Source organism: Hippoglossus hippoglossus, chromosome 12 (genome assembly GCF_009819705.1).
Source record: "Hippoglossus hippoglossus isolate fHipHip1 chromosome 12, fHipHip1.pri, whole genome shotgun sequence".
NCBI classification, from domain to species: Eukaryota; Metazoa; Chordata; class Actinopteri; order Pleuronectiformes; family Pleuronectidae; genus Hippoglossus; species Hippoglossus hippoglossus.
This window is the reverse complement of record NC_047162.1, coordinates 12,107-73,054: the sequence shown is the minus strand read 5'-3', so window position 1 is coordinate 73,054 and position 60,948 is coordinate 12,107. Positions and strand designations below refer to the sequence as shown.

At 41.6% G+C, this 60,948-nt stretch overlaps 1 protein-coding gene and 1 long non-coding RNA gene across 2 annotated transcripts; both read right to left on the bottom strand.

The window, feature by feature from the left end:
- Positions 1-441: 441 nt before the first annotated feature.
- Positions 442-16,786, bottom strand: LOC117771972. Its single transcript, XR_004615681.1, has 3 exons — positions 16,634-16,786; positions 15,091-15,102; positions 442-456 (listed from the first exon to the last, which is right to left on the bottom strand). It is a non-coding gene; the product is annotated as an uncharacterized LOC117771972 (long non-coding RNA).
- Positions 16,787-24,961: 8,175 nt separating this feature from the next.
- On the bottom strand, positions 24,962-33,174 carry LOC117772190 (general transcription factor II-I repeat domain-containing protein 2B-like). The gene is made up of 9 exons (XM_034603166.1): positions 32,941-33,174; positions 32,400-32,806; positions 32,184-32,303; positions 31,967-32,086; positions 31,722-31,885; positions 31,311-31,603; positions 27,346-27,460; positions 25,117-27,022; positions 24,962-25,043 (listed from the first exon to the last, which is right to left on the bottom strand). The coding sequence occupies exons 2-8, from the start codon at positions 32,568-32,570 to the stop codon at positions 25,507-25,509; spliced, it is 2,499 nt and encodes an 832-aa protein (XP_034459057.1). The 5' UTR covers positions 32,571-32,806; positions 32,941-33,174; the 3' UTR covers positions 24,962-25,043; positions 25,117-25,506.
- Positions 33,175-60,948: the final 27,774 nt, after the last annotated feature.

Below are 60,948 nucleotides of genomic sequence, written 5' to 3'. Positions count from 1 at the left end.
GACGATTTCACAGAACTGCGAACTGCACAGCAACCTCTTTTCCCTTTCCACGGACGGGTAACACAACTGGGCTTAATAATTATACTAGGCTAAGCAAAGACTGTTTATTCGATTCTGTGTGATGTTTATAAGTTTGATTTGTGGTGTTGTGATATTTTGGTTATAAGTTATTTGAAAGTTAATGTTAGTTTGTTATGCTCTTCACAGTCTTTCGTTGCATTCACTCTACACTCTTTCTCTAACTTTGCACCAACACACACAGACACACGCATATCTCTTTACCTAATTATCTCCGACCCCCGCTACATGTCGTAAAACACTCCAAAGGGGGGAGGGTGTTATCTCTTTGGCCAGCCGCCATTTTGGAAGCACGCTGACTCACACAGACACACACATGTATACTCACATACCTAGCTTTGTTTAGTAAGTACACCGTTAGTAATTTGTGTTTTTATACTTTATTATATTCATAATAAATGTTTTCTTTCATAAATGTTTTTTCATTAATGTTGCATAAGTGAATTTTGCCAACCTCTACACTGTCAAGAACTCTATATCCTTCAACTTAGCTAACTATCTATATGGTAATTTTGGTTATAGTTATTAATTGAATTGTTAATCAGAGTTCCAAATTTGTAGTTAGTACTTTTATGAGACTTAATCAATAAATTGGCTATCTTTTCCCTTCCTTTGAAGGGTGGTGCCCCGAGGTAACTTTAATCAATTAAAGTTATGATTTAATATTAATATTTTTAATATTAATATTCAATATTTTATTTTGATAACCAAATTTATTGAATGCCGAAAGGCACACCATTTAATGGTATCACGTTTAATGCATTATTGCACAACATCACCCATCTTATCAACACTTCCCTGTCAACTGGCTGTTTCCCTAACTCTCTGAAGGAGGCAAGAGTAAATCCTCTCTTGAAGAAACCCACCCTCAACCCGTCTGAAGTAAACAACTACAGACCTGTCTCTCTTCTTCCCTTTCTTTCCAAAACTCTCGAGCGAGCTATCTTTAATCAACCAGTCTGGTTTCAAGGCAGGCCACTCAACTGCGACTGCCCTCCTTGCTGTCTCTGAGCAACTTCACACTGCTAGAGCAGCCTCTCTCTCCTCTGTCCTTATCCTTCTAGACCTCTCTGCTGCATTTGACACAGTGAACCACCAGATCCTTATTTCCTCCCTTCAGGACCTGGGTGTCTCAGGCTCTGCTCTCTCCCTGCTCTCATCCTACCTCAACGACCGCACTTACCGGGTAACTTGGAGATGATCTGGGTCCGAACCTTGTCCTCTCACTACTGGGGTCCCTCAAGGTTCCGTCCTGGGTCCCCTCCTCTTCTGTCTGTACACCTCTCGGCTCTGTCATTCACTCGCATGGCTTTTCCTACCATAGCTATGCTGATGACACCCAACTAATCCTCTCTTTTCCCCAATCTGAAACACAGGTAGCAGCACGAATCTCTGCCTGTCTGACTGACGTCTCTCAGTGGATGTCTGCACACCACCTGAAAATTAACCTTGACAAGACTGAACTACTTTTCCTTCCAGGGAAAGGCTCTCCCACCCACGACCTGACTATTACCTTTGACAACTCCGTGTTAGCCCCCACCCAGACTGCTAGGATCCTGGGTGTGACACTCGACAGTCAACTCTCCCTTACTGCCAACATTACTGCAACAACACGTTCCTGTAGATTCATGCTGCACAACATCAGGAGAATACGCCCCCTTCTCACTCAGAAGGCGGCACAGGTTCTGGTCCAGGCCCTGGTCATCTGACACCTAGACTATTGTAACTCCCTCCTGGCAGGTCTACCTGCTAGTGCCATCCAACCTCTGCAGCTCATCCAGAATGCAGCAGCTCGACTGGTCTTTAACCTACCTAAATTCACTCACACTACTCCGCTCCTCTGCTCCCTTCACTGGTTACCGGTGGCTGCCCGCATCCGTTTCAAAACATTAGTACTTGCGTACCGTGCTGCGAATGGATCAGGTCCAATCTACATCCAGGACATGGTCAAACGTTACACCCCAGCCCGTTCACTCCGCTCTGCATCTGCCAATCGGCTTGTTGCTCCTTCACTGCGAGCTAAACACTCATCAAAGTCACGACTGTTTGCTGTACAGCAGAAAGTCATCACATCTTCCGCCGCAAACTAAAAACACACCTCTTCCGACTATATCTTGAATAAAAGTTTAAACTAACAATTTAGTAGCACTTAAATGGCAGTTACTCATAGCACTTTGTAGTTTGGCTTTTTTGAAGAAATTGTAGTTTCTTGATTCTTGTTGTTCTGGGTTTGTACCCTCATGGTTGAATGCACTTATTGTAAGTCGCTTTGGATAAAAGCGTCAGCTCAATGAAATGTAATGTAGATCATGTTTATGACATTTGTGTTATTATGTGCCAAAAGACAATTTGTTTAGTGAATGATTCACTTTCTCACCCTAGATAAGATAGAACAGCAGACATTTAGAACATAAGATAAATGTTGAATATCACTAGTACATCTTCTGCTAGATTTTAGTAGGTGTTTTTCTTTTTTCTTGCTGAAAAAGATTACATAACTATAACATCAGTACCACACACCAGGCTTTCACTGTAATAACAACAAAGTATCAACAACAGGCATTACATTTGCATAATAAGGTCAATGAGAACTATTTATATTCATATATATTATGACAGTGAAACAAAACTGTTGCTAAATTACACATTTTCAGATATCAATTCAAAATACAATACATTTAACAGAGCTCAGAGAACCTCAATTTAGATGAAATTAATTAAATTTCGGGGTTCACAAATGTATCTAGGGGTCAGGAACCTAAGTAATAAAAACACAAAGAAAAGTACATTTTAGTGAAGAAATATTAAAAGATGTATGAATGTATAAACATGTATAAATGTAACACAAGCGGGCCCCAAGCTATTTTGGGTACTTATGAACGTTGACCAATCATTGTGCTGTCATGGCACAGAGTCCGAAGCATTCCAATTTAATGTCACACAAGCCACTGTGCTGAACACCTGGCCGTTGGGTGGGGCTGACTTGGGCTTCTTTGATAATGAGATGGCAACAGAAAATTGCATAATTGACTTGGAAGATGTAATTTTTACATGATGCCAGAAGTTCAGTTATGTTCAACGTTAATACCGCTCAGAGCGACACACGCCGTGAGATCAGAGCTCGTTCACGTGAAGCAGCCAGTCAGTGACTTTGTAGAAGAACAGTGAAATACAGAGTTTCTCTGGTCACAGCTGCTCAGTGATCAGCACCGCTGCGTCATGATCAGAGCAGAAGCTGCAGTTGGTTTGTACCGAGCTGGAGTTCCTGTGTCCTCCTCCACTCTGCTCTCACTTGAACTAATAAACACTCATCACTAGTTATCAGGACCTGATCAGCACATGAAGTAACTTAGTGTTTGTTTGATTCAATCCAGAGTTTATGAGGCTGCATTTAAACAACATGAAAATGACTCGTCAACATTTTGTGCTCAGTACAACACGAGACGTGACGCTCACAGTCAGGACTGTGTTAAAATGAGAGGAGCGACACGCAGACATGATCCGACACCATCGATTCATAACCAAACACACGACCGTACGTTTGTCACCTAAATCATCCCAATATAAAAAATGAACCATGAACGTGAACTAGTTCATTTTCATCTGCATGAACTGAACTTTGAACTCATTCTTTTTCAGTGTGAACTGGCACAACACTGCTTCTACAGATGGGCTCAGATTCAGATTTCACAGTCACATTTAATTGTGTAAAGGTTTGGTTGTTTGTTTGATTTAAAAAAGAAAAGAAAAAAGTTTTATTCAACCATCCTATATTTGCTTAAAAATAGAGCAAAGGCCAAGATGCCCCAATTGCTTAGGATAAAAGGTTATCTTTGAGTTTGATAAAAATAAAAAAATGTTCTGCTTAATGTTTGCTCAGAGGCATAGCAAAGAGACAGCCAAATTTTATTATGGTGTGGTATGTTTTATTTTTATTTTATTACATTTTTTAATCTTAATAACTATCATTTGGACTTGTCATCAATAAAAAAACAAATGTTAAATGTATATATCCACCTTCTGTCATTTATCTTTCCGTTCCCACAACAATAAACATAGAATATGGGGATTAATCGGGAAATTTTTAACCAGATTAATCACAGGGTAGCTGTGTGGGGCCTGTGTGGAGGCAGAGTTTAACTTTACAAAAGACCCCAGCTAGGTCATGATACTCTGGGGGATCGAGAGTGAGGTCTGGAGGCAAAGGTGTGGGTACTGGGGCACTCTGAGAGGGGGCTTGAGCAGACTGCAGGCAGTGAGAATGACAAAAGGCGCTCCATCTAGTTACAGAACAGGTGAACCAGTCAATATGGGGGTTATGCATCTTAAGCCCAGGCTGACCAAGCACAATAGGGGCGCAAGGTGAGGGAATGACAAGTAACTTAATTTTTCTCTTTGATTGTCTGACAGAATAAGATCAACCTGGTCAGTCTGGTGTGTGACTTGGGCCAACAGTATACCATCGAGGGCATTTACCTTGCATGGAGAGGGAATGGCTTCTTGGGTGATGTTGGCTTGGGTGACTAGTGATGCATCTATGAAGTTGTCATCAAGAGCGAGGAGGGGAATGGGGATGCCATTGAAGGCTAGTTTTGCTTTAAATTGCATCCTCGAATGAGAGAGTACTGCCTTACCACAGTAACTACACAAGCCGGCCACCAGGCATCGCTGGCGCTCTGCTGTTGACAGGCAAGCACGACCCAACTGCATGGGGTCTTCAGTGGAGAGGGGATTGGAGAGCTTGAGGGAGATGTTGAGGAAGTACAATATCGTATTTGTAATTGTGATAATAGTTTGTGATTGTGTCATTTTACTCAGCTAATACACTGTCATGATTTCTTATATGTTGTGCCATAATGCATTAAACGTGATACCATAAAATGGTGTGCCTTTCGGCATTCAATAAATTTGGTTATCAAAATAAAATATTAAATATTAATATTTTATTATTAATATTAAATAATAACTTTAATTGATTAAAGTTACCTCGGGGCACCACCCTTCAAAGGAAGGGAAAAGATAGCCAATTTATTGAATAAAGTCTCATAAAGGTACTAACTACAAATTTGGAACTCTGATTAACAATTAAATTAACTTTAACCAAAATTACCATATAGATATGGCGTTCTTGACAGTGTAGAGGTTGGCAAAATTCACTTATGCAACATTAATGGAAAACATTTGTGAAAGAAAACATTTATTATGAATATAATAAAGTATAAAAACACAAATTACTCACGGTCTAATTGCTAAACAAAGATAGGTATGTGTGTATACATGTGTGTGTGTCTGTGTGAGTCAGCGTGCTTTCAAGATGGTGGCTGGCCAAAGAGATAACACCCTCCCCCCTATTGGAATGTTTACGACCTGTAGAGATAATGAGGTGAAGAGTTATGCGTGTGTCTGTGTGTGTGCCAAATTAGAGAAGGTTGCTAGATGTATGCAAGGAAGGACTGAAGAGCATAACTAGCATTAACTTTCTCAACAACTTGTAACCACAATATCACAACACAAATCAAACTTATAAACATCATACAGAATCGAATAAACAGTCTTGCTTAGCCTAGTATAATTATTAAGCCCAGTTGTGTTACTGGTCGGTGGAAAGGGGAAAAAGAGTTGCTGTGCAGTTCGCAGTCCTGTGAAGTCGTCTTGCTGGTTTCTGTCTGGCTGTGTAGCTCAGTTGCTGATTGAAGTTTTCAAGCAGGACATCGCATCGCTGCTAGGACGTTGGTAGAGCTTGGAGGGCGAGGAGGTTTCCTTGGAGAGATGAGCTGGAAGCTGCACCTTGGTGCTCCTCTCGAAGAGTTGGATGGGAAGAGAAGATGTGAGCTGGAGAAGAGGCTCGACAGCCTTCCCTCCTGTGGAAGGATCGTATGGAAGAGGCAGAAGAGGCTCGACAGCCTTCCCTCCTGTGGAAGGATTGTGGGAAGAGGGCAGGAGAGGCTCGACAGCCTTCTCTCCGTAGAGGGAGTGTAGAAAGAGAACAGAAGAGGGGGAAAACAGGCTTATATTGGCCCGGTGACCTCACAGGTCATGGGGTCCAGAGTGACCAATGGGAGTTGAAACCTGTGTCCCTGGGGGGGTTTTCACACCTCTGTGTGACGTTGATGCCCTCTGGGAGACTGAGTTCCTTGCTCTGGTTTTTGATGGCCCCTGGGAGACTGAGTCCTGGGGGAACATGCGGCTTCAGGCTTTGATGGCACATGTAGGCCGAAGTGTGGTTTCACACAAAACCATGGCCCAACATATACAACTATAAACTAATTATTATTGTAATTATAAATATAATTGAATTATATTTTTCATTTTACTGTTTGTAATATTGACAAGCAACTTCGGACATGTTCCTCTTTTATTTATTTTTCTTAGACAAGGAGTTTGAGGCAACGTTTTCTTTCCTCCCTCGCTCCACCCAGCTTCTGCTCGGGCCCATTCCTGTGGATGTTAACGTTGCCAGGCGGAGCAAAGAAAAAGCCAGCCAGCCCGTCACCACAAAGATAGCACACCAGGCTGAGGCTGATGCAAAGGCCAGGGAAAAGAACCCGGTGGACCGACGATATCTCCCATGCAGTTTGATCATTACCAGGGACAAACCTTCCGGGGGGCTGCTGTCCCACGATATGGACTATACTCTGATGGTGCCGGTGTCCCACGAGATGGAGCGTGAGGGGGGAGAAACCAGCACCTCCCCCTTTGTGTCTCAGTTAGATGAGCTGGCTTCAGCAGACTGAGGTGAGACTAACCAAGTCCCACTTGGTGCTCCTCATCTTCGTGATGAGGAGGGAGATAGAACAGCAGCTTGCTTCCTCCTCCTCACCTACTGCCTCCTCATCCCCTGCTCTAGCCTCCAGTATCCTTCCTCCTCCAGCTCTAATAGGCCCGTCTCACCCTCTACTGCCCAGAGGATAGGTCACTCCAACCTATCTCCACCATCCACCTCGAGGAAGAGAAGGGCTGAGGTCCTGTAAGTATCAAGTCATTGTGGTCACTCAGGTTCGCAGTGAGTCACGTGAGGCCGCAGCAGCAGCTGTTTGACTGTGTCACGTTCATGTTGAGCTGCAGTCTGTATTTTGACTTTCATTTGTATAGGGTTGTTGGCCTCTTGTATTGTCCCTTGTGCTAAGGCTTTGGTAACTTCCTTAATCAAATCTACCTTTGGACAATATGTATCTTTTTGTGTATGTTTGGGATCTCACACCAGGGGTCTCACTCCAGGGGTCTTCCACAGTTAAGTGAAGGCAGGATGTCTCCCACCCTGATAAGACATAGACTGAATTGTAAACTGGATGATGAATAATAATAATAATAAAACTGTTATGCTGTGACGACAAGCAAAAAGCACCGCTGTCCGAAATAGTCACTATGAAAATTTTGACGATTAAGGAATTACGGTGTAGTACAGCTCATATACTGTTTCTGGCAGCTCTGCATGCTGTTTGACCAATATCCCTTTTTCACCAACGCGAACCAGGTTCCAGTTCCAGGGTGGTGCTAGTGCTGGTTTGCAGTTTTCCACAGGCCAGTGCCTTTCAAAGAGCCACGTCATGATGTCACTGTATACGTGTGTATATGGCTCCGCTCTCCCAGCTTATGCTAGCGCTAACTTTAAGCACAACAACAAAAACAGCGACGGATACATTGTATTGTAATGAGTGTTGCTTGTGGCTTTGCTTTTCTGTTTTCGAGCATATGTAGTAGTAGTATTTTGTTGTTGCGCTATATGTATTGAATGACAGGAAATTCCCACAGCTACTAAAGTAGACACTTTTATTTTGAAGGGGGGATCGTCACTTTTGTGTTAAGGTTATTTTTGTTTCTTTCTTGTTGAGTTTTCAGCATTATGTTTTGTCATAGTTCTATATAAGTATGTTGAACACCATGTTAAGTGTGCAGACTCCTTGTGGGGGGAGTCGGGAAGTACTGGCGGAAGTGGAGTGGGAGTTTTACTTTGACAATGACATTACCCGCGCTTCCATGGGTGGGGCTTCCTCTTTGCCTTGGATTCCCTTGGGAAGGCGATGAGCACGCAGCAACTTCATGCAGACACTGTTTTGTTTCCACAACTGCAGATATATGCTGGCAGTCAGTGTGGAGTACAAAGTCTGAAAATCCCAGTCATCTGTGTAGCTGTTGCTGGACGGACAATAAAAACAATTGTAAAGACATTGTATTTGAAGTGTGTCTTAAAAAGCATTCACAATGCAGAAGTAAAGACACTACACATACATAGACATCCAAACAACTGGTCCAGCATATTTTTGCTGCTTGTCGCGATCGCTACAGATGGCAATCAACCCTCTGAAATGTTGGCAGTCATTAACGTAAAACGCTGTTTTACTATTTCCGGTTTGAGGACGGTGTGCGCAACTGTTTCCGGTTGAGGACGCTGGTCAGTGACAAGACAAAAAACGAAATGACTTTCTATACGCGGTGTCTCCAGGATCTACCAAAGATCACAATTAAAAACACTCATGGTCACTGCTTTTGTTAACGTTATGCTACCGCTATCGCGATCCAGGTCTTTTCATCGGAAACAGTTAAGCTCATCCCGAATACCCGGAAGTTGAGAGACGCCATCTTGTACACCGGGCGAATTAGCAGCCACTCATAGTAATGCGCATAAGTTAAAATATTAATGTTGTTGTTTTTATTAAGGATTTAACTGAATACCGTCATGTCGAACAGAAGCTGTGTCACTGTGTGTCTGGCCCGTGTTTCAGCACCGCAGGCCCGGAGAGTGAGCCCGGGCCGGAGAGCGAAGCGCGCGCACCTCTCTGGCTTCTCCGTCCCAGTGCGGGCGCTCAGTGCAGATGTATCCGGGCTTTACGCACTGTGACTCAGCCAGTGTGGATGGTGAAGCTGTGTCAGTGTGTTTCTGGCCCGTGTTTCGGCACCTCGGGCCCGGAGAGTTAGCCCTGGCCCGGTGAGCAAAGCGCGCGCACCTCTCACGCTTCTCCGTCCTCCAGTGGAGAGGAGGGGCGGCCGCTCAGTGTGTGTCTGGCCCGTGTTTCAGCACAGCGGGCCCGGAGAGTGAGCCTGGGCCCGGAGAGCGAAGCGCGCGCACCTCTCAGGCTTCTCCGTCCTCCAGTGGCAACCCAGTCTCATCAGAAAACGTGTAATAGCTACGTTGGTCCACTGGGAAAAACGTAGGCATCTCACAATTTGTCCTCTCAAATTGTGAGATGCCTACGTTTTTGTCTGCCCATTGTTTTGCATTGGCCTGTGCCCAGGTCACGTGACTCTCAAGTTCCCGTCTGCGAAAAGGAAAACATGGCGGACATTCCTTGTTTTTTCAGATAAAAATGTAATTTTGTAACTTAGTTTGGGCATTAAAATACATTCTGACACCACTTCTAGCGAGAAATGTGCTCTTTGCTTCCACAATCTTCAGCCAGTTGATTCGTATGATTTATATTTTATTAGTTATCACGAAGATTTTTTCAGATCTCGCCAGAAAACTGTAGGACTACTACGTTTTTGTCGTTGCTATGGTGGTTGCTATGGACTCTGCAATCCCGGAAATTACGCAGTCGCGTGTTGTTTGAAGCATCGTCCCATGCGTTGTGTCGTTCAGGGAGCGTGAATGTTATTCCTGTTATTTGATATTAACAATTGATGATAGATTACACGTCTAATTCCATGGATCTAACCACTTAAAAAAGCACATTCATACCGAGCCGGGCACTTGGACAAACTAAATGGGAATTAAAATGGCATGTGCCCTACTATGTGTTTTGTTATGGGATATAGGCCAAGTGTGTTTTTGATCAATCTTATATGGATTAATGATCATGAACATGGCTTATTTTTCTTATGTTATTAAATTTTTCTCTTTTTACTTTATTTGTAACTTTGTATTTGTATTATGCAGTTTTGTTTGTACATACTCTTAATACATGTTAATACATGTGCTCTGTAATAGCAATGATATAAAATAATACACCCAGCATACCGTTGACATCACGGTTGATGAACACAACGACATGTACAATCAACTTCCTATCTGCTGTCTACTTAAAGTTTTTTTAAATTTTGAATTAGATTAGATTAGATAGAACTTTATTTATCCACACATCGGGGAAATTCACTTGTTACAGCAGCAGGCAGGTCGGAAAGAGGTAGACAAGAGAATAAATAAATATAAAAAGGAAATTAGAATAAAAATAAAGAATAAAGAATTTAAAGTTTAAAAATAAAAAAATAAAAAATGCTGAGTATGAAACATTCTGTACATACAGGATGATTGTATGTGGCAAGTAAACATGTTTGTACATAAGAATAAAATGGTTGTGCATAAAAAACAACAACAGTTGCTTTCTCATTAAAAATAGTGCATAATAGTACTAAAATGTAACTGTATAACTGTGCAAAAACAGATGATGATATACCCTGTATATGACAAGGGCTGTGGGGTAAATAAATTGTATAATAAAAATTAAATTAAAGGTTTCAGCATTTCACACAATCACAGAAGGCTTTGGGGTTTTAAGTTTTTCTTTAATCTATATACAAACATATATAAAAAACAAATGTGACATTCAACAAATATAGAGTAAACAGTACACTAAAGCTAAAGATAAATTCTAAATCGTATTAATAATATATACTGTATATATACACACGTGGACAAAATTGTTGGTACCCTTCCGTTAAAGAAAGAAAAACCCACAATGGTCACTGAAATAACTTCAAACTGACAGTTTTAGGCAGTAGTAATAATAAATACAAATCTACTGAAAATTAACTAATGAAAATCAGACATTGCTTTTGAATTATGGTTCAACAAAATCATTTAATAAAACAAACTAATGAAAATGGCCTGGATAAAAATGATGTATTTATTTGATTGCAATGTTGGCTTCTTCATTTACAAGTACTATCAAAGAATGAACAGAGGCAAACATGTTTCTTTGAGGCCACAATTGTATTTTTCTTAAAGTATCTGCTTTATAAAAACAATAAAACATCAGAGTTTTGATGTATTGCAATTTAAATTTTTGCACTTTTTGAATGAAGTGTGCTTAGTTCAATATTTATTGCTGATTTATTGACCATGTTGGATTTAAAAATAGCCTTCCTGAGTATGTTATAGTAATTTTAATACAATTGTACACATAATGCAAAGTATTCTATATTGAGTAAAGTAAAACTTCGTATTAAGTTAATTTCAATTCTATATTGAGTGAAATAAACCTCCAGTTTGAGTTAATTTCAATTCTATGTTGAGTGAAATAAGACTCCAGGTTGAGTTAATTTCAATTCTATATTGAGTGAAACAAAACTCTACATTGAGTGAAAAGTACTCTATATTGAGTGAAATGGCAGTAGAGTTGTTTTCATTTTACACTACATAGAGTAAACTGGCTGCATCTACTCTGTGCATAGCTGCCTTCATTCTGTTCCACTTCCTGGTGCACTATGTGTTCCTACCCTGTCTCTGCAGGGACCTTCACACCTTCACTGAAGGATGGAACCATCACCCACCCCTCAGGAGTTGTGGCAGTTGGGCCTGCTGCAAAACAGCACAGATTAGGCTGAGAATGTTGAGGTACACACTTACTTTTCTCTGTTGAACATACTTTGATTCAGGCAGGACGTCCTTGAATACTGCACTGTAAATGTATGCTTACACTGCTATTTGAATGTTAGGATCTGCAAGAACTTGACATAGACTGGGAGAGTGCCCTTTACCATGATGAGGCCCAACCAGAATCTGGGGTTGTTCTTCCAGAACTTCCCACGCCCCTAAATGAGCAAGATATGACAGAACTACAAGCTGCTGTGGACCCTACAGAGCTGTCAGACTCCCATGGTCGAGACATTTACTGTCGTTGTCTTCAAATCATTCAGTGAGCAACTGTCATGTTGGTAAGTCTGAGCACCAACTGCTTTGCCATATACTGTAAATGTAGACATATGAAAAAGACCAAGTCACAGTTTGTAGAATTGAACAAACATCTTTATATTTAGAATTGAGGTGTTTTTGTTTGTTTTTCCATCTGTGGCAGTGTTTCTCCTTAAAACGTTTTCAACTATTTGTCATACAGTGAATGACAATTGAACATTACATTTCATTAAACTTGAACTACTGAAATGAAAACACATTGACCCATAAACAAGGTTGTACATTTACATTTACCCTACCAAACCAGCCACAACAGTTGTATGAACAACTTATTAATCTACACCCTTGAGAATTCTTGTCCCAGGAGGTTTCAGGTGAGTGTCCTATTACCATGTATTTCAACCACACTCAGGTGGGTAAAGTTGTTAATTTTAATGACACACACACACACACACACATTTTTTATTCTGAAACAGTACAAAAAAGCACCAGCACCTCCAACATACTGGATTATTTCATCCTTTTTCTCCAAAGTGATTGATCCTGTGTACCCACCATTCAAGATCTCCTCTGTGAGACCTTGAATTGTTTTCTCAGTGGCTTCCTCCACCTGAAATTAAAACCGACAGCTAACAGCTTTTGTGTTGTCAACATACACATCAAACTACAGTGCCTTGCATAAGTATTCACCCCCCTTGGACTTTTCTACATTTTGTCATGGTATAACCACAGATTAAAATTTATTTAATTGTGATTTTATGTAATGGACCAACACAAAATAGTCCATCATTTGGAAGTGGGGGGAAATATTACATGGATTTCAAAATGATTTACAAATAAAAATCTGAAAAGTGTTGAGTGCATATGTATTCACCCTCTTTACTGTGAAACCCCTAACAAATATCTGGTGCAACCAATTGCCTTCACAAGTCACATTTCCAAGTCACATAATTAGTAAATAGGGTCCACCTGTCTGCAATTTAATCTCAGTATAAATACACCTGTCCTGTAAAGGCCTCAGAGATTGTTAGAGATCATTACTGAACAAACAGCATCATGAAGACAAAGGAGCTCACCAAACAGGTCAGGGATAAAGTTGTGGAGAAGTATGAAGCCGGGTTAGGTTATAAAAACATATCCCAAGCTTTGAACATCTCAATCCATCATCAGAAAATGGAAAGAATATGGCACAACCGCAAACCTACCAAGACAAGGCCGTCCATCCAAACCGACAAGCCGGACAAATAGAAAATTAATCAGATGAGCAACCAAGAGGCCCATGGTAACTCTGGAGGAGCTGCAAAGATCCACAGCTGAGGTGGGAGAATCTGTCCACAGGACAACTATTAGTCGTGTACTCCACAAATCTGGCCTTTATGGAAGAGTGGCAAGAAGGAAGCCGTTGTTGAAAGTGAACCATAAGAAATCCCGTTTGGAGTTTGCCACAAGCCATGTGGGAGACACAGCAAACATGTGGAAGAAGGTGCTCTGGTCAGATGAGACCAAAATTGAACTTTTTGGCCTCAATGCAAAACGCTATGTGTGGCGGAAACCCAACACTGCCCATCACCCTGAGCCCACCATCCCAACAGTGAAACATGGTGGTGTAGCATCATGCTGTGGGGATGCTTGTCTTCAGCAGGTACAGGGAAACTGGTCAGAATTGAGGGAAAGATGGATGGAGCCAAATACAGGGCAATCCTTGAAGAAAATCTGATGCAAAAGACTTGAGACTGGGGCGGAGGTTCATCTTCCAGCAGGACAATCACCCTAAACATACAGCCAGAGCTACAATGGAATGGTTTAGATCAAAGCAGGTTAATGTCTTAAAATGGCCCAGTCAAAGCCCAGACCTAAATCCAATTGAGAATCTATGGCAAGACTTGAAAACTGCTGTTCACAGACGGTCTCCATCCAATCTGACTGAGCTTCAGCTTTTTTGCCAAGAAGAATGGACACACATTTCCATCTCTAGATGTGCAAAGCTGGTAGAGACATACCCCAAAAGACTTGCAGCTGTAATTGCAGCGAAAGGGGGTTCTACCAAGTATTGACTCGGGGGTGATTTTATTCATCCAACAGATGTCAACTTTTTTGTTCTCATTATTGTTTGTGTCACAACAAAAGGTATTTTGCACCTTCAAAGTACCATGCATGTTGTGTTGATCAAATGGGAAAAAGTCTATTTAAGTCTATTTGAATTCCAGTTTGTAAGAGTACAAAATGGGGAAAAGTCCAAGGGGGGCAAATACTTATGCAAGGCACTGTATATTGCTAACTTTTCAAGAATGACACAATTCGAGCTACAGGTATGTTGACTATTGTATGGCCTGCTCCTGATAACAGGATTGTATGAGTGACAGAGATAGTCGGTGCCCTGATCTGTTCAATTCCTAAATTTTCTTCCAGGTGATCAATAAAGTGTGATCGTATCTTGGTTGTCTCCATGTTTTGTCAGATCTAGACTGCTGATTAGTCTTTAGTTTATGTCAACAAAGGCTTATGTTACGAAGACTCTGTAACTGTAATTTCGCTTGGTATATTTAAAGAGTAATTAAACCCCCAAACCACTTTTTTCAGCTGAAAACCAGTGTATATGGGTATTTAGTAGTGTTGTTGATAGATTCAGGTCCAAATCTTGACATTTTACTGCAAAGTATTTGAATTCTACATAGTGTGTTTATAAATATGCATAGCCACTGCCCTCTACTGGTTGAAACCCGGCTATTGCAATGGAATGTTGCTATTGGCTGATCTGGAGGCAGGTGACGTATATGGAGGCAGCTTTCATCACCAAACAACCCCCTCCTCCTCGCCCCCTCCCATAAAACTAATGTGGCACGACTCTTGAAGCGTGTCTTTTGTTCTTACTCTTGATAAGAGATCAGTATATTGATCATCTCCTAGATGGTTTTTGTCCATGTTTGTCCAGTTTGCAATGTCCATGGACCCAGTGCACAGGAACTTGTAGCACCAAAGCATCATGAAATTCGGAGCTGGTCCTTGGGCCAATCTGGCAAAAATGTCCTAAAAAAACAACAAGGGCACAGGTGCTAATTTAAAATTGATGTAAATGGTTAATCACAATGAATTGTTAAGAAAACGATTTAACATTTTTTGTTGTTGCTCGCTGTGATGTACGCAGAGATAAGATAACACCCAACTCTTTAATTCCCCTAAGCTTTACAGATATTGGAGCTCATTGTTTTGGTTTACTGTTTTTATTCACTCTCAGTGCTCTCATAGCGTCATTTTTGGCTGCAGCAGGCAGCTGTTTTACTCTAAAAAGCTCTAAAAAACCATTGTACAGTACCTGCTCAGCACCAAACAGCAAACAGCCAGTTAGCTGTAGACTAACTGGTGAACATAGTGGAACATTTAGCAGGAAAAGATACAGATATTTCCCTCAGGAGTAGGTGGAGACCAAAAACAGAGCTAAAAGAGACGGAAGTTTGGATTGTGATGCAACAAGTGGACAGAAACATGACTCCAAATGAATGATAATGTTGATATGTATCCACTGTATGTGGAAATGTACAACTGTTTGCTGCCATGTTTGCCATTTCAACTTAAAAGGTGATATGTCAAAGTTGTGTTAACAGCTCGTTTCAGCTGCTCCCAAGTGGAGAATTGCAGGTTTAAATATATTATTAGTAGTCATTGGTTGCCCAGATTAACCGAATGCAGATACCAGACACTGAAGTGGAGCATAAAGCACATACCTGAAATGACCTTTGTCCAAATCAGACAGTGAATAGTTAAGTGTTCTGCCATGTGTGCTGTCCACAAAGAATCGCTTTTCGATGCCCTCCACCATTCCTTAAACAAGATTAGAATTATGCATTACATTACATTTCCTGATAAAATGCACAATTACATATCTTGCATAAATACAATATTTAAATTACAACTTATGTGAGACTCTAGAACCTTTCAAATTATTCTGATGGCATATTTTTATTTTTTGTATCCTACACATACCTGTCAGAAATTCTTTGCGGAGCATTCCTGTATCTATACCAGCTTCACCTAAAAAGGTTAGTTGGGGATGTTTTTTTTGGGTGCTGCCATTGCATTAGGCCCCTCTCCAACATGTTTTGGCGTGACACTGTGATGTCAAAGGTTTTGCCATCTGTGGTTACTGCATCAGCAATTGCCTGGATAACGTCATCAAGACTAAAGAGGGGGGAAAGGAAAGGAAAAGAGTTGTGTTCGTGAAATCTTTCATTCAGTGCTCAAATCAATGACGAGTATGATGCAGGCTATTACTTTTAGGTCAAAAATTAATATAAAAGTGAATATTGATTTGATGAGATATGGTCAAGGTGGCTAGTGATCAAATTTAATCTGGATGTAGTTCTAGATAATATACAGTACATATAGATTATAGAAATGGTTACAAACTGTTCAGTCCATCAAATTTTTCCGACAATATTCCAGTCCAGTTCATAAATTACTTCATTATTTTGCATTATTTTATTCTTAACAGCACAGGTTGAATAACTTGAATAAAAACTTGTAAAACATGAGTATAGGTAGATGATAAACTGAAAACATACTTCTCAATTTCACCTTCAGTTGATTTATAGACATCTTCCACCCTGAAAGGCATTTCCTCCAGACTGTCAAGTAAAACATGAATACACAAGTATTACAAATGTCAATGTCTGCATTGGGTTAACCTCTTGACATTCTGGTGAAATTCACCTAAAACGCCTGTCTAAGGCATACCCAAAGTAAATTGAAAGCTGTTCTTGAACCATTTGGAGTACATGCATGGTTTTGGTCTCTTTTGAAAGGTAACACTCTGAATTTTTGTAAGTGCAAAAGTAAGTGCTACTGGCATTGAGTAATAGAAGTTAGAACACACTGAAGTAGAAGGTTTTTATTTCCGCCTGAATATTTTTTGGTAAACAGATGCCTGCAGATGACTCTAGCTGGGACTTATGAGCTGTAAAACACAATGGGACCACAGCATGAAGCCTTACCTAGCCCAAGTTCAAATTTGATAACAATACCACAGAAAATGAATATTTAGGGCCCGAGCACCGAACAGTGGGAGACAGTGGGAGGCCCTATTGAAATTGTAAGGATTATTATTAGGGCCCGAGCACCTACGGTGGGAGGCCCTATTGTATTTCGAAGGATTTGTATTTCCCTTTTGGGGCTTTTTCAGGGCCTAGACATGCTGAAATTCATACCAATGTTTGCAGGAAATTCAAAACCCAAAAAAGTAATTGTATTCTAGAGTAATTTGAAATGGGCGTGGCAAAATGGCTCAACAGCGCCATCTAAGGAAAAGCCCCTCAGTTAGCTTTCACCGATCTTCACAAAAATCGTAGCCCAGGTGTATCATGACCAGACAAAAAAAAAAGTCTAGAGGTGCAATTTGAAAAACGCAACAGGAAGCCCGCCATTTTGGATTTAGTGGCCATTTTGGCCGTTTTCTACATTTTCACTTACTTGATGTACTTGTCCCAGGGCTTTCATCAGATCAACTTCATAATGAGGTGAGTGTCATCTAAACAAGCTGGAGATATAAACTACCTCGAATCTCGCGTTTTCATCACACGGTGTGACCGTGGCGTGGCGTCAAAGTTTGATTACACGCCATCAAAACACGAGGAGCAAGATGGAGATATAAACTACCTCGGTATATATGATTTCATCACACGGTCTGACCGTGGCGTGGCATTCAAATTTGATGAGTCAAATCAAGATGATTGAGCTGCACCTGCAATATTGGTCACTAGAGGGCAGTGTAAGACCATGGTTTGCCCAAGGCACAAATCTTCCCCAGGGCTGAAGAGTTTGTTCACACAGATTTTCAAATTGTTAATATGTTGGAAATTAAATTAAACTTACTGATGTGTGTCAATTAATGTTGAGAGACAACTTTAGTTCATGATTAAGAGTAAAATGAGAATTTTTAAAGTGTACGTTACACGGTGTGACCGTAGCGTGGTGTTGGGACATGGTTATTTGTGTACTATACTTCGGCCTACATGGGTAGTCAAAAGCCTGAAGCCGCATGTCCTTTGTTCCGGAGAAAACCAGAGCAAGGAACTCAGTCTCCCAGGGGCCTCAACGTCACACAGAGGTGTGAAACCCCCCCCAGGGACACAGGTTTCAACTCCTATTGGTCACTCTGGGCCCCAGTGACCTCACAGGTCATGGGGCCCAGAGGGGGCTGTTCCCCCTTTCTTCTATCTCTTTTCTACAATCCCTCAGAGGGGAGAAGGCTGTCCAGTGTTGGGACATGGTTTTTAGAAGACCAAAGCTCTGCCTATATGTGCAATCAAAAGCCTGAAGCCGCATGTCCCTCCAGGACTCAGTCTGCCAGGGGCCATCAAAAGCCTGAAGCCGCATGTCCCTCCAGGACTCAGTCTCCCAGGGGCCATCAACGTCACACAGAGGTGTGAAAACCCCCCCCAGGGACACAGGTTTCAACTCCCATTGGTCACTCTGGACCCCATGACCTGTGAGGTCACCGGGCCAATATAAGGCCAGGTCTCCCCCTCTTCTGTCCTCTTCCTACAATCCTTCCACAGGAGGGAAGGCTGTCGAGCCTCTTCTCCAGCTCACATCTTCTCTTCCCATCCAACTCTTCGAGAGGAGCACAAAGGTGCAGCTTCCAGCTCATCTCACCAAGGAAACCTCCTCGTAACCCAAGCTCTACCAACGTCCTAGCAGCGATGCGATGCCCTGCAGGAAAACTTCAACCAGCAACTGAGCTACACAGCTCAACAGAATCACCAAGGCAAGAGCCACAAACCAGCAAGACGACTTGCAAGACAACACAAAACTGCGAACTGCACAGCAACTTCCTTTTCCCCCTTTCCACGGACAGGTAACACAACTGGGTTTAATAATTATACTAGGCTAAGCAAGACTGTTTATTCGATTCTGTGTGAGGTTTATAAGTTTGATTTGTGGGGTTGTGATATTTTGGTTCCAAGTTATTGAGAAAGTAATGTTAGTCTGTTATGCTCTTCACAGTCTTTCGTTGCATCCAATCTAGTAACTTTGTCTAATTTGGCACACACATGACACATGCATATTCCTTTACCCAATTAGCTCTGACCCCTGCTACATGTCGTAAAGACAATAGGGAGGGGGGGGGGGGGAGGGTGTTATCTTCAATGTGGCCAGCCGCCATTTTGGGAGCACATAGGGGGGAAAAGGGTGTTATCTCTTTGGCCAGCCGCCATCTTGAAAGCACGCTGACTCACACAGACACACACACATGTATACTCACATACCTATCTTTGTTTAGTAAGTACACCGTTAGTAATTTGTGTTTTTATACTTTATTATATTCATAATAAATGTTTTTCTTTCACAAATGTTTTTTCATTAATGTTGCATAAGTGAATTTTGCCAACCTCTACACTGTCAAGAACTCCATATCCTTCAACTTAGCTAACTATCTATATGGTAATTTTGGTTATAGTTATTAATTTAATTGTTAATCAGAGTTCCAAATTTGTAGTTAGTACCTTTATGAGACTTAATCAATAAATTGGCTATCTTTTCCCTTCCTTTGAAGGGTGGTGCCCTGAGGTAACTTTAATCAATTAAAGTTATTATTTAATATTAATAATAAAATATTAATATTTAATATTTTATTTTGATAACCAAATTTATTGAATGCCGAAAGGCACACCATTTTATGGTATCACGTTTGATGCATTATGGCACAACACCAGCCTCTTTCCATTCACCTCTTCAAGAGGAGCACACCGGCCTTCCACGAATCCTCTCAGAGGAGAGGAGAAGGGGGTCCAGCTCACTCTTTCAACTCAACTTCATGGAGGAGAGTTGCAGCTTCCAGCTCACCTCACCAAGGAAACCTCCTCGCAATTCAAGCTCTACCAACCCTTCAAGCAGCGACGCGATGTCCTGCTGGAGAACTTCAACCAGCAACTGAGCTACACAGCTCAACAGAATCACCAAGGCAAGAGCCACAAACCAGCAAGACGACTTCACAAAACTGCGAACTGCACAGCAACTCTTTTTCCCCTTTCCACGGATGGGTAACACAACTGGGCTTAATAATTATACTAGGCTAAGCAAAGACTGTTTATTCAATTCTGTGTGATGTTTATAAGTTTGATTTATGTTGCTGTGATATTGTGGTTACAAGTTATTTTTAAAGTTAATGTTAGTTATGCTCTTCAGTCCTTCCTTGCATGCATCTAGTAACTTTCTCTAATTTGGCACACACACAGACACACGCATATCTCTTCACCTAATTATCGAAGCACCCCCGACACAGGTCGTAAACATTCCAAACGGGGGAGGCTGTTATCTCTAGAGTGGCCAGCCGCCATTTTGGAAGCACACAGACACACACACGTATACTCATATACACATCTTTGTTTAATAAGTACATCGTTAGTAATTTGTGTTTTTATACTTTATTATATTCATAATAAATGTTTTCCTTTCACAAATGTTTTTTCATTAATGTTGCATAAGTGAATTTTTCCAACCTCTACACTGTCAAGAACTCTATATCCTTCAACTTAGCTAACTATCTAAATGGTAATTTTGATTATAGTTATTAATTTAATTGTTAATCAGAGTTCCAAATTTGTAGTTAGTACTTTTATGAGACTTAATCAATAAATTGGCTATCTTTTCCCTTCATTTGAAGGGTGGTGCCCCGAGGTAAATTTAATCAATTAAAGTTATTATTTAATATATTTTAATATTAATATTTAATATTTTATTTTGATAACCAAATTTATTGAATGCCGAAAGGCACACCATTTTATGGAATCACGTTTAATGCATTATTGCACAACAGTGGCATAGAATTTTGATGATTCGCCAAAAAAGAGGGATTTATTAATAACTCCTCTGTGCATTATAGTTTTTTTTCATTTATTTTTTTTTTTTTCAGGCAAATGAATTGGCTTTTTGAGGGCTTTAACATGCTCAAATCATCACCAAAGTTTGCAGAAAATTAGAAAGTGGTGAAAATTTACGTATTCTGGAGTAATTTTAATTATTTTTATTTCCCTTTGGGTGGCTTTTTCAGGGCCTAGACATGCTCAAAAGATCATGAAACTTTGCAGGAAATTCAAGGCCTACGGATATTTTAGTATTCTGGAGTAATTTGAAAAAGAAATTTCAGACAAATGAATTGGCTTTTTGAGGGCTTTAATTTTAATTAGGGCCCGAGCACCGAACAGTGGGAGGCCCTATTGAAATTGTAAGGATTATTATATATTTTTTTCAGGCAAATGAATTGGCTTTTTGAGGGCTTTAACATGCTCAAATGGTTACCAAAGTTTGCAGAAAATTAGAAAGTGGTGAAAATGTACGTATTCAATTTACTTTTAAGTTTGTATGTCGTCCAAACTATGAAAAAAAAGTCATACGCCGGTATGTCGTTCGAAATCACCTAAAAAGTCAGTTTTGTATGCCGTCCAAAATATGAAAAAAAAATCATACATACAGATGTGCTGGTTGACAAACCGGCTCGACTGCTGCTGCTGCTGCTGCTTCTCTCTCTCCTCCCCCGTCCTCTGCCTCTTGGTCTTCTCCTGCTGGCAGAACCTCTGTCTGAACTGAGGAACTGTCCTGCTGCTCCACTATATGTGGCCGCTTGCTGGCTGGGCGCGAAGTATCCGGCTCCCAATCCTGATCTGAATCTACATCAGATGATTGCCTATTTTGGGAAAATAAAGAAATAACAGTCATTTACAAAACTAGATAAAACTTTTCTGCATTCTACACAAACACACACATACAGTGAAACAAAGGGGCACACACACCTCCCCCACATCAAAGGGACACACACACCTCCCCCACATCAAAGGGACACACACATACACATACAGTGAAACAAAGGGGCACACACACCTCCCCCACATCAAAGGGACACACACACCTCCCCCACATCAAAGGGACACACACATACACACACAGTGAAACAAAGGGGCACACACACACACATACAGTAATTTATAAGTTATATATTATAATTACATATGCTCATCAGCGCTTCCCAAAAATTACAGCCGAGGTTGGAAATATCATGACTTCCTCAGGTATTTGGCCTTTGGTCCGTATTAGAGAAATTACAATTCAAAATGGTGCTCAATGAAAAGTTCAGAGATAAGAATTTTTCCTGGGGAGAATGTGAATGGCTAACATCAAATGTCATGGCAACCCATACAATAGTCATTGAAAAAAATTATATCAGAAATAAAGCTGTTGAGAAAATGAATTAAAAAATAAATAATAATAATTAAATAAATAATTAAAAATAATAATTAATACAAAAACAACAAATGTCAACTGAAATGATGGTGATTGGTTTGTATAAGCATCCAATACTTAAACGAATTTGGTCCATTACGAGTGACCAATACAAACGGTGGAAGGAAAGGAGGGGTTTGAACATTAATGAAGAATAAATACTAATATAAAGAATAGGAACGATAAAAGGAAGACGACGTAACATGAAAGCAAATGAATACAAATTTTAAAAAAGACAAGTCCTTACAATTTCTACAATTTCTAGGGCTGCAAAGCAGCACTGAACGGACCCGAGCACATGCATTTTGAAGCGTTGCATTCATTTTGCGCACTGCGGCAAGGATAAACGCTTCACTTCCTGCGTCCATCACGTGATGTCGATTCTTGCCTGCTAATTGCTCATTACGGTCAACGCTATCAATTGCACATCACACTGTGAACATTTTATGTAAATTGAATGATAGTTGTAAAACAAAGCTTATTTCCTGTTGCCAGTAGGTGGCGCCATCAATATTATTACATACAGACTAATAGATCTGTTCAAGTAGGGTCTCTGATGTAGCGTGAGCAATTTTGTGTCAATTGGACAATGTTACAACAACTTCATTTTCACACTGATCAGTAGGTGGCCCTATGACCCTGAGGAAATATTGACACATAGAGCTGTTCAGGCTTGGACTCTGATCATGAAACAGAAGTTTGGTGGTGATAAGACAATGCACAGTGGAGTTATGACAACATCGTCTCCTTTGGCGAAGGATGAACATTCGCCGTACCTCAATGTTTACACGGTTTGAGGAAATGTCCCAATTCTGAGAGAGAAAGAGAGAGAGAGAGACGTCACCTTTGCAAGACAATAAAGATTCCTTTGATCTATGACCACTGACACTGTCACTGCAGAGTGGAGTTGTTTGTTGACGGCTCAGCATCAAAGGATTCATGGTCCATGTATGTCCGAGATACAGAACATCGTGTTTTGATGGCGTGTAATCAAACTTTGACGCCACGCCACGGTCACACCGTGTGACGAAAAATCGATCTTTGAGTTAGTTTGTATCTCCATCTTGTTGAGATGACACTCATCTCAATTTGAAGTTGATCTGATGTAAGCCCTGGTACAAGTACCTCAAAGTAAAAATGTGGAATATGGCCAAAATGGCCACTAAATGCAAAATGGCGGGCTTCCTGTTGCGTTTTTCATAATGCCCCTTGAGACTTTTTTGTTTGTCTGGTCATGATACACCTATGTATCGATTTTTGTGAAGATCGGTCAATGTGAACGCGTTCCAGGGGGCTCGGGGGGCGCCGTTGAGCCACTCAAGAATACGTACATTTTCACCACTTTCAAATTTTCTGCAAATTTTGGTAAGAATTTGAGCATGTTAAAGCCCTCAAAAAGCCAATTCATTTGCCTGGAAAAAAATATATATTATAACCAACCAGCCCCAAACTACACTATTCCGAGAAGGGAGAAATGAGAATGTGATGACTGAAGTTAACCAGAAGTACAAATTAGTTTTTAGCCAATATAGTCTGACCAATACGCAGGAGTACTAGGGCTGTGTTGAAGACAATTACTCAAAGATTTCTGGATCCAATGTCTTGAACCAATCTCATTGTGAGAAACACCAAGGACAACCTGTTTGTTTCTTTCCTCAGATTAGACTCAGTTTCTTCTACAATCTTTTCAAAGTCCTGATACTTATGACAATGTGGTGCTGATGTGACAAAATATAAAGTATTTTGTTATTTGTGAAAAACAAACCACACGCTCCACATTCCTCATTTTAACACAGACGACAGGCTGATCTTGAAATATTCCCTCTGTAAAATGAAACCTAGAATTGATCTTTACTTTACTTTCCTTTATTCTTATAATATTATTAGGGCCCGAGCACCGAACAGAGTGGGAGGCCCTATTGAAATTGTAAGGATTATTATTATTATATTTTTTTTTTTTCAGGCAAATGAATTGGCTTTTTGAGGGCTTTAACATGCTCAAATTCTTACCAAAATTTGCAGAAAATTAGAAAGTGGTGAAAATTTACGTATTGTGGAGTAATTTTAAATGGGCGTGGCAAAATGGCTCAACGGCGCCCCCCCGAGCCCCCCGGAACGCGTTCACATTGACCGATTTTCACAAAAATCGATACACATGTGTATCATGACCAGACAAACAAAAAAGTCCAGAGGTGCAATTTGAAAAACGCACAGGAAGCCCGCCATTTTGCATTTAGTGGCCATTTTGGCCATATTCCACATTTTTACTTATTATTATTATTATTATTATTATAATAATAATTTTGTATTTATTTTTATTATTATTTTTCAGGCAAAAGAAGGGGCTTTTTGTGGGCTCTAATTATAAATTATATTTCAAGCAACTATAAATCATCTATAAATAAATAATTAAAAAACTCAATCACACATAACACAAAATGGGTTATTCTAACCAAAACAATGAGGGATGGACTACAGTGAGATACGGGAGGCGACAAGGTCGTCCCCATCAGCGAAACTGGGACCAGGTAGCCCAGGGGTGGGCAATTATTTTTTCCATGGGGCCACATGAGAAACAGAAAATATTGTGGGGGGCCAGGCCAAAGGCTGAACTCAATTCTGCATAATATTAATTATATTTCTTTATAAAAGCAGTATATAGCATTGTTTTGACAAGCTGGTAAGACTGGTAAGAGTACTGCATGTTATGATTAAGCAATGAAAAAGCGAGGTTGCCTTACAAAAAATGTAATTTATTCAATAAAATTTCCCAAAACAATGGTAAACAAAAACAGTAATAGAAACATTTTGATCCCACTGCCAATGAAGCAAAAAAACATTATTTCTCTTTCATGTGGGGTTCTGTGAGTGTGAAAGGGTCCCAAATTTGCAATTCAGAAGAAAACACTTTTCCCCACCCACTACCAGGGGTGTGACTTGGGCTTGAATTCAGCCCTGAAGGATAACCATTTCTGCAAAAAAATCATCCAGAAACACCAAAACAAACAAAATGTGAACATTTTTACCATTTGTGACTCATTATATTAGTGTCATTTTCAGGCACATTCACCCCAAAACACATTTTGAGTTCCATATACTGTTGGAAAGAGGTTCTTAGCTTTCTAAAGACACCGCAATATTGTCTTTGTACTCCAAATAGTAAGCAAGATACATCATATTATAACAATTGTCACTGAACTGTGATTTTGAGAAAAAGGCCTCCAAAGAAAGTGTCCCAGTTCACTGCTAGTTGGTGCCTTTACATGCCAGCATTTCTAGTCTAACCACCTCATTTGATTTTTTTCAGTTCAGTGAGAGAAATCTAGTCTCTGTTGGGCTTTCACAAGTGCATCAAAGTCAGGTTGAATGTCTGAGGTGGAGATGCGAAGCACAGCTGCCAGATGATCATCAGTGAGAGAGGATCTATACCTGGATTTTGCAAACTTCATCACTGAGAATGTTTTTTCACATATGTAGGTAGAGCCAAAGAGAACCAACATCTTCTGAGCATGTCTCCTTATGTTTGGAAAGTTCTCCTCCTTGAGAGAAGAGTAAAAATCCAGCAGTGATCCTGACTTAAAATGCTCTGCCAGTACCGCATCAGACTGCAGGTCAATGAGTTCCAGCTGAACATCACTGGGTGCATTATCCACACTACAGGTAAAGGGAGAGGAAATCATGTGCATTTCATCCTCGATCATTCTGAGATCTTCAAATCGCCTTGAAAACGCACCATGCAGTGCTCCTAGCATGGATGAGTACCTGCAAAGGTGATCAGCTGATGGTGTGACTTCTTTCAGGGTTTGCATGTGAGTGAGATTGTTGCTCTCCAGTTGGCTTGAAAGAAACTGCAACTTTCTCATGAAAGCCTTCACCAGGCTGTGCATTTCATGAACAAATAGGCCCTTGCCTTGCAGTTTGGTGTTCAGTTCATTCATCAGTGCAGTCACATCAACAGCAAATGCAAAATCTGCCATCCAGTCCTCATCTGAGAGCTCTGGGATGTCCTTGCCTTTCTTTTCGCAGAACTCTCGAATCTCTGCTTTCAGCTCCCATACTCTTTTTAGCATTTTGCCCAGGCTGAGCCATCTGACAGCTGTGTGGTAGCCTATGTCACCATGTTCAGTCTCATGCTCCTCCAAAAGTGAAACAAACTGTCTATGATTCAATGCTCGTGCCCTGATGAAGTTAACTATTTTAGTGACAACATCAATAACATGGTTCATTTTTAGCACTGACTTGCACAACACATGCTGATGTATTATACAATGCAAAAATACCAATTTCTGATCTGGGTCGATTTCAGTCACTTTATCTTGCATACGTTTCAAAAGTCCGACATTTTTCCCGGTCAGACTTGGACAGCCGTCCGTTGTGACACCTGCCAGTCTGTCCCATTTCAGACCCAGCGTGTTCATGCATGCATCTACCTCCGTGAATAGATCGCTCCCTGTCGTTGTCCCTTTCATTGACCGCAGTGCTGCCAGCTCCTCCGTAATCTTGAAGTCCTTTATCCCACGGATGAATACGAGTAACTGGGCTGTGTCACGGACATCACAGCTCTCGTCCAAAGCCAAGGAGAAAAAGTCAAAACTTACCACTTCATGTTGCAGCTGAAGCTCCAGATTCCCCGCAATGTCCTCGATCCTTCTCGTCACGGTTAGCCTGGATAGCGGGACTTGCTCAAATGCTTCTTTTTTTTCAGGGCATATTAGTGCTGCAGAGTCCACCAAGCACTCTTTGACAAACTCCCCCTCCGAGAATGGCTTACTGTTTTTAGCGATTTTGTGGGATATCACAAAGCTGGTCTTGGTTGCTGCATCCCTGGATGTGTGAAGCTTGGTAAAAAAGCCTTACTGCTTTTGTAGCTTAGCTAGCAAAGCTTCCGATGTCCATGCCTTTTCAGCATCAGTCAAGCTTTTGTATTTCTCCGCGTGCTTCGTCTCGTAATGCCGACTCAAATTGAAATCCTTAAACACGGCTGTCACAGCCCGGCTCAAGGATTGTGACAAGGAGGGAGATGACACGAGTGGACTGTTGCTTTTTTAGATATTTATTAACAAATTAAATTATACTCAACAACACAACGTGTGTCCAAGAACAAAAACAGAAAAGGATGCTTCAGTCAGGAGTCAGGGAGCGCCAACCTCGTTCCGCCAAGAGCGCCAGACCCAGAGATGAACGTGGCAAGGCTTTTTAAAGGGCCCAGCACACCTGGCCGAGGTGTGCACTGATTAACACTGACGTCACCTCCACCGACAGCTCAGGGGAAAAGAGAACAGGGACACCTAGTGTCCAGGCGAGGGTGGAAGGGGTCGTCACACGGCGATCTGCTCTCCGCAAACTAAACACACGGCTTTACCTCCGACTTCAATAAATAAATACTTAGCAGTCCATTTTTTGTTGAAAACCCTGCATTCGGTGTCTACCTTTCTTTTTTTAGCATGAGCAAACATTTTTGAGGGCTAAAGTCGTCTTGTGAGTTGTGACTGCTCGTACACTTGATTCAATAATGCGCAAGTATTTGATTTACGTTTTGCGTCATTACGTGAATAAAACACTTCAAAATAAAAGCACTGCAGCTTTAGTCCATGCATGAGGTAAAATTTGAAAAAAATGTTTACTTTGTAATTTCCAATCAACCTCACACGGGCCGGTCACGGACAGCCAAAGGGTGCCGTACAATGCCCACCCCTGAGGTAGCCCCTTGGGGGAAGGACCGTGCACCTTCAATAATAGGCGGGCTCAGTTCCCCTATCCTAACCACTATGGACCTTTGCCTAAACCTAAACCTAAAACCTTCTAACTTGAGAACAACAGTGTTTATCTAAGTCCAGATATTCTGTAGAACATATTCTCCAAATTACACTAATGAAAAATCACAGTTTATCTTTACGAAATTCGCTTAAAATCACAAGTCACAATTCAATAAAAAAAAAGACAATTCGTAGACGTCACGAAGTAGTAATAACAACATGATTTATCACAAAAACAATACATGGATGTAGACAACTCAAATAAATAACATGTAATTTGATATGTAAGTTAAAACAATCACAGTTTATCTATATGAAATTCATTTAAAATCACAAGTCACAATTTTATTTTAAATAGAATATAAATAAATAAATATATCACTAAGTCCAATAAAATATAATATATTCATAGATACACGGTATCATGAATGATAATATAAATAAGTTTATTTTTATTCACAGTTATAGAAGTAAAGGATCACAGTGGAATCGACAAGGGGGAGGGGTTTGTGAGAGGCAGCCTATAAATACAGGAGCCCTCAGACTCCTCACTCACTCTTGCTCTGAACGTTGTAGTGCAAGGATCTCACAGCTCAGACTTGCAGCCTCAGATAGAAATATTTAGCTTTTTTACGTGCCTAATAAGACCTGAAGAAGACCCAAGAGGGTCGAAACGTCGTCAGGAGGCATGCAACACATTGACAAGGTCACGTGTTTTCAGTTTTTGATTTTATTTCATAAATTTTACCTTTTAATAAAAAATATTTCACACTTGATTACATATATCTCACTAATAAATATTAAAAAAAGTATTATTACACCCTTATTATAAATTATATTTCATTATAGACAGATAACCAAGGAGACTGTACAAGCAACTATAAGTCATCTATAAATAAATAATTAAAAAACACAATCACACATAAAACAAAATGGGTTACTCTAACCAAAACAATGAGGGATTGACTACAGTGAGATACGGGAGGCGACAAGGTTGTCCCCGTCAGCGAAACTGGGACCAGGTAGCCCCCTGGGGGAAGGACCGTGCACCTTCAATAGGAGGCAGGCTGAGTTCCCCTATCCTAACCCTGTTTTTTTATTACTCTTAGGTGAATTTAAACCTTGTAGAAGTTTAATTAGATCAAAGGATTCATGGTCCATGTATGTCCGAGATACAGAACCTTGTGTTTTGATGGCGTGTAATCAAACTTCGACGCCACGGTCACACCATGTGACGAAAAATCGATCTTTGAGGTAGTTTTTATCTCCATCTTGTTTAGATGACACTCATCTCAATTTGAAGTTGATCTGATGAAAGCCCTGGGACAAGTTCGTCAAAGTAAAAATGTGAAAAATGGCCACTAAATGCAAAATGGCGGGCCTCCTGTTGCTTTTTTCAAAGTGCACTTAAGACTTTTTTTGTTTGTCTGGTCATACACCTGTGTATCAATTTTTGTGAAGATCGGTCAATGTGAATGCGTTCCAGGGGGCGCTGTTGAGCCATTTTTCCATGCCCATTTAAAATTACTCCAGAATACGTAAATTTTCACCACTTTCTAATTTTCTGCAAACTTTGGTAACTATTTGAGCATGTTAAAGCCCTCAAAAAGCCAATTCATTTGCCTGAAAAAAAATAAAAATAATAATCCTTACAATTTCAATAGGGCCTCCCACTATCTCCTACTGTTCGGTGCTCGGGCCCTAATTAAATCAATGCCAATCGGGTCTGTCTCTCGAGTCCGAGTCGAAATTTGGGACATTCCTGGGTCTCTTTTTGGTCCCATGAAGAATTCTACTCCCAAGTCTGCACAGATAATAAAAAATATATAATAACTCAAACCATTAAACCTACACTGGACTTCTGTGTGTTTCCTTCTTTCTCTCCCTGACGGATCAACAATATCTCACAACTCTCTCACCAAACACAATGGTGCCAGTGTTGGGGAATGACCTTGCACAGTGCCGGCCTCCCTTCTGTAGTAAATTAATCTCTCTTTCCTGTGTGGACTTGCACATTGTGTCCCATGAGTGGCAAACACAAGGTGAAACTGTGCAGCTTTATATTTGCTGTTAATGTTGTTTGTTTCACTCAATGCTTTCTGAGGACTGGAGGTAGTGGCACGTGCTGGAGAACAGCATCTGTCATACCTGAGTACTGGGGGGGAAGTGGTGTGTTTTGTTCACCAACACCTGCCACAGTTGTTGCAGCTGGCACCATCAACAAGTGCTGTGGTGAATGAGTTGCAGAAGAATTGTTTTGTAACTGGGAATGCATGGCTTTTCCTGTCATATACCTCATGTAAGAATGTCTCCATTGATGCCATACACACTGCTTCTGAATAGGAAGGAAGATGATTCCCTTGTCTGATACATTAATTTTTAAAACATTACATTTCACTGCAATGAGAAGCTAAACACAGAAGCTCAATCATTTCTCACTGCGAACAACTGGTGAAACAATGAGTTCAAATTATACAAGATGGAGAACTGATTCAGAGGAGGTGATTATCACAACCAATGAAGGCTGAAATTGGGCAAATGATTGGGAATGAATGCATTGTTAATGCTCATACGTGTGTGTGTGTGTGAGAGAGTGTGAAAGGCCTCCTACTCAGGGGAACACGGTTTGGATCTGCTTCTGCCTCATGGCTGCAGTGTGAGGACCTGCTGAGATTCAATAAATTGTTGGAGACTAAGAGTGAGAGAACACCAGAGAATAACTGTGGGTGGAATGAAGGGTAAAGGTTTGAGCATCACTAAGTCACAGCTCAGACCAGGTATCAACATCCATCCTGAGTGATCCAATCACAAGTGGTCGATGCTACAATACAGATCTGAATGTGCCTGAATGCATTCTGAGATCTGAGACTCTGTATCAGTTTTAATCCCGTCCATTAAAAATCACCTGAAAATGCATTTCACATGTCCGCTCACTCAGACCTGAATCTTTAGTTGACTTTGTATGATTATGAGACACTGGACTGAAATACAATCAATACATTTTATTTACACACTGTAAAAGACAACAATTATTCAAGGTATTTAAATAAAACAAGAAATATCAACAGGATTCAGAATCATTAAAAGTATTAAATGTATTAAAATGTAGTAAGAATATCACACAGTATTAAAAAGTATTAAAACCATTAAATGTAGTAAAAGGTATTAAAATGTAGTAAAAAAGTATTAATAAAACATTAAAATTTTGAAAACTAGTATTATGTACATGTACAATGCATATTAAAATAGAAAAACACCAATAAAGAAATAAATAATTCAGTCCTCCGGTTTTGGACGGCAGCAGCTTGTGAGTCTTGAGAAGAATTTTCGAATTCTTCTCAGCAGCGTTCTCTTGCCGCCCGAGGAGGCTGTGGCTGCAGCGGTGACATCTGCAGCCTTGTCAGAACGGCAGGAGACTTCCTCCCTGGTGTCATCATCTCCGATGGACGACCAGACCGAGGTATCTCTGGAGTTGATAGTCAGGTCAGAACACCAGGACAGTTCACTGGTGTCACTTGTAAAGTCTAGAGCCTCCACAGAATCCCAGGAGACTTCGTCCATGGATCCAGAGTAGCCACTGTCTGAGGTTGAACAGTGGACGCTGTCCTCAGTGGGGCAGACCCTCATTGCTTCTTGGGAGGTGGTCAGACTGGATGAGGGAAGACAATCAATTAGTAAATCAGTCACTGTCAATTAATGAAAACCATCAGTCCATCCAACCTGATGTGTTGTTTAGTTCCAGTGTGAAAGGACATGTGGTCACTTACTAGTCTCTGCTGTGGACGTCCTCCCTCAGGTGGCTCATGGAAATGAAGGGCAGCTCCAGAGCTTGACGAGGAGAGATCCTCTCATCCCCGTCAAGATGCAGCAGCCCCTCCAACAGAGACACAAAGGCCATGCGGTCTTCCATCTCAGCCAACTTTGGATGGATCTGGATTTGAAAACAGGTTTCAGGTCAGATGATCCAGCTCCCGATTGACAGATAAATAACTGGTACAGATCCAGTCTTTACTTGTACAACACATGAGAGAGTACTCGCATGAATCAGGCCATTGAGGGAGTTCGGCAGCTCGATGAAGCCCTCCTCTTCCTCTGTTTCCACATTATTAACAGCAGTGTATTCTTCTGCAGTCTGAAGGAACAAAAATAAATAAAGATGAGAACAGGGCAGTATGATTTAAAAAGGCTCCATTAAAATTCTCAAACATAGAAGAACGTGTTTACTCTACCATCAGTCTCCATGATGGACTGTCTTCACCCTCCTCTTCGATGAAGAACTGCTCGCTGTACTTTCCAGCACGGAGCAGGTGGTCCTGCGGCTGGCCCAGCACTGTCACCATGTTCTTCATCTGCAGACAGAATACACATCATGACAATCACATCCGCTTACATTCTCTATGAATATGAAAAATAAATTAAAATAAATTTTGTTAGATGATAAATACCATTTGATATTTGCATTCAACGGAGAACAGGTTTTGAGCCAGGTACAGGAACGCCAGTACGCACCCGACCCCCCACACATCGACGGCCTCGGAGAATGGAAGACCCAGAGAGATCTCTGGAGCCCTGAGAAGGAAAGACATGAGCCACAGATGAAAAATCTGTTGAAACATTTCAGGGCAGAGAAAATAATGTTGCTAAACAGATGCTGTGCAGGATGAACTCACATGAACCCACACGGCTGGATCTCCGTCCCCAGCTCGACTTGGGACGCCATCATGGCGCAGCCAAGGTCAATTAACTTAACCCTGAGTGGCTGATCCTTCATGTTAACGAACATAACGTTGTCTGGTTTTATGTCAGTGTGCAAGACGCCGAGACCCTTCAGGGCATCCAAGGCCACCAAGAGCTGCAGGGACACAAAGAATACACAACATTTCGAATTTCTTTCCATGTGTTGTTGTTGGGTGTTAAGTTTAGGTTTTGGGGATCTCTCTAACAAAAGAGTGTTGGTTTCATGATGCACTGATCTCTGCTACATACCTGCTTGGCAACTGGGCGGATCTCATGTAGAGGATGGTGCTCCCACTCTCGCTGCTCTAGCATGTCATAAAGACTCATGTCCAGCCTCTCAAACACCAAACAGGTCTGTTCCATGTGCTGGAATTCTTCATGGAACTTGACCATGTCGGTGAGATCCGCATCCAGGTCACTGATGACTTTCAGCATGGTAACCTGAAGAGAGAAGAGGAGACATGATGAGACAAGACTATCAACAGTTTGATCAGCTTCATGTTCTGATGGCGCACAACACCTGAGCACAGGAATATAAACAAAGACTTCAGTCTCATACCTCCTGCTCAATGTCCTGGGCGACCTCGTGTCCTTCAGGATTTTCACAGCCACGATCTGTTTGGTCTTCCCCTAGAAAGTCCAGGACCGAATAGGAGGAAGAGCTGCTGTCCAGCGTCTGGCCGGCCTGAGCATCAGGTGCTGTCAGTGAAACTGGAGAGAGATGGTGGAGACAGAATATGTGATGTGGGTGTTTTCAGTGTGAGAGATTCATTCAGTCAACACAATATGAACAAACGCACAACAGGAGTCACATGTCTTTGCTATGCTATGCTAGCAGAAGTAGCCAAGCTAGCAGAAGTAGCCATGCTAGCAGAAGTAACTAGCCTCTAATATCTTCCTCTTCACACGCACACATCGGAAACACCGCACACAAGCTCTTAACCAAGGACACACACAGGTTGCACATTACAATAGCTTCTTCTGCTAGCATAGCTACTCTGTTTTCAGAGTCTTACCTGAGGCAGCAGAAGGATCTTCTGGAGTTTCCCACGATGACATGATGTCCAGTGTTTGCAGTTCAATAATGAGAAGCTGAGAATTGATCTGTAATCCAGAGTCTTCTTGCTTGTGTGTCTCTCTCCAACTGTCAAAGGTGAACTGAGCCCTTTACATCAAAGCTCTGCTGCTGTGACCTCACAACACAAGGGTTGTCTTTGTTGTTGTTGTTTTTTAAAATTCAAATGAGAATTTGAGGGCTTTAATTTGTTGTTGAATCCTTTGATGCTGATAATGCAGGAGTGGAGTTGTTGGTTGACGGCTCAGCATCAAAGGATTCATGGTCCATGTATGTCCGAGATACAGAACATCGTGTTTTGATGGCGTGTAATCAAACTGTGACGAAAAATCGATCTTTGAGTTAGTTTGTATCTCCATCTTGTTGAGATGACACTCATCTCAATTTGAAGTTGATCTGATGTAAGCCCTGGTACAAGTACCTCAAAGTAAAAATGTGAAAAATGGCCACTAAAGTCAAAATGGCGGGCTTCCTGTTTGGTCTAGCATATCTATCCAAGAGACTTATTTGTTTCTTATGAAAAGACACATGTCCCTATCGATTTTTGTACATGTCGGCCAATCGTAGTGCCGGGGCTGCACTTTAGGGGGCGCTAGTCAGTTATTTTGCCACGCCCTTTCCTTAAAACCATCTGAATGTCTGCAGGGGGGGGCTGTTGTTACACAAATGTAGTTTGAGGGAGGTTGAACCTCCAACACCGAAGTTATAGTAATTCCGTGTGTCACGGCGAGTTGATGAACTTTGACGCCACGCCACTATTATGGCGTTTGATGAAAAGTCACAGTAATGTTATGCCTTCATTATCAATGTCTTGAGACCCATTTGATACAGTTTGACATGGCTGCGAGCAGTGGGTGAGGAGGAATACCTCCAAGTGTAAGACGTTCCAAAAACAAGACATTTCTTGTTTCCACCAAGGGGCGCTGTGATTTTAAGTCAAGATTTCTGTGTAGATGTCATCAGGCCGGGACTCTTGTTTTACATGTCTAGTTTGGAGTCGATTGGACCATGTATGTCCGAGATACAGAACCTCGTGTTTTGATGGCGTGTAATTAAACCTTGATGCCACGCCACGGTCACGCCGTGTGATGAAAAATCGATCTTTTAGTTAATTTTTATCTCCATCTTGTTGTGATGACACTCATCTCAATTTGAAGTTGATCAGATGAAAGCCCTGGGACAAGTTCGTCAAAGTAAAAATGTGGAATATGGCCAAAATGGCCACTAAATGCAAAATGGCGGGCTTCCTGCTGCGTTTTTCATAATGCTCCTTGAGACTTTTTTGTATGACTGGTCACGATACACCTGGCCTACATTTTTTGTGAAGATCGGTCAAAGGGAAACCTAGGGGCTGCGTTCCAGGTGGCGCTGTTGAGCCATTTTGCCACGCCCATTTCAAATTACTCCAGAATACGTACATTTTCACCACTTTCTAATTTTCAGCAAAGTTTCGTAACCTTTTGAGCATGTTAAAGCCCTCAAAAAGCCAATTCATTTGGGTTAGAAAAATAATGAATTATCATATTGCTAGTATCTTTGTCTCTTTCTGCCCATTCCGTTGTCAATCTACTTGAAATGTTACACACTGTCTCGTTCTCCATGTACAAAGCAGAAGTTTTGTAGATTAGAAGTAGAATCCATTGTTTCACCTACATGTGCTGATCTATCCAAGGAGCGAGGGCCCTTTAATACTCCTCGCACCTTTAACTTTACATTGAAGTTCTTAAACCATCATCAGAAATACAACTTTTCATCACTGTGTTGGGATAGAGTCGTGATTGCCATTTTGTCTGTGATTCAAAGTTTGAAAATGGTCTGTTCATGTTTGTTTACACCCTCCATGTCTTTTCCTTTTTTTTTATGTGCCTTTTACCAAATAGAATTTTCCTTAATCTTGTTGATAATTTGCAACAAGAATTTGATCAAGTGCCTTTCTGAAACAGATATAAAACTTATAAAATGTTATGTTTCCATGTAAATAAACGATGTATTTCATTGGCTCTTTTTGTGAATGTAAATCAACGAAATAACCAGTGTCTGCCTGTGGAATTACAGGATTTAATCTGAATTTGTTTGTTCTCTAAAGCTAATGTACGATTTTTCCTCTTCACATTTGCAATATGTTGTCCAACATCAGAGTTTAAAGGTTAACACTGCATCAAATGATAACATGAAGTCAGCTTGGAGGACAACATTTATCCGCGAGAGGGAACAGGGAAAGAGAGGGCCTCCTCCACTGGCCAGTAGTGGTCAGTTGGAGCAAGTCCGAGACTGGGAGAGGCTGATGGATGGGGGCCAGCGACTTACAGTCCCATCACATATTGTCACTACCACCCTAAGACCTGACCTGATAATCTGGTCTAATACCCTGTGCATCGTCTACTTTTTAGAATTGACAGTACCCTAGGTGGATAATGTTGATGAAGCAAATGAGAGGAAAAGGCTGTGGTATGCAGACCTTGCATTTGAGGCACAGCAATGTTGCTGGAAAGCAATAGCTTGCCCTGTGGAGGTTGGCTGCACCATTAGGTTGCACAAAGATCTGGAGATCCATCGACAAGCCCTGCGCCGGACCATAAAAGAAACCTCACACACTGCAGAACGCTGCAGCCAATGGCTCTGGATCAGGAGGAAAGATCCCAACTGGGCCCCAATATGCTAGGGACATGCACCCAGGTCTGATCAACCTGTGGTGGGCCTGCCTTAAAAGAGGATGTCTTGTGAAAAAGACCTAAACACCTGATGACGCTAAGGTACACAGCTGAAGATATGTCCCTAACATCCGCTGGTGGTCACTAACATCCGCTAACATCAACTGGCAATAGGCATTAATTGCTGCGGTCGAACGTACAAGGAATATTCTCCATCTTGTCCTATGTTCTAAAATGGTACAGAGTTTAGTTTAAAAAGGCTAAAGAGGTAATGATGTCTGATCTACTGAGCAGCCACATGGCTTTCATAGTACTGCCATAATACCCAGCAGCCAGTCAGATTTACCTTTATCCTCAGCGTACCCTCAAGTTCGGCCTGTATCATTGATCAGAAGGTCAAAACACTTGATGACGCTAAGGTGCACAACTGAAGTTATGTCCCTAACATCCGCTGGTGGCCCCTAACACCTGCTAACACCTAATGTTTTTTTTGTGGTAATTTGTGCAGAAGACCTTCAGACGTACAAGGGATAGTCTACATCTTATCCTATATATTAAATCATATAAACTCTTGTTGCTTTTTACATAAGTGAGATATAAAAAATATGTTGCAGTTGTAATATTTCCATCTTCCTGCAGAAATTTAACTCCAAAATTGAATTAGTTGAGATCTCAAATTTCCTTCAAAATGAAGACAAACACAATCAAGTAACACTGTATCGATTTACGGTGATAGTCAGCAGCAACTGTGTCTTATTCTGAAAATATCTGACAGTTAGATGCTTACTATCGCTATTTGATCACCGGCCATAATGAGGTCACTCTACTCTGCCTTATACAGCTTGTTGGAGCTAAGTTCAGGTGAAGGTGCTGATGGCTGATGAATTAAAGGGAGAAACTAAACTTGCACCTGTGAAACAGTGAATTTTCAGCTTGTAAAACAGCAAAACTTTAGTCTCAGTGGAATAAATCCTGAGAACAAATTATTCGATTTTGAATCTTTTAATAATTGTTTTAAATATGGGAGGGAACCGGAGCACCTGGAGAAAAGCCACAACAAGACTTAAGTCTGAGTGGAATTGTGATGGAAATTCATCTTGAGATTTGAAATAATGAAATTCTCAGACTGGAGTTGCCTTTGAGTCTTTATAATAGTAAACTCTGCAGAGGTTACACAACAAGCACGGGTGCTCAAAATGGAACTGGCCGCAAGTTCACAAAAGCCAGAACTTATACAAAGAGGCGTTTCATAAAACAATATGAAAAAAGACAAGCCAGAACTAATACAAAGAGGCGCTTCATAAAACGTAATTTGAAAAAAAGACATGAAATCATCTGCTGTGTCCGTCCGCTGTAGCAAACTCCCTGTTTGTCAAGGTCACAGCAGTGAGACACCTGGGCAGTAGAATTTTCCCACCACATTTCCCCCTTTGATCATCAATAAAAATATGATCACCAACGAAAAATAATCAATAAACACCATAACAAACATCAATAACAAACATCAAATCATAGAAGAATATCAACGAGTCTTCAACCCCCTCACTTTGCGTAAGTACAGGGTCACATCCACCATGGAGAGGTTCTAGAACATCGATGCATGGTGGGGAGGTGCAATAGGTAGCCGCTGCTGTTTTTGTGGAAAGAAAAAAAGTTCTTTTCCTGTAATTGAGCAAGCATTTAAAATGAAAATGGAAGGAAATCAGGTCAAACAACATCATCATCTCATTAACCATTATCAAAATTTAACATACTGTATTGATTGGCAAAAGTAACTCATATTAAAATGTAATAAAACGTTAAATGTCAACATACAGTATATCTAAGGTTGAAAATATGCAGTAAAAACTTTTTAAATTCTTGCTAGGAAGTAAAAATGGATTAAGTATGTACAAACTTCATAAAGTAACTCACATCAACCTTAAAAATCCACAGAGATTTAAATTAAGGCATATGAAGTTGAAAGGATAATTGCAGTAGCTGTTTTTGTCCAGTGAAATCACTAAGAAACACATAAGCAAGCTGGGAGGAGAAAATAACATTAAAAATTAAAAAATAAAAAGTAAAATAAAACTAAATTTGAGTATCATCATCAGAATCATCTGTGCTGTCAGTGTCCAGGTAGGGAGGAATGGGGAATAAGTCAGAAACGTCTGCAACAGAGGAGGGTATGGGCTGATATGACAACATAGTCTTAGTAACACTTGCATCAACTGTACGGGTGATGAGGCCACGAACGCAAGGAATGATACAACATCCGCAGAGGGCAAAGATACCAAGGCACAGAGCAAATACAGCGAGAAAAGAGATAAGAATGCCTTTCCAGTTATTGAAAAATTTCTGTATGGAGTACCAATCAAATGGGTGGGTGACGCCGGAATTCTCTGTCCATTCTTTACTAAGGGATTCTAAGGCAGCAATGGCTCTGGAGACAGAACCATCAGGTGCCGTGTTGTTAGGGATGTAGGTACAACAAGCATCTCCGAACATGAAACATATGCCACCTCTTTCAGCAAACAACAAGTCCAGTCCCATCCTGTTTTGCCAGGACACAAGGGAGGTGGGGGACAATTGATCCGCGAGACCTTTGATAGCGGCAGTTGTGTGGTTAATGAAGCGTTGCTGATTGTAGTAAATATAATTAATCCATTCTGTGTTCTTCTGAGTTTCAATAGAAGTGCCAATCCACGGAAGCAGGTGAACAAACCCACTAGCAATTTCGTTACGAGCCTTATATTCATCAGGAACGCCTCTGGGCATACCAATGGCATCTAAGGTAATGGTGTTATCAAAGCTGCCAAAGGGAACCACAGCACGCTTGGTGATATGGTGGCGGGACCGGGGAGGGAGGACAGACAGATCACTAACAACATTGTCTGAAACCGGTATAATGTGGACTTCCTGAGCTAACAGGGCTATAGCACACAAACCATTCCAATTACCAGGGAGGGAACGTCTAATACCATCACAAATCCAATACAAATCAGGATACGGCTCAATACCAGCATCAAAAGCATCACGTTTCCATCTTCTACCAAAACTGCCATCCTCTTCGATTTCCAGGCCAACCTGGGAGGACTGGGGATTACTAGTGGATTTGGGTCGATAGAGGGTGTGAATTTTGTGACAGGGTACTGAAGTGGCACCGACACTCATGCTACCGTAGGTCCGATTGAAGCAGGTAAATGTCGCATTAGGTGCAATCAGTATCTTACTTGAGGCTGCCCGCGGCGGTGTTGGGGCTTTAAGTGACATGTCAGGACAGGTACGGAAGAGAGTGCTATTATACTGCCAACGTGTTTGTCTAGAGGCGCGCACAATAATGCAGTCTAGGGGGCAAACTGGTTTATCTCTCCGTCCCTCAGATTGACATGTGCCATTATCAGGGAAAGAAACAAGAGTTAACGTAGTTCTATAACCTTGACAGACCAAACATGATGAGGCAAATGACGAACGAACAGTGTAATTTAAGTGCTGAAACCATAAGTTCCTTTCTAACCACGGCGGGGCCCACTTAGCACTGTACGGATCAAGGGGACCTGAATCACTTCTCTTGTGTCTAGTCAAATTTGCATGTGCTGGATGGTTCTGAGAGGACACTGTAGGAAAAGAGGAGTTTGTTAGATCATCAGAGACTTTTACAGGAGTGTGTCTAGACAAAATAATGGGCAAAACAATAATCAAGGAGATCATGGATAACACGCATATTGAGCCTCTGAGGCCACACAACCCTGGATGTCGAAATGGATGCCGTGGCCTGTCCATCGTCTGTCGAAATGGATGCCGTGGCCTGTCCATCGTCTCAGTTGCCAGGCAGATTTCTTCTGTGTTGTGGCAGAATGCTTGTGTGGTTAATCATACAACACTCTCGGTGCTTCTCAACCTGTGGAAGTATCAGTGTGTGTGCTTTCAGTTGAAGGCGTCAGCTGGTCAGATGGAGCTGGTACTCGTTTGCAGTGACTGGCGTGGATCCAGGTGGCTCTTTCAGCAACTTTCACTGCTGTGTGGGTTGTGAGCAGTACCTGGTAGGGCCCTTGCCACCTGCGTGAGCGCCAGTTCTTTCTCCGGAAGTCTTTGACCACCACGAAGTCGCCTGGCTGGAGGTTGTGAAGCGGTTCAGTAGCTGGATGAGGAAGGGAGGATACCACCTGTTTCCTGATGTCTGAAAGAGAAGAAGTTAGGTTAGCACAATAGGACAACATGTCATGATCACACAAGTCTGTGGATGGAAGCGGAGAAGAAGGAGGATCCACACCAATGTGGGGAGGAGTTGCAAAAAGAATCTCATAAGGTGAAAGATTAGACCTGGTTCGTTTTCTCATCCTCATGTACATCAGCACCAGAGGCAGGACTTTTGTCCATGCAAGACCTGTGTCTTCACAGCACTTTGCAAGTTTAGTTTTGAGTGTGCCGTTCTCTCGTTCCACAGCTCCACCACTGGCTGGATGATATGCACAGTGTGTTCGCACATCCATACCTAGATGAGAACCGAGTTGTTTGACAGCTTCGTTTACGAAATGTCTGCCGTTGTCACTGGAAATTCTGCTAGGAATTCCCCATCGTGGAATAATGTCTCTTAACAATGCTTTGGTGACCACACTTGCAGTTTGTTTTGAGGCAGGAAAGGCTTCAACCCATTTTGACCACATGTCGACCATCACTAAACAGTGAGATTTACCTTCTGACGGTGATAGCTCTATGAAATCCATCATCAGATGTTCAAAAGGTCGAGTAGGTGGTGGGTGTGCTGCCTGTCTGGTTACAGCCACTGGCCTGCCAACATTGTGTGTGGCGCAGATTACGCATGCCTGACAGTATTTTTGAGCATAAGTGGAGAAACCTTTCATAAACCAGTGTTCTGTTATCATAGATAACATCCCCATTTTAGATGTGTGATCTTTGCCATGAGCTAACTTAGCATAATGGGGAAAGAAATGTTTTGGCAAACAGGGTTTGTTGTCAGGACCATACCACACACCAGCTCGGAACATAGCACCAGACATCTTCCATAGGGAGATCTCAGGAGGAGTAGCAGTGGACTGTACTGCAGAGAGAGAGGAGGACATGTCAGATGTGAGTGCAGCCGCTTGTGTGTGTGAAAGAGGAGGTGGTAAGCGAGCTGCAGCTTTAGCCGCTGTGTCTGCTTTGGCGTTTCCCCGAGACACCACATCCATAGCACGTGTGTGTGCAGTACATTTGCATACAGCAACAGTTTTTGGGAGCAAAATGGCAGATAGAAGATCTGTGATGAGACCATGGTGTGCTATCTTTTTACCAGAAGATGTGAGGAAGTTTCTGTGTTGCCAAAGGGCGCCAAAATCATGAGTTACACCGAACGCATATCTGGAGTCAGTGTAGACTGTGAGTGTTTTACCAGTAGCCAATTTGCATGCTTCTGTGAGTGCGATGAGCTCTGCTGCCTGTGCTGAGAGGTGATGAGGAAGAGAACTCGAGAGGAGAACTTCGTTATCTGAACAAACAGAAAAACCAACACAGTTAGTACCAGAGACAGGGTCACGTGAGGCGGACCCATCGACATACAGAATCAAGTCAGAGTTAGAAAGAGGTTCGTCAGAGAGGTCAGGTCGTGGGGAACACTGGACTTGAAGTTCAGCCACACAGTTGTGTTCTTCCCCGTCATCCGGAAGCGGAAGAAGTGTGGCTGGGTTCAAAGTTGAACAGCGTTTCACTGTGATGTTGGGCATGTCAAGAAGAACAGTGTGATACCTCAACCAGCGAGCAGCAGAGAGATGTGAGGTCTTCTGTTCTGTAAGAATGAGAGACACAGCATGAGGAACAAGGAGTGTCAAGTCAGAGTAACCTACTATGTCTCGTGAGGCAAGGACAGCTTTTTCACAGGCGACCACTGCACGCAAACAACGTGGAAGGCCAGCTGCCACCGGATCAAGTTTGGCGGAGAAGTAGGCGACAGGGCGATATTTGTCACCATGAGACTGAAGGAGGACAGAAGTCATGCAGTGGTCTCTCTCATCCACAGCCTGAACAAAAGGTTTGTCAGGGTTAGGGAGAGCAAGAGTGGGAGATTGCTGCAGCGTCTTCTTCAGTGTGACAAATGCCTCGTCTGCCTCTGGAGTCCAAACGACACGTTCGTGAGGAGTGGGTGATTTGCCATGGTACAGAGCACCTAAAGGGGCTTCAAGAAGAGCAAAGTCAGGAATGAACGTTCTACAGAAAGAACATGTGCCGATGAATGACATGAGTTGTTTCTTCGTCAAGGGTTTAGGCATGTTAACAATAGCTTCTACTCTCTTATCAGACAGGGATTTGCCATCTTTGGTGACGACATGACCCAGAAACGTGACAGTTTGTTGAACAAACTAGTTTGCTGAGGCTGACTTTATGGCCCTCACGAGCCAGATGTCTCAGCAAAGCGATCGTATTTGTTTCACATTGCTCCTGTGTGGGACTGGCAATTAGTAGATCATCAACATACTGCAAGAGAGCTGAACCCGGAGTGAGGATGAGGGGTTCAAGACTGTTCCTGAGAGCCTGATTGTATAATGATGGAGACTCACAGTAGCCTTGACATAGGCGTGTGAACGTGTAGGCCTTGTTTTCAAAATTAAAAGCAAACCAGTACTGGCTGTCCCTGTGGACAGGAACACTAAAAAAAGCGTTGGATAAGTCTACAACCGAGAACCACGCTGCATTAGGCGGAATTTGGGAAAGCAGCGTGTATGGGTTGGGAACAATAGGCGATCGAGAAATTACACCCTAACTCTTGTTGCTTTTTACATAAGTGAGATATAAAAAATATGTTGCAGTTGTAATATTTCCATCTTCCTGCAGAAATTTAACTCCAAAATTGAATTAGTTGAGATCTCAAATTTCCTTCAAAATGAAGACAAACACAATCAAGTAACACTGTATCGATTTACGGTGATAGTCAGCAGCAACTGTGTCTTATTCTGAAAGTATCTGACAGTTAGATGCTTACTATCGCTATTTGATCACCAGCCATAATGAGGTCACTCTACTCTGCCTTATACAGCTTGTTGGAGCTAAGTTCAGGTGAAGGTGCTGATGGCTGATGAATTAAAGGGAGAAACTAAACTTGCACCTGTGAAACAGTGAATTTTCAGCTTGTAAAACAGCAAAACTTTAGTCTCAGTGGAATAAAACCTGAGAACAAATTATTCGATTTTGAATCTTTTAATAATTGTTTTAAATATGGGAGAGAACCGGAGCACCTGGAGAAAAGCCACAACAAGACTTAAAGGGGACATAGCATGCAAATTCCACTTTGTTAGTGCTTCTACAGGTTAATGTGGGTATCTGGCATGTCTACCAACCCAAAAACTCTGGGAAAAAAACACTTGCGCGTTTTGTTATGGTTCCTCTAAGTCAGAAACGTCATGCTTGAGTGACTCGATTGAGCTTCCTGGGTTTTGTGTCGTAACAAGGCACTGGAAGTCTCCCTACATGGCCTTGTAATTTATATCGTTTAAAATCATGGGGGGAGAGGTGGGAGCTGGCTCATTAGCATTTAAAGGAACAGGCACTCAAAACAGGTCACTCTGTGGAGGGCTGTTTTATACAGGGTAAAAAGGGTGCTGTTTTAAATGATCCTTGTGGTATTTTGACCAAAGTATGTTACAGACATTTCATTAAGACCCCAAGGAACCATATCAACTTGTGGTAAAATGGGCATGCTATGTCCCCTTTAAGTCTGAGTGGAATAAATACTGAGAGCAAATAATTCCATTTTATACATTTTATTCATTTTTATAAATGTGGGGATAACAGGAGCACCTGGAGAAAACATATTTAAATTTGAAAGTGAAGCTATCGGAATAACATCATCCACCTTTTATCTCCGGAAGAAGGAAGAGAAGCCTGCTCTGAAAGAGGAGAAGACGCCAGGCTTTTTGCACAGGCGTCTTTTCAAAGAGGAGCTAATTGATATCTCAAGTTCTGGATCTCTTAAAAGAAAGGAAACCAATAGCATCTCTGGACAAGGCCACTTCTTACACAATTCCTTGAAAATGACCTCGTCAAGGATTGTGTTGGGGTTGAAAGTTGAGTCAATGTCTTTGACCTCGGCCCATATTCTCTCCAGCAGATGATGACTTGTGTCTGTTATGTCGACATCAGTCCGGGTCACCTTTGCCTTATTATAGATTCGTGTGATGAGCTGGTCCAAGAGAACACTGACATACATTTTATATCTGTCTGCTGCCAGCATCTTTGCAATCTTCTCCCTGGAGTTCCTGTCTGATGATGCTGAGTTCTCCTTTTCTTTGCTGACCTCTGATGATGTTGTCTGCTTCGATCTTTTCTCCTCAATGCTGCTGACCACTGCTGGTGTTGACTGCTTCGATCTTTTATTCCCACTGCTGCTGACCTCTGATGATGACGTCTGCTTCGATCTTTTCTCCTCAATTCTGCTGAACACTGCTGGTGTTGACTGCTTCGATCTTTTATTCCCACTGCTGCTGACCTCTGATGATGATGACTGCTTCAATCTTTTCTTCTCAATGCTGCTGACCACTGCTGGTGTTGACTGCTTCGATCTTTTATTCCCACTGCTGCTGAACTCTGATGATGATGACTGCTTCAATCTTTTCTTCTCAATGCTGCTGACCACTGCTGGTGTTGACTGCTTCGATCTTTTATTCCCACTGCTGCTGACCTCTGATGATGAAGTCTGCTTCGATCCTTTCTCCTCAATTCTGTTGAACACTGCTGGTGTTGACTTCTTCGGTCTTTCATTCCCTCCGCTGCTGACCTCTGATGATGTTGACTGCTTCGATGTTTTATCCTCAATGCTGCTGACCTCTGATGATGATGACTGCTTGTTTGTTTCCAGTGAGTCGATGGCCATAAAAGCCTCTGACACCCTTTTTGTGTGGCAGTTAACTTGGTTGTTCAGCCACCAGCTTATCAAGGACAGAAAACAAAACACCCTGGTCTGAATGTCTGCATATATGCCCCTGTGTGCCTTAGGAACAGCCACCTTTTTCACTGGACCTGAACTAATGTCTGAATTCCTTCCAGGTGCGATGTGCGCATAGATGAGATCTGAAAGCTGTTTTGTGAATACAAGAACCTTTTCAGATGGAGGCTTTTTCAGTGTTTGGAATGTAGAACTTTCATTTCCACCTCCCGGCTTCTCCTTCTCCAGAAGCACAGCGTCAATACTAGCCATCAATGACTGTATCGTCAGCCTCCTATTGACTTTGGTCTCCTGCTTGAATTTTTTCGCGACCCCTGTCAGTATTTGAAGCGTCCCTGCTGTGGCAAAAGTCTTTATGAAAAGACTATTGATCGTCCTCATTCCTTTACTGATTGAGAGGTTTGGCTGTGGAGATTCCTTTCCATTTTTGCTTTCCTTATTGATTGACTCAATAATTTCATCTAAAGCCATATCAATCTCTGGAGAAAACGATGAATTGAGAAAGAGGCTGTCATTGAACTCATTAAAGAAGTCTGTGATGTCAGTCAAACTATTGTTGATTGTTTCCTGGACAAGCATCTTCCCACTGTCCATACTGCTTGTTGTTGAACCTCCCTCTGAGGAACTACCTGACTTGGAGCTGACTCCTGAAGAGTGGGAGCTTGAAGAGGTCCTACACATCCGAATGGGATCATCTGAAGCGTCCTGTTCCTCTGAGGAAATGGCCCGACTTCGCCTGCGCGCTTGACACTCGAGCAAGAGTTGGATTTTTGCATCTGCCTTTAACGTCTCGCAGGCATAACAGATCATCTTCTGGACTTTAGCGGGGTTAATGAGGCGGGTTGGTATAGGCTTCTCAGAGCTCACACAGGTGGAGCTTGCAGACAAGGTGGAGTTGACAGTCTTCCTCACCTCCTCTACAACCAAGTCTGTGAGCTTATCCAAACTCTTAGACTTTGTTGTGCCTGGTGAAAGACTGTCGTTGAGAGCGTCGCCCAGAATGGACCGAACTTCTTCCTCAGACAAGGGTGCATGGGGACATCGCTTTGCAATGGCATTTGAAACGGTCGTCATTAACTTCAGCAGAAGATCTGCCAACATAAATGTTGTAGCTTCATCCGGTTTGCATGACTTCAACAGTTCCCACTGCTCTGCAGTGATCTTCGTAAAAAAGGACTCGAAGTACGGGCGGACAGTCCCTACCTTTATATCCATTTGTTTCACTCTCCGAGTGATCTCCATTGCGACTGTTGTTTGTTTCAATGTGTGTTACGAATTGTTATTTTCGCTGTTCAAGATGTGTTTTCCAAATTCTCATGAAAAATCTCTTATCTTCTTTGTTCTACCAATTCGCTGGTTAGTGCAGACTGATTCTTCACTTCTTATTTTTCTGAGATAAAGAGCATCTTTAAAGAATAGAAAGGGAATTGGAGCAAAGGAGTTTAAAGGAATTGAAGCAAAGGGGGTTAAAGGAATTGAAGCAAAGGAGGTTTAAGAAATTCAAACAAAGGGGGTTAAAGGACTATGATGTGACTAATAGATCAAAGGAAACCATAAACTGTTTTGCCTGCTGCCGTCTGGCCGACGGTACCGCAGCATCCGGGCCCGCACCACCAGGCTCAGAGACAGTTTCATCCCCCAGGCCATAAGACCTTTAAACTCCTCCAATCTGCATTAACTCCACTAAACCAGCACCTTAGCATATTTGCACTATTGCACATAATTGCACTATTGTTTTTTTTCTTTAGGTGTATATATATATTTAGATATATATATTTTATTTTCTATTTTAAATTTTTGATATTCTATTTTATATTATTTTATTCAATATTTTTTTGCTTGTAATATTCGGAGCATTGCTATAAGAGAGCCTGTGACCCAAGCATTTCATTGCCAGCGACTGCTTAATGTAATTGTTGTGCATTTGACAATAAACTCTTGAATGTTGAATCTTGAATCCACTTGGATCGACCTTGTATTGCAGTACACCTAGGAATGGTGCACCAACTCAGTAGATGGCGGTAATCAGTCCAAAATACTCTGTTTAATCTATGACAATACCATGACACAAAGAAGTTTTTTTTACAGTTATCTTCTGGGATCACATGATCAAAGTCCCTTTCCCAACATATTTTAAGGCCCTCCAACTTTGGAAATGTATATAAATATAATCATAGAGTTTTGATGCTCCCTTATTTTTGGGCTCCATCTTAGGTGAGAGATCTTCAATTCCAGTTGTACCTTGAAAGTGTGTTTATTTGAAATACAGCAATGCCTAATTTAATAACCAATGCCTAGGTACACTGAGTGGAACTAATGCAGTCCCATCCAAAATGCCATATATTATATAAATATTGTACATTTCATGAAGGTAGGACATGTTTTAGGGCTGTTGGTGTTGGATTGTATTAGTTTTAGCTTGGTGTACCTAATAAACTGCTTCACTTAGTTCCTTATGCAATACGTTACCCTTCATGTCCATTGTATAATACTTTGTGCATTGTCAGGGATTTGTTCTGCAGTTGAAAAACCAATGACTTAAGATAAATTGTGAATAAAATTCACATATTTTTCATTTGGAGAAGTGATGAATGTCACTGTCTGATCTGTGTCAGCACCAAAGTTGGGATCTGCGATTTTCTTTTATGGTTTGTATTAACCCTTGTGTTGTTCCTGGGTCGAATTGACCCAGAGTGTGTGTGTGTCTGTGTGTGTGTGTGTGTGTGTGTGTGCGTGAGTGCGTGCGTGTGATCATACGCAAGCCCTGGCCGGTCAGGGTTTAATTTAGGTTAAGGTTAGGGTTAGTATTGGGATTGTCCTCACAACTATAGCAAGATAAGTGTGTTTGTTTGTGTATTCAATATTTAAATAGTATCAGGTAAGTAGCATTTTGTTTGTGTGTGTATGTGTGTGTGTACTTGTACAGATACCTTCGTGAGGACCATTTAGAACCTACAACCTACTTAGTGAGAACATTTGGGACATTTTGGCCGGTTCTCACTTTCTTTCTTATAATGGGCTGTTTCAGGGTTATGACTTGGTTTTAGGGTTAGGGTTAGAATTAGGTTTCAGTAAGGGTTAGGATGAGGCATTTAGTTTGGATGGTTAAGGTTAGGGTAAGAGGCTAGGGAATTACTCAGCCTATTTTTCTCCAAAGAGGATGAGATGTCTTTAATCTCTACCTGACAATTTTCTATTTACACTTTACAGTTTGAATTTTCAGTCGTTAAAACAGTTTTGTTCAGGAGATTGTTCGTGTGAAGTTAGTAATGATCATGTAGGTTGTGTTTTTGTCCTTTAGATTTATTTTGCCGACTTGTTTTTTTCGAAATATAAACTAGAACATAAATAAATGACCTTGTAGCAGAAAAGGAGAAAACTAAAAAGACAGAATGGCCCTTTACTCCTCAACAGGAAAAGGAGGGGCGAGGGAGATGATAAATGGGACACACCTGTGAGCCAGAGAGAAGAGGGAAATTCAAACAAAGGCAGCATGGAGTGGAAGCATGTGAAGTGAGAGAAAATGTAGGAAGGAGATCATAAAAAAGATAAACTAGTTTCTGGAAAGCATGATCCCAGAACCCGCTGGATTTATTTCACAATCGTCCTGGACCATGAGGCAAGAAAGCTGATCCCTGGAGCCTGAAGTGGATTTAAAAAAAACCATCTAACCTGCTCGGATTGGAACGTGATTCCCTCTTTCCTGGATGAACCAAACAAGCTAAGTCTCCCTATTGAAACTCTCCTGGCTTCACCGAATTCCCTTGGCCTCTAGAAACTTCACCCCTCATCTTCCCTCTACCTGGAGATTAAAGGACCGCCATAAAGAACACACATTTCCCTCACTTTACCTTTTCATTGGACCCTAACTCCCCTCTCCAACAACCACACACCCACACACACATCCCTCTTTACAAATCGAATTATGAACTGAATGGCATATTATATACAAACGGTTTTGTTCCTGAACACTCTCTCCACACACACAATCTCACACTTGATCTGAACTCGCCCTATACTCATCATGAACTCTTAATGGAAGCTTCTTTCATATGTTTATTTAATGGACGGTTAATTGTTCTTATTTGGAAATGAATATGTTTGCATTGATTACTGGATATTTTGGTCAATATGAGTTCTGTCTGTTTATCAATTATACCTTTTTGATTTGATTGTTAACTTGATTGAATAATTCAATGGAATATATATTGATTAACCGAATTGATTGTTTGTGGTTTCTTTTTCTTTGATGCCTTTTGTAGTTAGGTAAATAAGCTATCCGGGTTAACTCTCTTACCGGGAGATATTAACATTTTTGACAGGTGAAGAAGCCCTGTCTGGTGCCCAACTCTTTCATTTTTTCAATTTAGAAAAACCTACGCTACAATCTTGTTGAGAATGTCAGCAAACTATACAAGGAAACATTGTCATGTGGAAAAGAGATACATATGGGGTTATATGACAGACAATTTATGGATATTTATATATGTATATTCCTAAATCTTTTGTAATAGACAAGAGACCATTTCTTTTAAAGGAGTAAGGGCTTAAGAGGCATAAATAAAAACACCAAGAAATGAGGATATATTGAATATCTTTTTATTAGTTTACTGTTTTCTGTTTTTAAGTGTTTAATTCTCAAAGAAACAGAAATAATCATGAAAAGAGTTTGGAGAAGCACAATGAGGAGAAAAATCTACTGATGGCGCTGGATCTTTATGGTGGTGTCACAAGCAGATCTTTGAAGACAGAGACAATATATTTGTCCAGTGTTGGGTCTTCCATTTCCAATTCAAACAGCACACTTACAACACCGTGCCACTTTTTGCAGATTTTTTTGAAAACGGCTTTGTCAAGGTGTTTCATCATTTTTGGGGTGATCTCAAAATCTTCATCCTTGATTTCGACCCATATGTTTTCGAGTAGACGCTCGATGATGGTGTTTGGTGATCTGAGAGTGTTCGACAACTTTGCTTTAGCAAAGATCCTCGAAACCAGCTTCAGAACAATTATCCTGATGGGTAATTTCCTTCCTTCCACTGTTGGTTCTTGCTCTTCTCTGTATTCTTCATTGAATTCAGGAGTGGTCACCTTGCTTCCTGAGCCAGACCCTTTACCAGGTGCCGAAGGCAGACTGGCCCCACCGATCAGGCCCTCTGACACAGCTTTTTCTAAAGTATGTGTTATCACCCTGGAAGTGAGAGTTTCTGACTGTGTGTGAAGCCACCACCTCATTACTCCAAGGAAACACCACACAATGGCAAGGATGTCAGCTGATATGATAGCACGTGGCGGACAAACCGTTATGCTTGTGCACTGTGGTTGTGAGGCTTTTGGTCGTGAGGTAATCTTAAATCTCATCCTATCTATGTGATTGTTTAGGATATTATTCAGCTTGTTGGTTAACTCGAGGGTTTCACCACTGAAAATATCATCCATCCATTGAGACCCATTCTGCCCCTGCTGTATCTCACCAACTGCTGTTGGAAGCAGAGCGTCAATATCACTCGTAACAGATTGCATTGACTGCCTACCCAAAACCTTGTCAAAGGCTGGGTTGTAAAGGCTGTCAAAGTACTTGTTATTCAGTCTGCCCACAATATGACGAATGGACGCTTGGGCAAACTGCTTTGCAGCGCATGTCTTCATCCTTTCAGACACTTTCTTCAGAGAGGGTGTGCTCTGGGCTGTTTCTAGATCATCTTTCTTTTGCGACATGATTTCATCAACAATCACCTCAGCAACGTCATCTGCAACATTCTTAATCTCCAGAGTGGAGCCAGATTCCAACTGATCATAATCATAGTCGGATATTTCATCGTAAGTAGATTCTGTGTATTGAGAGACCTCCTCCTTAATGATCTCCTGGACAGTTTTGGATGTTGCAGACAGAATACTTTCCCTGTCTTCTGGGATGAGGATGATGACTGACTGTCATCTTCATTGATCAGTTGTTGGTAGACCTTCTTTTTGCTCTTAGAAGGTGCACACATACGTTTCAGATTCCTCATGAGTCCTTTGATAATTTTTGCCGGCCTGTTGAATCATACCTTGTAGTCTTTTTGGAGGTGTGACACGAGGAGTAGTTGCCTTCACACTGTCCACGCTCATGGAAAGGACAGAGTTGAAACACTCTGCAATCACTTTAGCAGTCAACTGGGTCAAATTCTCTGAACTTACAAGATTGATCTCATCTGGAACATCAAGAGCCAGTGCAAAAACCTGAGGAAGTGTGTTGCCCAAAGAGCAAATCACACTCTTCTCAGACACAGGCACAGCTGTGCTCTCAAGACCCTTCATGATGGATTGTGTCATCAAAATGACAATTTCCAGCAGTTTCTCTCCGAGTATGGTCATTGTGGCCACATCAGGTTTGCCTGCTTTCGAAAGATTCCATTGTTCTGATGTCATGCCTTTGAAAAAGGACGTCACAATGGGCAGAATGCTGTCGATGTCCATCTTCATGTTTCTGATATTGTTAGGCTTAGTTTTTAAAAATCGGGTTGAAAATCGTACTAGTCCTGTCGGAAGTGCTCTCTCTGTTCTCTGTGTACTACACCTACCATACACTGATCAACTAGGACAAAGGAGATATCAGAGATGAGATTATAGCACACACCAAAGAGAACACACACACCAAAGAGAACACACACATCAAAGATAACTAAGCAGCTAGTCTGACATCATAGCACCAGGCTTTCCAACAAGCCACGCCCCCAAATATTGACTGTTGCTGTAGCAGCGGTAGCTACCATGGGTTCTTTTGACTTCATGTGACTGCACCGCACTGATTTAACGTGATGCATGCTGGTTAGAAATTGTCTGACTTTTACCAGCGCTGCAAAACATCACCATGTCACATGACCTTAAAATATTGTGGGAGCGAGTCAGCTGCAATCAGACCGTGCAGTTGTTCTCCTTCAGCTGCAGAACCTGGGAACCACAGTCTATGGAACCAGCCCTGTGACAACATAACTTTGTCCTGATTGGCTGAACACATGAAGAATCTTACGTTATATTCTTACACATTCAGAACAATTACCTGCTGCCTATTTTTCTCCAAAGAGGATGAGATGTCTTTAATCTCTACCTGACAATTTTCTATTTACACTTTACAGTTTGAATTTTCAGTCGTTAAAACAGTTTTGTTCAGGAGATTGTTCGTGTGAAGTTAGTAATGATTATGTAGGTTGTGTTTTTGTCCTTTAGATTTATTTTGCCGACTTGTTTTTTTCGAAATATAAACTAGAACATAAATAAATGACCTTGTAGCAGAAAAGGAGAAAACTAAAAAGACAGAATGGCCCTTTACTCCTCAACAGGAAAAGGAGGGGCGAGGGAGATGATAAATGGGACACACCTGTGAGCCAGAGAGAAGAGGGAAATTCAAACAAAGGCAGCATGGAGTGGAAGCATGTGAAGTGAGAGCAAATGTAGGAAGGAGATCATAAAAAAGATAAACTAGTTTCTGGAAAGCATGATCCCAGAACCGGCTGGATTTATTTTACAATCGTCCTGGACCATGAGGCAAGAAAGCTGATCCCTGGAGCCTGAAGTGGATTTAAAAAAAACCATCTAACCTGCTCGGATTGGAACGTGATTCCCTCTTTCCTGGATGAACCAAACAAGCTAAGTCTCCCTATTGAAACTCTCCTGGCTTCACCGAATTCCCTTGGCCTCTAGAAACTTCACCCCTCATCTTCCCTCTATCTGGAGATTAAAGGACCGCCATAAAGAACACACATTTCCCTCACTTTACCTTTTCATTGGAACCTAACTCCCCTCTCCAACAACCACACACACACACATATCCCTCTTTACAAATCGAATTATGAACTCAATGGCATATTATATACAAACGGTTTTGTTCCTGAACACTCTCCCCACACACACAATCTCACACTTGATCTGAACTCGACCTATACTCATCATGAACTCTTAATGGAAGCTTCTTTCATATGTTTATTTTCTTTTTCTTTGATGCCTTTTGTAGTTAGGTAAATAAGCTATCCGGGTTAACTCTCTTACCGGCAGATATTAACATTTTTGACAGGTGAAGAAGCCCTGTCTGGCGCCCAACTCTTTCATTTTTTCAATTTAGAAAAACCTACGCTACAACCTTGTTGAGAATGTCAGCAAACTATACAAGGAAACATTGTCATGTGGAAAAGAGATACATATGGGGTTATATGACAGACAATTTATGGATATTTATATATGTATATTCCTAAATCTTTTGTAATAGACAAGAGACCATTTCTTTTAAAGGAGTAAGGGCTTAAGAGGCATAAATAAAAACACCAAGAAATGAGGATATATTGAATATCTTTTCATTAGTTTACTGTTTTCTGTTTTTAAGTGTTTGATTCTCAAAGAAACAGAAATAATCAGGAAAAGAGTTTGGAGAAGCACAATGAGGAGAAAAATCTACTGATGGCGCTGGATCTTTATGGTGGTGTCACAAGCAGATCTTTGAAGACAGAGACAATATATTTGTCCAGTGTTGGGTCTTCCATTTCCAATTCAAACAGCACACTTACAACACCGTGCCACTTTTTGCAGATTTTTTTGAAAACGGCTTTGTCAAGGTGTTTCATCATTTTTGGGGTGATCTCAAAATCTTCATCCTTGATTTCGACCCATATGTTTTCGAGTAGACGCTCGATGATGGTGTTTGGTGATCTGAGAGTGTTCGACAACTTTGCTTTGGTACTTGTGGTTGAGCTAGAGCCACCACATTTTGCATGCACCTCCTGGGGGCCGAGCTGAAGCAATGCTGCGATTTTGGGGCCCCTGGGTGCCTAGGGGCCTGAACTTCCCCTGGGTGTGTTGTCAGCAAAACCGGCACAGGCTCTGTCTCTCTGACATGTAACTCACAGAGCTTTCAAAACACAAGTGGGTCATCACTTTTGAAGCTGTATACAAGATCCCAGCCCTCTAGCTACTCAGGGGCCCAGACAGGGGCCCAAAAGACACACTCGGACACTTGTAGGCATTTATAATGGTTACCCTAACTTTTCAATCCCATTCATTTTGAAGTGGAAGTGTCCCGACTCCCTCCAGGTCCAGGAAATACACAGAGCTTTGGAAACAACACGTGCACCTTCCTAACACACAGATGATAAACATATTTAAGCCTCATGTCCGCAAACACTGTAGAAAAAAAGTTATCCCTGGTTGAGTGCAGGAAAAACGTAGGCCTCAAGCCTGCCGTCCTGTGAGCAGTATAATGCAAATTAAAAATATTTCTGGTTCAGCTAGGACCACCAAGTTTCACAAGCACCACCGCAGGGCCCCCACAGAGGTCCACTGAAAGTATGAGCCCCCTGTGTGCCTCTGGGCCGAAAAGGGGGCTAAAACAGGGGCCAAAACACACACTCTGACACTTGGAGGCATTTTTACATTGGGGACCATTACCACCAGCTTGAGGGCCTTTCCCGACGTGCTCTATCAGGCTGCGTTTCTAATTTCAGTAAAAAGTACTCAGGGGCCAACGTGACCTTTTGTGACCTTTGTATCAATTAATCAATTTTAGGAGGGTTCCTATTAGATTTTCATTGGAGTACATTGCTTCTTTCAGGAGTTAGCCGTACAGAGTAGATACAGGTCTGATGTGCTAGAATGTGTATACTTGGTATCATGTGAGTGCATCAGAGTAAGTTTCCAACATTTTATTGCTATTTAGGCTGAAACTAGGCCCCGGACACTTGTAGGCATTTAACATGTGGATATTCATTCCCATGCATTGTGAATTGCAAATGACCCGCCTCCCGCAAGGGCCACGAAATACATAGAGCTTTGAAAACACCACGTGCACCTTCCAGACGCATAGCTTGTTAACATATGTTGGCCTCGTGTCCGCAGACCCTGTAGAAAAAAAGTTGCCCTGTCCAGTTTGGGGAAAAATACAGGCTCTTGGACTTAGGGAGTCTGACACCCTTTGTAGCTTCTGATATGGAAACAAGTGGGGAAATTATTTCTGGTTGAGCTAGGATCACGAAAATAAAGGTGCCCGACCTGGGGCCCCAGATGAAAATGTGGGGTTTCTGGGTGCTTCGGGGCCCAAGCAGCGGCCGGTTGATCTATAACCCCCCGGTGGCTGAAACGGGCGCCGTCTATAACTTTGGACCCGTAGAAGGCAGAGCTTTGAAATCCAGGCTGAGCCATCGTGGGCCCCAGTGGAGAGCGTGTGCCAAATTTCAGACCTCTAGCCGGTCGGGGTCCCGTTATAGGGGCCCCTTTGAACTGCTTTTTAACAGGCCTGCTTTGCATTGAGCGGCTGCGAGTGAAAGATGGAGGTGTGTTTATACTTGCGGTTGAGCTAGAGCCACCAAAGTTTACGTGCACCATTTGGGTGCCTGACTGAAGGTTTGCTGCAAGTTTGGGACCGCTGGGTGCTTCGAGACCTGAGCTGTGGCCCCCGGGAGCAAAAGGGGGCGTTGCCTATATCTCCGGCCCTGTAACGGTCAGAGCTTTGAAAACCGGGCTGAGCCATCGGGGTACCCAGGGGAGAGAGTGTGCCAAATTTCAGACCTCTAGCTGGTCGGAGGCCCCCGGGGGAGCCCGGAGATGAAGCTCGGGACAGTGGCAGGCGTTTAGACAGCGCTGCCTCACAGGTGCCCTCTGGCAGCGGGTGCCCGAACAGCTGCGTTTTCATGTTTTTGGGCGGAGGGGCCACGAAATATTTGGGGCCTGGGGCCCGGCCCTCAGGACAGGGGGAGACCCGGGGAGCGCGGCGGTCCTGAGACCGCGTCCCTGGGGGCCGAGAAAGGGTTGGATTGCCGTCTCTTTGCCTCGGGGTGTCCCGCAGTTCCCTGAGGGGGGTTATGTATCCCAGAATATGTACTTTATATTCAGATTCTGATGGTATCAAAATAACCAGAGTCAGAACAGTGCTTAATTAATGTCATTGATTTTCTCTCAGGCCATATATACCAATAGCGCAGAATTTCTCCATCCAGTAGAAATTCAACTTTTAATGACCCGGTCCTTTATTCCAAATAGGAATTTTCTGTTTATCTCTTACAGAGAAAAAATAATATTCTTTCACCTGTCTCCGCATGAGCTGGCATGGGTTTGTAAATAATCCAGTGGGTATTCCATCTGACATACTGGACAGGCAGCCTAAATGAAAATGCAGTAAACCACTTAAATTAATTAAATAATTGATATTGGTTGCATGATAATTTTATCTTTATAGCACTGGTATTAAATGTTTTAGTAATACCAAGTTTGGTCTCATGGTTGTGCTTCGTGTGGTATTACTAGTCCCTGGTGTAGATTCTGCTGGAATGAACTCAGCAACAATTGTAAATGGTATTTTCTTAAAATCCAGATGTATTTGATTGCAATGTTGGCTTCTTCATTTACAAGTACTATCAAAGAATGAACAGAGGCAAAACATGTTTCTTTGAGGCCAGAATTGTATTTTTCTTAAAGTATCTGCTATATAAAAACAATAAAACATCAGTTTTGATGTATTTCAATTTGAATTTTTGCACTTTTTGAATAAAGTGTGCTTAGTTAAATATTTATTGCTGATTTATAATGGAGGACGATACATGACTCAAGTATAAATAAATAAATAAATGTATAAATAAATACAGAAATGGATAAATAAATACAGAAATAAATACAGAAATAAATACAGAAATGTATAAATAAATGTCTTAAATATATTTCCACATTTATTTATTTCCACATTTATTTATTTATGTATTTCTGTGTCCGTATGCTAATGAGAAAGGCGGTTAAAACCTCAGCCTCATGCAGGATTGGTCACAGGAGAGTGATGATCCAGTTCTACTACTTCTGCCTTTCAATGCTGACTGTTGACCAGTAGCTGTTTGATATTAGCCCGTTTAACCAGTTACATTTTAGGTATGTATTTTATCCACCAGTGGTTTATAAATGTCGTCTTTTTTACAAGGCATCGCAAACGGTTTAAGGTCATTAGCGAACGATGTAGAGAACCATGCACCCAAGGACTATATTCAATTTCGTCTGGATGGATTGGTGAACGATTTAGCTCAGCTCAACGCTGAAATGGAAGTGGAAGTTGACCCAGCAGTGTGGACCAGTCTTCAAGAAGTTGCCCGGCAACTCTGCATCCTCTCAGAGACAGAAGACGAAGACGCAACCTTTGGACATCCGTCATACTTTTTGCCCCCCGATATTATCGAAGCTCACCTCCATTTGGGGCACACAGCTGGGGACATAGCACAACTGTTCAGCGTGAGCGAGAGAACCATTCGTCGGAAGATGGCACAGTATGGGATAAGGTACTGCGTTTAGTATTAACTTAATTGTTCCATCGTACATTATACCCCTACAATAATAACTCTTTATATTAGGAATGGTATAACATTTCCTCTCTGAAGAATATATATATATGCATATATAGTTTTTGATGAATGAAGTAGTGTCCTAATTGCCTATAATGCAGATAGAAGCTCCTTCTTAGACTGCTATTCCAGATTTTGGCTGTTCAGGAATCCATGAGGCGCGTGGATCCTAATTGAGTTTTGATGCGCACACTTCAGCTGAACCCACGAAGGCGCAGGAATTACTTTGTACCAGCACTGAACAGTTTATGGCATATCGACGGAAATCACAAACTGATAAGGTATCTTAAAAACATGAATCATCTATAGTATTGCTCAAATTTACTAGATAAACATCCACTTCACTATAGATTTTATTACTGTAAGATACTTACTCCCCAGTATACTGTATATCCAGAGCAGTTACAAAAGATGGGCCCATCTACAGTTTTAAATAAACAATCAGCATCATTGCAAGTCAAACTTGGATTTATTCATGGTGGATGAAATAAATAATTTGTTCCATCAAAATTTTTGTATGCAAATCACAGTTTTACCTGGCTTATATTACCAGCATCGAAACTAAGAGTTCAATCAGGAGAGACTTGATTCATAATTTAACAATGTTTATTTGACAAATGCACAGAAGCAAAGTGAATGTTTACAGTCTTTGGCATTTTAGACCCCTGTGAGATGTCATCAGGATTAGAAGGGGGTGGAGCAGAGCATCGAACAGGAATACCCCCCGGGGTCTAGACACTGGTGGTGGTTCATCAGTCAATCGATTGTTTTGGATGGCCCATATTCGTGAGAATTGTCCTATTGGACTTCGCCAATTTTGACATCCTCTGCCCTTAACCCTCAACAAGAGTAAGGAAAAACTACAAAACCTTTTTGACAGGAAAAACGTAGAAACCTCAGGAAGAGCCGCATGCGAGGGATCCCTCTTCCAGGACGGACAGAAGTGCAATGGATGCCACGAGTAATAGGTATATTGTCAGGCAGTCTTGTTGATTTTTTTAGTCTGCGATCAGCTGCCACCATGATCGGGTGCCGCCGTAATCCATGATCCCTTGTCATGATCCACTGATACTATTGGGATCCATCATCAAGGTCCATGATCGCCCAATGTGGGATTATGCATACGATCAATTGAGGTCGGGATCCGGAAGAGGTGATGATATTCTGCTGGAGACTGGAGGAGATTGAGGTGGAGGAGGGGTTATGCGCGTCACTGAAAGACGGCTGACTGCGGAAGAGAGGAGAAGGGATTTTTAAAGTTTGACAGGTGCTGAATGATTGGCTGAAAGAGACCGCGGCAGACCTGATTGGACATTTAGGAACACCCACGATCAGCTGATCAGTATGCAGGTTAAGCCCACAATCAGCTGATCAGCATGCAGGTTAAGTCTTCCTGACTGAATTTACGCTTAAGCTTCATTTCAATCAGGAGAGACTTGATTCATAATTTAACAATGTTTATTTGACAAATGCACAGAAGCAAAGTGAATGTTTACAGTCTTTGGCATTTTAGACCCCTGTGAGATGTCATCAGGATTAGAAGGGGGTGGAGCAGAGCATCGAACAGGAATACCCCCAAAAGAAAGTAAGACAAAGAAGGTAGATCAGGAGAAGTGAGATAATGATGAGTCTTACCTCGTGTTGTAGTATTCTAGGCAAAATAATACATGCTTTGGTAAAACAGACAATCGTTATAACATTTATCGGATAGAATTATAGAGATGACTCGTTAGAGTGCATCTGCAGCCCGAGTGAACATGTCATGAGATAAAGGTCTGGAGACCGACAAGTAAAAGATCATATGTGCAGGTATGATATGGGATCTAAAATGTAGAACATAACTAAAGGTTATCAGACATAAATAAAGTTAGGTCTAAGACTAAATAATAAAATGCTAACGAAATTATATATATCGGTAAAGCAACCGCAACAAAATTTAGGTTGCTTGATACCCACAATTAAGGTCCGCTGGACCGAAAGTGAATGTCGTGGTGAGTGCAGGATCTAAATGTAGAACTTAATAAACGGTCAGCAAGGACTGAACTTAAATAAAAGGTAATTTGACCAAACTGAAATTAAGGTCCAAGACCAAATAAAATAAAAATGTCAACAGAAATGCAAATCGGTACAGCAACCGCAACAGAAATTAAGTCGCATGACAAACAGAAATTAAAACGGTACGGCCACCGCCAAAAGAAATTAAGTTGCATGGCAAACTTAAATAAAGGTCCGCTGGACCAAGTTAAAGCCATGGTGAGTTCAAGATCTAAATGTAGAACTTAATAAACGGTCAGCAAGGACCAAACTTAAATAAAAGGTCATTTGACCAACTGAAATTAAGGTCCAAGACCAAATAAAATGAAATGTCAACAGAAATGCAAATCGGTACAGCCCCCGTAACAGAAATTAAGTCGCATGACAAACAGAAATTAAGGTCCGCTGGACCGAAATTAAATACAGTGTGCACACATACGTCGCGAAGCACGTATGGGGTCCTTCAGACCAAGCAGGGTCACCAAGACCGCGTAGGCAATGAGTGAGGAGAGTGCCCAGGTGTGTGTTTAATGAGAAGTTATCTGTATAGCTAGCATGACTCAAAAGAGCGAGCAGATAATACAAAACCACCACCAGTTATATGCAAGATTTACCGACATCAGGTTTTTAAAACTTTGATTCGAAAGGAGTGCTTTTATATGAGGACGGATATAGGAAGTGAAGGCAGAAGAAGATCATCTTCCCAATTGTTGTACGGAACCAGAGGAAACACCTTGGTTGGCTGAAGAAGTAGCAGCTCCTATCCTGAATGCATGAGCTGAATAGAGTGCAGGCAAAAGTTTGCTTTAATTAGACTTGTTTATGCTGGTGAAAGAACCATGTTTTGTTTTTGATAGAGGAAGTTTCCGGGATGAGGAATACAGGACAATGGCTAGGAGAAGGTCCGTTTTGTAGAAGCCAGTTGCAACTTGGGAAGGAGGGGGCCAGCGCTTGCGGCCACTATCCTTGAAAATCCCCAAAAACTCACAGATGGAGTGCATTTGTGAATAACTGAAGAGAATCAGAGGGATGCACGATCACTTCAGTGATCGTGCAGATGGGACCAGAATGCAGGTCAGATCGGCACTTTCATCAAGCATATTATATACACATTTTTTGCGCGAGATGCCGTGTCCCATAGATGGAATTTTAAGGGGCTTCATGAGGGATGATGCGCATCGCGAAGTGCTGAGGAAAGCAGCTGGTGCTGCTTTGTGATGTTTTAGCTGCAAGGGA

Coding starts and splice junctions, on each gene's coding strand:
- LOC117772190 (XM_034603166.1), bottom strand. CDS start 32,570: ATGTTTCAACAGATTTTTCATCTGTGGCTCATGTCTTTCCTTCTCAGG. Junction 32,087..32,183: donor GTCCATCATGGAGACTGATG/GTAGAGTAAACA, acceptor TTGTTCCTTCAG/ACTGCAGAAGAATACACTGC. Junction 31,886..31,966: donor CTCTCTCATGTGTTGTACAA/GTAAAGACTGGA, acceptor TTTCAAATCCAG/ATCCATCCAAAGTTGGCTGA.